This window comes from Struthio camelus, chromosome Z, assembly GCF_040807025.1.
Source record: "Struthio camelus isolate bStrCam1 chromosome Z, bStrCam1.hap1, whole genome shotgun sequence".
NCBI lineage: Eukaryota > Metazoa > Chordata > Aves > Struthioniformes > Struthionidae > Struthio > Struthio camelus.
This window is the reverse complement of record NC_090982.1, coordinates 13533493-13605581: the sequence shown is the minus strand read 5'-3', so window position 1 is coordinate 13605581 and position 72089 is coordinate 13533493. Positions and strand designations below refer to the sequence as shown.

Here is a 72089-nt window from a genome sequence, read left to right as displayed (position 1 = left end):
GTTGGAAATCGAGCGTAATTTGGCATTTCCAGTTGATGTTATTTGAGCTCTGTTTTATTGTGTGAGGAACCTCAGGTTAGACACATGACAGAATATGACTAATATGAGGCAGAGAGTGAGCAGGCTCTGTCAACAAAATAATATAAACAATCACATTCACAAGCACAGTGTGTGTGTTTGTGTGTGTGTATGTTTATCAGAAAATACCTGCTGTGACTGCATGCTGCTGCTTTTTTAGCAGCTAATCCAGAAGAAACAATTATGAAGCAAAATGAAAAAGAAATTAAAACTTTTCACAAGACAATAACATTTCAGTACTTCAGGAAATAACTTTCAAGGTACTTTCCAGTATTAGTGTTGCAAGCGCCCTACAGCCTGATCTAATCCCCTTTTGAAGCCAACAGATCTCTGTCCGTCCATTTCAATCAACCTAATTCAGGCCCCATATATGTGGCTGACCCACATTATCTTTAATCCCATCAGCAGACTCAAAAAGAAAAGTCAAAACAGACAAAAATAACACCTATGTGGCATTTTCGATCTAGCTTTCAGAATAGGACCTAATGGGCATGAAGTCACATGGAAGGGGTGACAGAGCTGCTTCCGAACCTCCCGAAAGACACGGCACCGCACCTCTGAGGCTGCAGGTGTGCTAATACGCACCGCTGCCCCCAGCAAAACCATGCAAGTCTCACACCGGAGCGGGGGGCCATAACCAGCATCACTCCTTCCGGAAGCACGCGTCTCCACCAAGGGTATTGAAGCACGGGCACCTGAGCCAAACGTGAATTACACGGAGGCTCCCATTAGGCGGTGAGGAGGAGGGATCCTATGCGTGTGTGTGTAGGTATCCAACGCCCTCTGAACGGAGCAGGAGCTTCAGGATGCAAAAAACTCCGAGCAACGCTAGAGGGCAAATAAGGGAGGAGTCAGAAGGGAAGAAAAAACATTTGCTCAAATACACAAGCTATGTTATTCCTATGAATAGTTCAGCCAGACGTCCCACCAGGGCAGACACTAACCATTGCATTACAAGCAGAACATGGTGTACTTGGGACGAGTTAATGCTTTCCACTGCAGTTAGAGCAGCTTGTCCAGGAAAAGCCTATCAATTTAATCCTGCCTAGAGAGCTCCAGGGCTGTCATTTCCCACCTGTGCTACAGAACTACTTGTGTATATTCATGAACAGTGGTCTTATTACTAAGAATACACCTAATGTGTATTTCAGTGTAACAGGAGACAAGTTACAACAGCCCTGTTAAAGGAAATCGCAGAGATCAGAGAATTGACACATTCTTTTTAAAAGCAGCCACACTTATATTTGATTGCACAACTAGAGACAAGTTTGTTATGTACCTCATCTTTCATGAACACTCATATTTACTAGTTTAAAACATAAGATGAAAGGAAGTCAGCCGTGTTTTGGTAAAGGAATAGGGGGCAATATCAAGTGATAAACCAGGCATATTTATGGGTGTAAACAGATCTAGAAAAAGAAGAGTGAGAGGTAATAAACACTCAAAGCAGTGGGGCAAACTCCATGAGACTTGAAAGTAAAAAGTATCCAAGAACTTGTAACACCAATTGTAGCTCTTACCAGGCAAAAGAAAAATGAGCAACAAATAAATATGTAGAAGAAAAGAACAACCACATTAACACAGAATAAGTGTTTTACAATGGAACATCACACAATTGATCAGGTGATTATTTGTAAATGCTGATCATTTTGAGAGTAAATATGATCTTGCTGGTCCACACTAAGGAAGACATGCTGTTGTTTAGCAAAACTTGTGATAATGGAAAGATGAGGTAAGGCATCAGGATGCATGCAGAGGGAACACTTCATCGATAGTAGCAGATGAGGGCCACTATTTCAGGTGATATAATAGTTTCAGAATTTCAAAAGAAAATAGAAATTGAAAGTCAGAGAAGCATCGCTGGTTGTTACCGCATGTAGGAGGGTTTAGAAGAAATGGTTTAAGGACTCAGAAGCAAATTACATAAGGCCATTACGTGCTCTTTACTAAAAAAAAAAAAAAAAAAAAGACAAAGAGACATAACAGAAAAGGAACACAGACTGAAGCATGTTAATGTCAGCAGTAGAGACAGCCTGGGAAACTATTTTAAGAGATCAAGTGGAAAAATATTTAGAAAAGCACGAGTTGATTAAGAACAGGCAGTGTGAATCTCTGGAAAAGGAGATCAAATCTCCTTTGTTGGAGTTCAGCAGAAAAGGTGCCACTCAGGTCCAGCATTGCCCATTTGGAACAGCAGTGACGTCTACTGTCAACTCCGCACAAACTCATGCCCACCCTGGACCGGCTCATGGCTTTTCTCTATGAGCAGAATGCAAGACTTCCCAGCTCTTGCAGGAAGGAAATCACACAGTAAAGAGCTTCATTCTGTGGCTAGAAAATCCCTTCTGAATTAAACCCAGAGAGCAAGAAGAATCTGCCTCAGAACGCCTTAGTGCTGTTTGATGCACAGCCAAAGATCGTTCTCCTCTTCATATTTCTAGTACATTTAGTTCTAATCTGTTCAGGTTTGCATTTTTCTTATAAGTAGCCCTCGTAAATGAAGGAAAGACTGTGACTACTGCTGTTCAGCCAGGGGCTAGCATGTTCTGCAGAAGAAGCCTATCTGGCTTGCAGGGAAAAAAATGTATATGCTTCATTTGCTTGCCAATAGACATGCAAGGAGCCAAACGGGTAAAATTAAGGCCATCTCATCCTTCTCAGATGAAAGTAATCCATGCTGCAGCTCATGCAAATCAATGCAGCTCCATTTATTTTAATCCAGTTGTAACCAGGCGGGGAGCAAGAACATGACAAGCAACTGGCACAGTGGAAATCTTGACTGAAATCACACAAGAAACAGACTGAAATCATGAACCAGAGTAAAGTAACACCAGCTGCAGATCTTGTCTGGTGAGAAAACCAGGATAATGCTACCTGAGTCATTTAAAATCTTACAAAAGAACATCCCAGCAGACTTCAATGTCCATACCTAGAAGCTGTTCACAAATGATAAGACTGCAAAAAAGTAATTCAGAAAAGTTTGTCCTTTCTGCAAATAGGATGCTGGCTAGAACAGAGTCTTTTTGCTTAGCTATTGGAGCTACGAGAGAGAAAGTTCTCCACAGTCCAGATACTGCTACTCAGTAGATCTTTTTTCCTCTTCTCAAATGCAGGTCCTACCAGAGGTCCAACAGTGATGGTTACATCAGCACAGAAGAAGACAGACAGAAGGAATTGGCCACCCGCCAGTTACAACAGAGGGGGGACACCCATTAGAAAGGAACCTGTACAGCGAATCGCCTGCAGTTCACTTGTGCCTCACTGCCTCCTGAGCGAAGGTACGCAGCAACCAGACCCCTGGTACGTCCAGATTACTGCCCATTCCAGAATTTGTTATTTCAGGCAGAAGTGCCAGATTGCACCCAGGAACCTACAGCCTCTCCATTCAAACATCCTGTTACGCTCAACAGACTCAGCATTGCGGCAGGAATCTTCCCTAAGCCACTCATGACTTTGTAACCCTCCACCCTGCGTTCTTTTTATCTCCCCCTCTTTCTTAGGCACACAGTCCTGACTTTTTCGTCATGCCAACCCACTTGCAGCTGGTGGCTTTTTTAAGTCCCTTCAAATGAACACATTAAACTCCCAGCAACGGCAACATGTTTGCATTTGAGAGGAACTTTGCAGCACAGCCAAGTTAGGGAAGAACTTTGCACACTTCTTGGAGTGGAAAAGGATTAGGAACAGAGGACCTGGTGCTGATACAATTCAGGGGGTCCCCTGTGCACAGAAAGAGGAAGGGGAAGACACAGCGCTCTTGTGGAGAACAGGGACAGGTGCGGTCTGTATATCAGCACTGCCATCTCAGATGCCTGTAGAGAAGAAACAATAAATACTAGATAAAGTGCTTTAAGGGTTAAGAACTTCAAGGGGATAGCCTGCACAGTCTCAAAGAAGAGATAATAAAGAGTCTGTAACACTCGATCCAGCCTCTATGTAAAGATAATCTACTCGATGGGGGCTTAATCCTAGCAAAGGCTCTATAAAGTCTGGGAAAAAAGGGGGTATAGAGTGAACCCTGAATAGTCTAATTGATCCCAAAAATAGAGTCCCTTTTTATATGTAAATCTCTCGTCTGTCTTCAACCTCTTGATCATTCAGGGCCTAATGAAGGAGTTTCCAAAAAGACATCTGCTGTCAGGAGGAAAAGCCATCCCTTTGCTTTTATGAGAAAGCTCTTCTCTCTCAACCAAAGTTTGAAGCTGTGACTCCCCTCATGCCACTTTAGTCTCGAAAGCTCATGCTGCTGACATGGACATCCTTTGGAGCAGGTGATGGGAGTTTCAATGTAGACAAGAGGAACTCTGCCCATCACTCCATGGGCCCCAGCAGGTGCAGTGGGAAGAGAAGCAAAGCTAAGGGGCACAGGATAACTCCCAGGATTGCTTCAAGATGTTATTTTTGTGCACTTCCTTCTGCTGAGAGAGGCAGAAGTCAATGTGCCAGAAGCCATTTTAAACAAAGGCCTTATACCTTTGCTCTGCCAGCTGCCCATCTGTGCTGCATAACCAAGAAGAATGACCTGGTACAGCCTTCTGATGGAAAGGTGTCGGAAAATAGCATAGCTGACCTCACAGCTCTGGTATTTCAGAAAGTGCAAGAAGAGGCAGAAAAGACTGCTGGTGGAGCTGGGCAAAACACTGAGAAGGCAAGAACTTCTTCTCAGACATTCTCAATCTGAGAAGTCACGGACCGCCAGGCTCACCATACCTACAACAGCTGGGATGATCGCCAGGCAAGTAGCAAGGTCAAGCTGGTCGTGATGCTGCCACTTCTCCAACCTGCCCCACTGGTGAAGAAACATGGCTAGATGGGTCACAGGACATCCAGGCAGCAGCAGAGCACCTAGAGGTATTCAGTTACAGCAGCCTCCTAGCATGAGGCAGCACAGAGGAGATGCTATTCCCTGCTGAACACAGATCCAACAGACACTGTCGGGACTGGGGGTAGTGATTCTCCAGTTCCTGGAAGTAAATTCACTCTTTGTCAGACTGTTGCCTGGGCCTTGCTGACAGCTGAACACTCTTGTTCCTCCTGCAGAAACAGGAGGTCTGAAGGCAGTTCTCCATTTCAGAGTGCCAGGAAGGGCAGTCAAAAAGGCATGAACCATTTCACTGGTTTCTTACTAGCTTTTGCTCATTCATCAGCTATTTTAGCTTCCCGCTTTGTGCTGGAGGAAGAGGTAAACTCAGAGCATGAGAAGCTCCAGAGACATACCTGAAGTCAGAGTAAGAGCAGGTCTCCTCCTGTACCCATTCTCTGCACAGAAAAAGGCAACAAGTAGCCAGGTAAAATTAGCAAATTCTGCACACCAACGTCTGATCCAAAGCTCGCTAAAGACCACTCACATTAATTAGACTTTTCCCTTGCTTCCTTTCAGCAGTTTAGATGGCAAAGCAAAGGAAAACCATCTAGCAAGTGATTGAATTTACCCATTCTGTGCAAACAGAACAGCAGAATAGCAAAAGAAACAGATGTGATTGACCGAACAGCCTCTCCTTGTTCTGAAGAGGTCTTACAGCATATCCCTATTACTTGCATTCTAGATGTATGTGCTTTTCTTACAAATTGCATTATTACTGTATGTTTTCTTGTCTGAAAAATTTCCTTCACTCAGATGAAAATGCTCTAGCTGATACTTGGAATGATGTGGCCCCAACACACAAACACATACACATCTGTTGTCAGAACTTTTCTGCCTTTCTTTTTCTTTCTTTTAATACGAGTCTGGAATCCACTGAGTGTTCTTCAAGTCTAAGCTCCAAACATTTCAAACAGCACAAAAGGTATGACAAGATGAAAGAAAATGTCCACAAATAGACAGCTAGACAACTAGTTAGCAGCTGTCTGCTTTTCTTCATTTTTTTTTCCTGCAGGGAAAAAAAAAAAAAAAAACTTTATTTTTCATTCTTGAAGGAGCTGACTGCAGATTCCTTTGTGCTGGCAAGAATCCAACCCTGTTTAGAGGTGGAAGGGGGGGAGGAGGTGAACTTCTTATGATGCTATGTGTAACCTTGAACTTGAGAATGAATTGTCTAACACAGTATGTGTACAGTTGCAACAGCTTAAATGGCACTGCTCATTTTCCATCTTTTGTAGTGTACCAATTGCAGTTTAATGAGGTTTTGGTGTTCTATCAAGTCAGGGCATTTATTTAGAAAAAGGAACCAAAAGGAGCAGGTTTTGATTAAAAAATGTGCATGGGCTTTTGGGACCTGGTTTAAATATTTCAGATCTTGAGCAAGCATGGAGCCTGCAGTTGAAGCTATTTATCTTCTCCCCAGACAAATCTGTCTGGGGGGGAGGGGTGGTAATGCTCAAATCCTTGATTTTAATTACTACTGTTGTTTGCAAGTATTTTTCTTCTGTCACTTATGTTCTCTTTCTCCCTCTAAACAGATGATAAGCAGACAACATGGACTCCTGTCTCATTTGCAAATTTATTTTGGAAACCTGAGCATCCAATGCAAATATGAAACACAAGCTGCAGCTGGTTTTTCCTCCAAATCTCTACTATTCACTCAGTGATTTCACTCATCCCCTTTGCGAGGTATAGTATAAGGCTGACAAACTTCCCTTCTGCACCTCCTTCTGGGTCTCTTTGTATGCACATAAATGAATGTGTGTGTGTGTGCATATGCATGCACAGGAGTCAGCATGCCAGACAGCATTCCAAAGGAGATGATAATTCCTCCTTCCTCCCTTTATTTGCACATTTAACATGGGTTGCATTCCTCCAGTACCTGCTGAAAGGCTAAAGAGATGCTATCCAAGCCTGGACTACAGCAGATGCGTGGCAAGAACCTCCCTTGTTTGGATACCATCCATAACCAAAAAAGACAGAGTTTCCTTCCCATAGAAATAAACGTGTTTGACAACAGTTAGCTCTACAGCTCTCTCCGTTGACAGCTTCCAAGACAGTTCACTTCTTTTTCCTCTTTCACCCATTATCAGCCTTATCTTTTTAGAACATAAACTCTTCAAGATAGATAGAGCCATTTTTTACCTTGTTTGTACAGCACCCATTACAATGAGATTAGTAGAATGGGACGCTGGGCTACATCAGCAATTAGATCAGCGTTCATACAAATAATTAATAGCTAAGGAGGTCAGGCTAGCCCAGGGTTTGGGTGGTCAACACAAATGTTCCAGGTTCAGCCTTCTGCATATGGGTACTTGGAGAGGAGCTGGCCAGAGAGACATCATGAGTTTGCATCTCACGTGAACTGTGGGAGATGTTTTCCTTAGCATGGATAAGCCAGGATCCTGAGCTAGGACTGCAGGCAACAGTGTGGGTTTATATTACAGAATTTGCTCCACCCCAGCTGAGCAACAGTTGACTCATTGTCATTGAGGCTACTTGAAATTTGAACAATAGCTTTTCCAGTTTGGCTACAGATCTTGGGTTCAGCCTTTTCAGCTCTCATCAACCAAAGAGCTATTGGAGTTTTACTCCAGCTGCCCTATACAAAATCCATTATTCTTAACAGCTGCTAGAATGTCTCTCTGAGGAAACAGTAATGATTGACTTTTGGTTAGGGCTGTTACTCGCAAGTTTGAACCACGGAGAAAACTCAGAAGGGTAACTCCTCAAAAGAGGTAAATCACTGGACTTTTAACACGATAAAGGAGACTGTATCAACTTACTCTCTCAGGGATCCTTTCTCTGTGTTTGTGCAGGGCCTTGCCACCTCATCCTTTCCTGGGAATGCCAACAAAACCTTTCTGAATCAGTGAGGATTTTCTAAAGCAGAGAAGGTAGCAGAGCACCAGATTTTCATTACGCAAAAGTCCTTCTTTGTGCTTGTCAATGTACCTCTACAAATATCCATCTGCTAGAAGAGCTCTTGAGGCTTATCTTCCCACCTGCAGCCCTCAGGGAATGTGAACAAGATGTACATACAGAAAGGAGCAAAAGACCAGATTTTCCACTGTGCAACATAGCTACTGAACTACAGTTCGTAGACCCAAGGAGGTCATGTTGCTTACAAGGGAGGCCATGAGCTCCAGGAAAAGTTTACTACAGAAGAGAGGCTTACAAGCACAAGTGGAGCTGTGGGTAGGATCAGGAGGGAAATAATCTGCAATAGCCCACTGTATTTACACCACGGTAAGAGGTATGACGTGGTGGGACTTTACTCCAGCATCTTTCTAGCACTGCAGAGCCTGAGCGATTGACTCAGCCATGGAGGACTGGGGAATCAGACCATGAGCTAACAAAAGGTTAAAAGGACAATGCAAATAAAATCTCTCTTTCAACACAGAGGACATCGCAGTTCAAGGCCAAAAGCTTCCCTGTTTTTTTCTGGAACTAACTTCAAATATGAACCAGAGGCCTAACATGGAGAGGTTGCTGTCAATAACCCCTTTCTGAGTGTACATTGTTTAAATGGATGTCTTTTTGTTGATATGAGAATGAATTGATAAATCAGTGAGGGAAAAGATCAACAGCTTTCTTTTTTTTTTCAACAAGGAGGAAACAAAGAAAAAGAAAGAGATTGAACAGAAAACAACAGACAGGAAAGAAACAGATGGACAATAAGAAAAAGAAAAATAAATAATGTGAAAACACACGCTATAAAAAGCACATACCTAAAACTAATGGCTTGCAACAAGGAGGGCTTCCCTCTGCGCACTAAGAGTCTCCACTGATACTAGCCCCTGATTTAGGCCCACAGCACTGGGAGAGCTCAGCTTGAAACTGTAATCCTTGGAAAGTCAATCCTGCCACTGCAGTCCCACCAGACAGCGGCCAGACCTCAAGAGGGAGGAACTGGAGCTGGCTTAATTCACTCAGTATAACCAGATCCTTTTCCATACCACTTTGAAGTTCCCAGAGTACAACAAAACTTCAGCCATTTCAGGCCACTGAAACGTTTGCTTTACAGCAGTGCCTGAAAGTCCCTTTTCAATTCAGTCATCATCAAGACATATTAAATGGGAGATTCAAAATCTGAGGCCTGGATCGATAGCAGATGTTTGCTATCTACTTCCTGTGCAGGCATGTAGGCACACAGCTATCACTGATATTGAGAAACGAGGAGCTCAAATACCTCTACGGAGCTGAGCCTTGGAGTGCAAGGCAAATATGTGGGAAGGAAACAGGCACAGAGAGAGCTGCTTCATAGCCTCCAGGCAGCTCTAAATTAGATAAGGGCACCGGTCCAGCACTGAGCCAGCCCTCTGGAGATGCTTCACCAGATCACATCTGTGCTGTGGAGCCTCACTGAGGGCATCCACAAAGAGCTCCCAGGGAAAGACTCAGTGCTCAGGCAAAATACACATTGCTGCACAATGTCAGAAGAGAAGATTCAGAATTTTCCAACATTTTTTTCTGCATGGACTGTTCACCATGTTATGAAGAGGCCTTCTCAGCATAGATGGAAAGCTCACTGCTTGGTGTAGGCATACAGGAAGGAGGAAATAGGATATTTGGGGTATAAAAGCCTATCATGCATTTGGTTGGCTGCTAGTGCCAACACTAGTCATGCTAGTGGAAGAGATACAGCTTCTGTTAAGGGAAGCAGAAAAGGCAAAGTAAGGATAGCGCAAGCAAAACAGGAGGAGCCTGGAATGACAGGTAGAAGAAGCAGCTCTACAGCTCAGAGGGTTTTCAGTGCAACGCATGTGCTACAACCTTTTAAACAGTATAATGCAGCTCAAAGGATTGAGAGTATGGCATGGCATCTCCAGTGCATTACTCTGCTGAAGCCAGATTTTTAATGTTGCTTTTCCAAATTAAGAACAAGAAGGAGAAATAAAGTAGTGGAGAAAGCAGAAAAAAATAAATAAATCATGCGTCCATATTGAAATGGCATTTAAATTACAGGAAACTGCCCTCCTGATCAGGCCTACAAGCAAAACTCAATAGATCCAGCAAATACTGGATACCAAAAGATATCTCAGGCAGATGAATATTTTTTAGCTAGGTTGTAGTTAAATGCGCAGCTGGACTTTGTTGATGAACCAGAGGGCTTGAAGTATGAGCTACTTGTTTCGCATGTTAGTGCAGATAACAAACGATTTCTTATATAGGCATCGTTCAAAATAAGTATCTGTACTTTTAGTAACAGTGACATGCAAGTAACAAATTAAATTCAAAGAGGAAATAGAATGTTCATTTTAGTCATCCATAACCCTTGGCTTTTTTTGTCCCCTTTTTATAGTAATACACAGCAATGGGCAAGCGTCATATCCCCAGCGGATCGTTGAACTGCCCAGTAACCCAGGCTTATAAACTCTCTATTTTCTCTGACCTCTTTCACAGATATATCTTTATATATGGCCACAACCACATCACGGCTGCTACCGTTGGATGTACTAGTCTGTAAAGTGAAAGCATTGGTAGCCGAGAGCAATACGATCAGCTGCTCACATTACTTATAGAATATATGATTTTTTTCTGCAGAAAAATTATAGAGGTGGACAGGGCTGACTATTGCAAGTGCAGAAGAAACACATATACAAGGCATTTGCCTCGGGATGAGGAAGTATAGCATTATCTGAATCATAGTACACTTAGAAATCTTCCCTCACTGCTCTTCAGTGTCCTTTAAGAAACGAATCCCACCCACAAGGCATTAAATGGACTTTTTCAAGGGGCTTCATTAACTGAGGCTTCAAGACATCTAAAGTACTTAGCGCAGGCCAAGCTAAGTGGAGGGGTTAAATTATACTTTTCTTTGCTACGCTGTCTTTTACCCAAGTATGTTCCCAAGCAAACTATCTTTTACCCAAGCTATCTTTTTACCCAGGTATAAATTGCAATGGGTGCAAACTGCTTTGGGAGGAAGGAAAAAAAAAGAGGTAATCATGACAAATTATACTTTTTGCAAGTTATCATCATCTTGCTCTGTCTCTGTCAAATTGTTCCTCAAACACAGCAGTCTGCAAAGCCACCTGATTCCTCTTCTTCTTTCTTTTTTTTTTTCTTCCTCCCTTTGTACTATTTATACCACTTGGATAAAACGTGCACTTCTGCATATCTCAGCCATTTCAAGGGCTGAGATGATGAACTGCACTGTTTAGTCCTTTCCATCACAGTGTCACTAGTGGTCATGTCCCTGATTATCTTTAAGGACAATGCATTCAATAATCGCTTCAATCCAAATCTGTCTATAATTATGATCGAAGATGATATGCTAAGTTATATATGTGAAGGAATGGTTCATTTTTCAAGCCTGCATGTTGTTTTCCTAATTCTTTGTAGCTGCAACATAACCTTGGTCTGCAACTTCACCAAAGAGCGAATGTGACTTTTCACTAAACTGATTCCAGCTCTCTTAAGAAAAAGAACAAAACACCCTCTCCCCCTCCTCTTTAGTTTCATTCCACTTTTACTGTTTCAGGGCAGTTGGTTTTCTCCTGGGTTTTTGACCAGACAAATCCAGTTCGCTGTAAAGCTTCCTCGGTGTCTGCTGCGGTCTTGTGGGTGAGGGGGGTGAATGAAAAAGGGAAAAGTGTCCTGGAAAGGGAAATCTTGCTTTTGTAAGCTAATTCTGCGCTCGGGACTCCTGTGACGGTTTGGGAAGCCAGGTAGAGCTCGGTTATTGTCTGCTTGGACATTTAAAATTCTCCTCCGCTTCTGGCCTCTGCTGGGAGCAATTTCACTGCAATTAGTGAAACGAAGCCCCTGAATTCCACTCTGAAGCGATTCACACGACCCTCAGTCCTCCGGACTTGATTTTTCTCCAGTTTTCTCCACAACAGGAACAGTCCTGAGGAAATTTTCCTCAGTCAGTGGCTTCAGGTTTCTATTAAAAACTTTCGCCACATACAACACTTCTCAAAACCTTTAAAAACAAACCTTACATTGGAATTATTCAATCAAACAGTATTAAAAGCACAGATTATGCCTTAGAAACCACTTACAAAGAAGGTTTTTACAGATCAGTGAGGACGCTAGCGAGGAGGGGCCCCTGATATGAATGGAAACGTTTGTTTCGATTCTCATTTATCTCAAGGCCTGGGTGCTTTCTGGACAGTGAAACATTCTTCTCCTCCGTGTGTTTGGAAAAGTGAGGATCGAGTTGCGAGAGAGTGCCCTTGAATGCTCGAGCAAAGAATTTGCTAAGTGGCCTTCTCCGCCAACACAACTCCCATGTAACTGTGGCTTCCCCATTCTCCGCCTTTGACGGCGGGATTACCCAGCTCGGGCAGCCCATCTTTTCTCATCGAAAGGCAGCACAGCCCCGGGGATTATACCTAATCACCCGATCGGGACCGTTTCTCACGTTAAAACTTCCACATGCCTGATATGTTAATCAAGCCTTGGTAAACGTGTAAAACGTACAGTTTTGCAAAGGTCCCGGTGATCTCTGATTTTCTCTGGGCTGCCCAGGGATCTCTGTCGCTGGGTGCGTATGGGACTGCCCCCACCTGCCCGGATTCAAGACACCCTTGCAATATAAGCCTTAATTAAAGAGCAAGAAATTACCACTGTGACTAAGATCATGTTGATATGGAAGCCAGCTATATTTGAGGAAAACATGAGAAAACACTGGATTTTGGGGGTTGTTTTCTATGGGAGCAATAAATGGGTTAAGTGTTTTTTTGGCTAAATGATGCATTCAGTGCAAAAATGTGGCCCTACCTGGTCCCTACTGAAATCAGCAGCGACGTTCTTTAATAGAAGCAGAACTCAGCCTTTAGCGAGATAGTGACTCGTCCAGCTGTATCAGAAACAAAATCTGCAGCCTTAATCTCAAACCCAACTTGCGTTGACAGCAGTGGAAGTTTGGCCAGAGCAGAGCGCAGTGTTTGTCCCATAACTTGCGCAGCTAACCTCAAGCTTTTCTTCTTCCTGCCATCCAAAGCTTCTTGGGATTAGTCAGGACTGATATTGATGTATGAACATCTTAAAAGGACTGTACATAGCTCCCAGGCTGAAGACTAAACATTGCTGCCTAAAACAGAATTTGGCAGTGGCTCTATAGGATGAATCTAATCACAGCAGACAGATTACAATACATGGTAAAGGCACGGCGTAGAAAAGAAAAAAGGACTTGCTCTACAGCATTGCATAATATATTCTGGAGAAACTAGAAAACCTTTCAGAGCAGCTGGGACAGAGGGAAATGAACCATTTGTTCCTATGTGAAATAAACAAAAGAAGGAAATGCTCCAATCTGTCTCCAAACTAGGAAAGGAATGGTAGTGAGAGAAGTGACCAGAAACTGAACTAAAAGAAGTTGGAGCTTTTCACATTGTCCAGTTCCTGACAGTAGCCGCATGTGAAGTGCAAGGAACAGAGCTCTGCGCAGTCACAAACTGGCTCTTCCTCTGGCCAGTCCTGATCATCCATAGACCACTGTGCAGGAACACAGCCTTTGGCACACAGTGCTGGATGCCTGCACGATAGTGCCAGCCAACAGAGCAACTCTATTTTTGAGTCCTGGTATGCAGCTTGATAAAGGGAAAATCAAAGCAATCCCGTATTGCACGGGATCATCTCTTCAGCGTGCTACATGACAAAGAGTTCCCCTTCAAGATAGACACGTGTGATGAGATTACTCCCCAGATGAATGATCCTTTTCAGTGAGGGGTCCACACAAGCAAATTCAAGCAAAGAGCGGAAGGACCTGAAATGTGGAGGAAGGACAGAACCCAGATTGGTGCTCATTGCAAAAATACTCACAGCAGAGCCAGTCATCTCTTCCTTGCTTGCTTTTTGTCACTATGGCTTCATTTGCAGGATTTTGTTTTCAGATTGCAGCCAATTCACTTAATCAAGAAAGAGTGCACAAAACTTACTGCTGCTGTCCACTTCATCACTGTATAAGTTATCCAAATCACCACTCACCTTTTTAAAGTTAGGAACCATTCTAAAGGTTTAATTCAAGTAGGAAAACTGTTAACTTGGACTTCAGAGCATTAAATGAAGCCAAGGAAATGTCTTGTCCAGACTTGTTCCTGTACTGGATTTCTCAAGATTTTATATTTCCCATCTAAAGTAAGCCAGAAATGCCAGTGCTCTTTCCCCTTCTAAGCAGAACCCAAACAAGATTCCTGTTTGAGTAAATATGACCATGACTCAGTGCACAACTGTGATCACAAAGCCTTTCTATGGACACCTTTTTAAATACTTAGGAGATGAGCTGCCCACTCTTTTAAACAGCCTTACATATCACATTCACAGCTAGCGAATTAACACAAACAGCCAATGTTCTCATCTCACCCATAGAATCTGATTTACATTTCTAGAGCCTACTTCCCAGGACAGACAAAAAACTCGATTCCTGATCTGAATAGCTCAACCACAGAACATCCCCAAGGGGACACATCTGCAGTCCTCATGACCTACTGCATACACTCATGTCATATAATCCCTCCTGCAAAGAAAGCGAGCTCCATCTTCTCTTTCTCCTATGGAGAAAGAGCGGCCTGGAGCGGCCCGGTTAGGAAGCCGCTCCAGAACCTCCTTTTCCTAGCAGTTAAGGATATTCACTTAACTTCCAGACAAAAATGCTTCTGCAGAAAGCTTTTATCGTTTTGATCTTATGACTGCTCTCTTCTTTAATAAAAAATTTCTCCCTGGAGTCCTCCCGCACTCCAGCATATGTATTATCCAACAGTAATGTTTCCTCTCACTTATCATCCTGTAAAGCTAAGCAGATCTAGCTTCTTTACAGAATCACAGAATCACAGAATGGTTGAGGTTGGAAGGGACCTCTGGAGATCATCTAGTCCAACCTCCCTGCTCAAGCAGGGTCCTCTAGAGCACATTGCCCAGGATCACGTCCAGGCGGGTTTTGACTATCTCCAGGGAAGGAGACTCCACTACCTCTCTGGGCAACCTGCTCCAGTGCTCTGTCACCCTCACAGTGAAGAAGCTTTTTCTCAGGTTTAGTTTCTGGTCTTACAACAAACTGCACATCCTAACCTGTGCACAGCTGTATATAAATGAGCAACATCAAACTGCTCGAAATATATCTATATGAGCCCTACAGCACACTTGATGACTCTGTTTAGTTGTTGATCTGCTGTAGCAGTTTACTGAATTGGGGAATTTCATTTCACAGGTTCCTCTGCCAAAATCAAGGGAGAAGGTAAGCACCTTTCAGTGGCTGGGGATATCAGACTCCCCTTGACCTTGTTCCTCCAGGCTGAGCATACGGACTGTTCTACTTCCCCAGCTTCCCATATTTTGCTTCTTTTCATCAGGAGCTAGTAGGGGTTAGGAGGCCGAAAGAGGCATTTGGAGGAGCAACAAACAGAAGAGAGTTTCATGGTGCTGAGGCTTCCTGAGTGAGAGAAGGCAGGCCTGGGAAATAGGAACTCCACTCCAGTGTTGCTGCTGAGAAGATTTCTATTTCCAATTTAAATGTAATTTTAAGAGCTCTCTGTGGCAGTGAGAGTTCACTGCAAGAACCCAAAGGCTTAGTGCACAAACTCTGTCAGTCCACAGAAAGGGTCCCATCAATTTCAGTGTGGCACGTCTTAGCAACGTAAGCTTTTATGCTGCAATCAGGAATGCGGGAGCACTTTAAAAATGCTGGTGCTCTGTAATATTTATAGACTCTTACTTCCTGCATCATTCAGTTCTTTCGCTTGGCCGTTTGGGCAGCTCCAAGAACTGCTCCAAGAACTGCTCATCTGTAGTTTGTGATGCTTGGTTTCCCTTAGGGAAAGGAAGAGAGGAGCAGGGAGAGCTTACAAATATGGGAAGAAGAGGCAGTCTACATTACCAGTTTAACAGTTTTACATTGTTTCACAATAAATAAAGAACAACTAAAATAACAGACTATACATATATGCAATACACTATGATCTAACACACCATAATTCCTGTAGCTCTCAGAAGGTAAACATATGCCCATCATATTGCCCTACATAATGTTTACACGCCGTCACTAGTGTTTTTCACAGTGATTAATTTGGTTGAACAATCAGATGGACAAATAAGGAGAAGATTTTTATTCTGGAAGGACAATTCATTGGCCAGAAAGGAGGAGGAGATTAAACACTGTGCAGGCTTTTCAACTTCAAATATCAACAAAGTTGTTCTAAATAAATTCAGCAAGAGGAAAGGAAGACAGGCAGTTTTGAGAAAATACTCACTCTAAAAAGTGCTTGAAGGGAATCCAGTCTGGAGAGCGGAGAACTCTCCAAAGCCAGAGATGGTAAATTATGACTCAAGTAATGTCCTATTTTTGCCCATATACAGTAGCATTCACTCAATTTCCAAAGAATATCGAGTAGATGAAGCTAAATTCATAACACATACCTCCAAACTACTTAAAGCACAGCAAGATTTCTGAGCTCTAAATCAAGTAGATAGGAACTCTAAAAGTAGATATGGCATTCTTCTGCCATATCAATGTTCAGAATAGTCCAGGAATGCAACCAGAAAATGTTCAGAAAATATGTATAAATGCAGAATGTCATATCTGTTTTTACTGTTGACATTAGAGCAGCAAAATCCAGATATGTGAAGGCAAAGCATGAGGCTGTGTTTCAGTGTCGTTGCAGCTGTGTGAAAACCCTAGTTTTCTCAAAGAGCCACTCCAGGGGATAACTTACTTTTTCTTCAAACATTTTTCTGTGTTTTTATTACTAAAGGAGAAGTGCTGCAGGACTTATTTAGGGAGTGATAGTGGATGACAGATTAAATATGAGCTCACAGTGAGAGACTGAAGCACAAAGAGGCAAATACCATACTGGGATATGGAGCAGAATTACTTGCAAGACTACAGAGGTAATAATTCCTCTGTACACAGCCCTGGTGAGGCCCCTCTTGGAAAACTGTGATCAGTTTTGGGCAACTCAATATAAAGAGGACAGCAATAAAATAGAGTGAATACAAAGAACAGTGATAAAGATAAGCGGGTTGGAAGGTATGATGTATGAGTAAAAGGTAAGGGAACCTAACCTACTGTACATAGATAGCTGAGAGATGGAGAAAAAGAAAGGACAGGGGAGGAAGGATATGACAATACCACACTGTTCATAGGTGGGTAAAAGGCTTGCCTATATGTGTAGATATATTTCAGAAATACCTATCAAAAATAGTATTCTGCATGGAAATTTTCACAAAAAAATTAAGAACTCCCCTGCTCCTCCTCAGTTTATAGACATATTTGGGTAATGAAATAAAGGAGGAAAGGAATTTACTGAGAAAAAGAGGAACACTTTGGAAAGAAAATAAAATTTATCTTAGAGAAGAAAAACAAACCAGAACACACACATACACACACACACACGTGTATGTTCTTCACAAAGGAAATTTTTTCAGGAGCATTATTAGCCAGCTCTAATCAAAGGCTCATGTTCAAACTTCAGTCTGTTTTTGGAGAACAGCAAAGGAGACATCTATGAAAAGGAGAAAATGTCTCCCTTTAGGATGGAATAGTGGAAATGAAAAATGACATTTTCCTGAGTAACTTTATCTCATTCTGGCCCGTTGTTCATGCAATCGCTTTCCCCTCAGCAGAAAAACGTCCATCATTGCAAAATGGCAGCACTGTGTTTGCAAAGACTTCCTTCTGTATGAGTTGGATGGATGATCTCCTTCAGGATTGGTGGTCAGAGGAGAGCAGCTGGCATTGCTCCGAAATAAGAGCCCTTAGATTTCAGGCTGCTGAAGCCTAGAATTGCTTGGGTATCTCCAAGCACTCAGGCAAGCATGATTAATAACAAGGTGGCTGAGCCAGCTGGGGGTGGAGGCAGCAACTGAAGCCAGAGTAGAGGAAGACTGTCAAAGTCAGCAGTGTAGAATTCAGACAAAGCTAGTTTAAAGGAGGGGAGGAGGGGGGAATAACATACCCTGCTGTAGTGTTGATTCCCACTCATAGCTTAGCATTAGCTCAGCTGCACACCTGTAATTAACACATGTAATTGTCTTCTGAAGACATTCTGTTTTGTGATGTTGTTTGCATAATCCTTTCACCAGTCTGTCTGTTTCCTGGCAATTTGTGACTTTCCTTCAACTCTCTAATAACTTTCCCCGGGGGGGGGGGGGGGGGGGGGGGGGGAAAGAAGAAGAAAAAGAAGGCAAAAAAGAAGCCACTAGAACCAAATGAGCTGTTTAACCTATTTCTTTCTTTCTCTCTCCCTCCTTTATTTTTTCCAGGACATCTAACAGAGCTGCAGCCTCTCACTTGGACTCAACAATTTCTTTCTCTTTCCAACTGTTCTGCATTTGACTGGCAGCGTGTCCTGCTTATAAGTCTTCTATGAAAACTGGTGCTTGCTTTTCAAACCTTCAACTCTAAACATGAGTCAGCCTTTAAATTTATTACATTGTATTCATTCTCACCGTATATTCTTCTAAGTTGTAGTGGCCATCTTTCCAGTTCTTCTTCTCTCTCTTTTGCATATTAAAATATATTTCTTGTTCTTGTTAAATAGGACCTAATCGCTGAAACAGTCTTCTCGTTCACCTTCTTCTCTGATTTCTTGCCTAACACTTACAGTAGAAGTTAGGTTCAGACCATGGGAGTTTTGGCTGTTATTTTAGGATGGGAAAGATGGGGGAAGACAGACGCCGTCATGTATTTGAAATTAACTGCTTGGTGCTGGACGAGTCGATAGGATGCATTCACTGTATGGTAAGCTATGATTAACCAGAAGCCTGGCATACATGAACTATGCAGGCACTGGGAACCCTGGAGCAAAATCTCACGCTATTACAGCCTTCTGAGCTGTGAGCCAATATCACAGCATCAGCTGTCATCTGCAGTACCTGTGTCTTGACTTTCACAGGAGATATTCAGCAGTTTGAGAACCGTAGGCACCTAACCACTGCTGAGAAAAATTCAGCAATGCTTTCACAGCAGGATGAGTCCCAAAGTATTCCTTGTGAAATTACATCCTTTAACCTGCAAAAATATATAATTTGGACGTGAGTGTGTTTTTCTGCAATGGTTAGCATTGTTTTTATGTACCCTAAAGGACTGAGGCTGAAAGAAAATGTTGTCACCCATAAGTAGTCTAGGTCCACGCTTGCCGACAGTTGCTACTAAGTGAAGCCTTATTTGCATTAAAATTCAACCGCTCACTCACTGCAGTCCACAAAGACTGAATTCAGTTAAAAAATAAAACGTTCAGAAAGGTGTAAGTCTGATATGAATTCAGCTGAGAACCTCCACCTCACCTAATGCTGGACGTGACCTACATCAAAAGCCACAATAAATAATTTAGATATTGTTGAGCAATATATTTGCTACCTGATCAAGGGTCATTTCCCCTTTCTAACCCCCATTGGTAACCACCTACTTATGTTACCAAGAGAGCTTCTCATGTTGAAAATATTTATATTGATTTGCTTTCCACAGAACAAACAATTAAACCCTGCAATTCTGTCAACATTGAGTCAGGCAAAGCAGAAGTCAGAACTTTCTTTGAGAAATTAACCCACATTCCCCCTTTAGTGTGGATGCAAAGTTTAAGCTCCTACACTGAGATGTTGCTAAAGCATTTCAGCCCAGGTTTGCACATTTGCTTTAGGCACCTACCAAATGTGGAGCCTCAGAATTAGGTCATCACATGCTTGCCTGGAAGTCCAGCACTGGTGATGAGAGTGCATACAGGCGTCTGACATACAACCTAGCACCGATATCCTTTAAGATATTATATGTTTCCTTTCCATCCAAAACTACCGCTTGGCTAAAAAAACCCAAAGTTAGACGTTCACAGACTCCTGTTTACGCCTATAAATACTCTCCCAGCTCCCTCCAGCCACGGGGAGAAAGAAACCCTCTCTCCATCCACCACAGTAATCACCTCCAGAGAAACACACGCAGTTGGCACAGAACATTTTTAAGTCACAGGCCCATTAGCATTCAGGTCAGGACCAAGGTTATTAGGCAGAGCTCCAGCCTGGGTAGCACTATGGAGCCTCCGTGCCTCGGGGGAATATCCGCATAATAAGGTGCCCTCGCAGTGGAGGGGATGTGCACCTGCTACTTGTGGACACGTGATGGGGAGTGTGTAGAAACAGCAGAATCAGAGCTCCCTAGCTCCCAACCTCCTCTAGGGCTGCCAGCAACACCCAAAACATAGACAAGGGACTGCGCAGCTCCGCTTTAACCCACACATGGGCCATAAGAAGACTGGGATAATGAAAGACAGAGCTTTTCTTCCTCCTCCCTTGATAATCAGCGGCAGAAAGACAGTCAGGCATACGTTAGGGCTTGTGAATGGAGATATTCAGAGGAGTAACAAAGGGGGAGAGGGGCAAGGGAACCCTAAAAATGATCGCAGGAGACATAAACAGGGACATCACTCATCGGCTGGGTGAAACTTGGCACCACTTCTCTTTCATCTTCACAAATCCCAATGGATAGGCTGAGTGAGGTGAACTGAAATAGAAAAGGAAGTTTCAGTGGTGACCCCAGTGAAGCAAAACTGCTTGCCCCAGAACAGCTCCATAGAGATCCCAACAAAAAATGATGTACCAGGCAAAAACTGACAGTGTCCTTGAGCAATTTATACCCCTGAGACAAAGCAAGATCAGGTCAAATCTGTCTACAAATATATTTTGTGAGCAACTAACCTATGCATATGGATAAGGAAGACTGTCCTATGTCCCCCACCATGTAGCCTCACGGGTAGAAGACTGAAGTCAGCTTGAGAAACAGCAGCAAGGTGGGGCCTCAGCAAGGGTCACAGGCTCTGCTACTGGAGGAGCTGTGCTGCAGCGAAGCATAGCATTAAATGTGCTGCCCCTTCCTCTTCGAAGTGTTCATTGCCAAGGCTGTCCCAAGAGAGACAGCTTTTGCAGAAGTCTGAGTTCACCCTGGGTAAGAGCCATTCCCTGTTTACGGTTACATGTATCCAAAACTCGCTTCTTTGATGTCCAGAGTCTGAGACAGATTAATTATCCACAGCTTACACAGATGCACTATCCTAGTTCCTCCTGCTTATAAGGGGTGAGGGCTATTCACTTCCTCAAAATGTCATTAGTTAATGGCCCTATAATCTAGCCTACATTGACTGAAACCAGATCACACCAACTCATTTCCAACTTGGTGAGATGAAAACTACTTCAGACTCAGAATTACAGCCAAAACTGAAACTCCCTGCAAGAGTTCCCAGCTGTCATCCAGCCACCAGACATCATACTGAGCTTGCACATTTGCTAAAGAGGGCTTATTTCTATAAAAATAGCCAAGCCCACCAGTGGATTGAGGAAGGAGAGCCCAAACAGTAACCCTGCAGAGGAAAAATAGTAGTTGACAATCAGCCCAGGCCGTTCAGGCTTCCCAGAAGCCAGGACTTCTTCAAAAATTATAATGGCAATTTATTCATTAGGGACATTGCAATTGCTTGATTATTAAAAGGCCAGCACTCCTTTTACTGAAGTCACCACCCTCTGCTATTGACTCCAGTGGCAAGAAGAGGATCAGAGTAGCCTAAAAAAATTATGCAACTCAAAACAACCTCCCTTCCCACCTGAAAAGTAGTCTAAGGATGCTATAAACCCTCAAGCTTCAAGGCTTAAGCTGCTCTTTGACAACAAGGAATTAGAACAAAACTTTACTTAGAAAAAGGTTATCTCTTACCTTTCTACTTCAGAACTTCTCAAATTTTGAAACCTCTTGGGGCACAAGAAACCGGTAGCGAGATGTCAGACCAGATCAACCAGACCTCTGTGGCACAGTGTCGAGTGATTCCTCCATGCTGCTAAACTTTGGGGTTGTATCTAGACACTGTCTACAGTTAACTTGGTTTAGAATTTTTAGATTTGTCTATAATTTCTAGCTTTTAAAAGGGCACTTGTGTGCAGAAGTGGAGGTGGCATGCTCATGCTGACAATCTGGGTTTCTTAATTAATATATTTTAACATCTCAGATATTTAATCTTAGGCATAATTTAGCTGTGAGCAACATGTCCAAGGTCATTCGGAGACTCTATGGGAAAGTAGGGACGAGAATTTAGATACTCTCAATTCTATTGCAGTGACCTAAACCCAAGACCATTCATCTTCCCTCTATAGACTCTGATAAAACATTCTGTTATTTCTAGTGTATTTTAATGTTTTATTTTATTTGTGGAGTTCTTCACTGCCCATAGGTTGTCTGCATGTTATTATTCAAGCCCCAGGTTGGTTTATTTATTTATTTTTGGGTGCACTAGAACAGATCTGAAGGAAATATGTAGGTGGGGAACATAATGCTTCCAATTGAACTGCACTAGCAAGCACACACTACTGTAGTTTAGAGATTAAAAATAGGATCATCTGGATGCGTGGATTTGAATATGATTTATGGATCACTTCCAAAGACATTATTGTTGCTTATCATTCAGATGACTGCGAAAGTGAAGACTACGTGGGAAATCATGCAAGAGATACATTGCCTATAGAACGGGGAAAAACACTAAATCTTAAAGCGGCTGATGCAGCAATTAATATTGCAACCTTCACTGACTATGCACAGAAGAAAAGACTAAGATTGCCTAGATGCCTGCTTCCCATAAATAACCGATCTCAAGACTTAAAGGGAGAGAAAGGCTTAAACGTATGTAATACACCAAAGTCCTTCCTGCTTTTGTCTTGGAGGAAAAACTTGAAATATTAGTCACTGGCTAACCAAGAATTCATATAGATTCGTATAGGATTCAGATATCCTGGGTTGCTCCAGCTGTACCTGGCAGAACAGAACGCAAAATATCTGGAGCAACAACATCTTCAGCGCCTGCTGTGGTGGCTGGGTGCCGGGAGGAGCGCTGTATGCCGTCCTGCTGCTGCGATCACAGAGCGTCACAGTGTCCCATAACTGAAATTCAGAGGCAAATATTTAGACACCTACATCACATTTTTTGTTTAGAGGATTTTTTCTTTTGTTGTCTTGGCCACCTTCCCAAAGGAGACCGTAGCAGCCAAACAGAAAGAAGCACTGACACAGCACTCAAATGCCCGATTCTCCCAAGCTTGTTTTGAACAGTGGGGTATCTCCACTGATTTCAGCAAAGCACCTCTTGATTTACAATGGCATAATTGAGACAAGGTTCATGCTGTTCGTGTTTTATGCCCATCATCAAGAGGACAAATAAAAACATCTATCTAGCCAAGCTGCCCAAAATCAGACCTTTGTTTTGTCACGTACCCTTTGTGACAGCAAATAATCAAAGATGCAGCTCAGCACATTTATTCCTCAAAGCAACTGATGTGTGAGCATCTCAATTCCATACAGAACTAAAGAAATTTAAATACATATGCAAAGAATTGTCAGAAAAAAATCTTAAAATTATTTGGCCAGCACCTCAAAGCCCTTCCCATACTTGTTTCATAGATGCTATTTTGCTCAGAAAATTATGGACTTTTACCTAATGATCAGTCACAGGTAGGCATGAAAAAGCAAAATTTTAAAATACTAATTCATAAGGTTAAAATGGGGCTTTTCCACTGCTTCATACTTTTGTTAAGTTACTTGAGAGTTGCTTAATACAAAAAATTATCAATATTCTTTGCCTGACAACTGGGGTATAAATTTAAACACTTTGGTTACTCAAGAAAAATTGTGAATTTTCCTTGAGAAACTATTTCTTTACATTTTGAGAAATGTCAGAACAACTGGAAAATGAATGAGTCAAGAATGTAGTTCTGAAAAAACTCTTAGAAACCAATGAGAGAGGGAAAAAGACTTTGCATGCAACCATCAACCGATCGTTCTTTACAGGCTGCTTCAAAACCAGCTAGGAAGGTCAGTAATTATCATGGGGGGGCATATTTGTAAGCTTTGAATTAAAGGGGCGGGAGGCCAGTGTGCTAGGAGGGTAATCTAGGAGTGAAAAACAACAGAAAGCCTAATTTGACTTCCTGCTAGTTTTCCATTGGCATGACTAATTTGGAAGACTAGGACATGCAGAATGGGAGCGCCACGGAGAACTGTATTATAAACAATATTACATTGCAAGAATCATATCAAGAGTGTATACGTTAACAGAGTATACCCCGGCATACAATATGCCAAATCTTTCTCTAACTGCCTTACTCACTGGCAGGAGTGCAGCCCTAACGTAGCCCATTTACTACCTTCTGAACTGCTTCTGCCGTTCACCAGCAAGATCAGATTCAGCAGTGCTTCAGCAATGCAGTGAACTTGGTATTCGGAGAGATTAAGCAACTGTGGGCTGAGGAGCACATCGCATTTTCCTGAGTTCTGGAGAGAGAAGCTCTGGATAGCCACCCGCGTGCACAGAGCGCAAAGGAAGCAAAGCAGGCCTAGCCGCTAGGTCCTTCCTAGAGAAGGTAAAGCAAGCGACACCCTCCAGACCTCCAATATTCATTAGCTGGATCCAAACTACACCAGCCCTGGCGGCTGTCTGATGAATCTGATGGCTGCTCTCTGGTCTTCTGGGCCCCTTTTCCTCAGTTCTTATTCCAACTGAAACAAATCAGTGTACTGATCTCAACAGAGCACCCAAGAGTTTTATTTGAATAAAGTTTGAAAGGCTTGACCAGCAGAAGGCAAGTTTACACGTGGTACACCCAGTTGTACACCCAGGCCAGAAGACACACGACCGTCAGGAAGACGTCTTTTTTTCCTAAAAGAAAGAATAAAGGAAATACAGTATGGAAAGTCCTAGTTAGTTCAATTAATTATCCACTGGCCATTTACTTAAGGGACCTAGTTACAAATATATCCTCATCACAATGACAGGAAATCTATCTGAAAAGTCTGCGAAAAGGCTATTAATGAAGAGAGTTTCTAATGCCTGTAAGCTGAAATACCTTTTCACTCCTTTTGCCACTAGTTCCTGTGGGTCATTTCTGGGGTCAGCAGTGGTGTGCAGAGCAAAGACTCTGCCAGTGTTGGAGAAGAAAAAAAAAGAAGAAAAAAAAGTACTTCAGTATTGTCAATCTTTTATCCTTGAACGGTACACTAGAGGCTGACATTTAATACCCTAAGGATATAGATGTTTGAAAGCTGGTTATTGTAACAAAGGAAACCATCCAAACTCTGCAAGACCGAATGGATCAGATAAAGCTGACACTGAGATAAATCTGTTTTACATCCATTCTTGCAAAAGTTTCGCTAATCTATGTAGTTATAGCTTTCCTGGAGCAAAAGGAGAGGGAGGAAAAAAAAGAACCCTACATTACAGCAAGTCAACATCTTGCCCCTATTCGTAATCTCCAAAGTGTAAGATGCTAGTCAGAGTACATTTTTCTCCTGGATCTTGGATGAACTCTATTAAATAGAGAAAGATAAAGGAAAAATTGAAAAACAGACACAGAGAGCGGGAGAGGGCATGAACATGAACATGAAAGCTATTTCTGGTTGAACTTCCGTGTTAACATAGATGCCGGCTTTTTGTTTAACATATGAATTTAGATCCTTCATAGACACAGACTCATCTTCCAACCAGTCAGAAACTTTAACACCTACTCTTCATTATCCAGTATTTATACCGCCAGATTGGACTTTCATATGGAAGCCTGGAGCAATGATGGTACAGATGGCAAGATGACTCTCATGAGATTGATGACTCTAAAGAAATACACAGTATTAAGTCAGAAGGTGCAAATGTTAACATTCCAGTGCAGAAAAGAAATATTCCTTGCATACACTTCTCAGGTTTGTTTTCTCATGCATTACAAAGAGAAAGAAAAAGCCCTCGACACACCTCGTAGCTGGCAAACGAATGATAAATTTACTTTAGTTTCTTTTGTATGTCAACTGTTCATGCCTCAGGTACTTAACCTTTACTTTAAAAACATGGTTCAGATCCTAGCCTTGAAGGTGGGTGGGGAGGGGGGGGATGGTATTCCTGTAAATGTTTCATTTAACAAAGGCAGTACTATAAGAAGGTTCAGTGGTGAGACTCTGAATGGTATTTATTGTTTCAGATTTCAGGGCTTCCATACATCTGCTGCCTGTCAAAGGCAGATACCACATTCATAAAGCAAGTGCTCTGTCTGAAAAAAGAGGGAAAAAAGACTCTCTCCTCTGTGGCTTGGCCTCCAGGATTATGCAAGATGGGAAGCTGCATGAAGTGAAAATTCTTATTTGCTGTAAAGATGATCAACAAGAAAATCTTTTATTATAAGAGGGACTGGAAATATGACTTTCTTTGTTTTACCTTTTGGAAGCCCTGAATCAGCACAGCACTTTAACAGCCATCCCAATTCAGAATGACTCTTAAGCCTGATCTCGTACCTCTTCGTACTCAATAAAGTGCTGAAGAACTTGCTTAGTGTAAGTAGAGCCTTAAAGAAGAATCATGTATATTTACGCTAACTAAGCAGCTCATTTTACCAGGCCCATTACATGATTTCTGACTTTATTAGGTCTGGAATGTATATTTCACCCATGGTGAGAAACATGCTCATTCATTTCTTATGATATCATAGTCTTCTCCATGGTAATCTGGTGCTATGTGAGGAAAAACAATAGAAGAGAAAACTTTTCATGCCGAGATGAAGACGGATAAGGAATTATGTTCAGCCGGGTGGGAGAAGAAGAACAAAAACACAGAGCCCCTGATTCTGAGGATCTGATTTATTTAGTATCTGGCATTGGCCATAAAGTGTGGGCAATGAAAAGAGGAGCTGACCTCAATGCCTCCTTAGCAGCAATCAGAAATTCATTTCAGTGTGTGAGCATTTAATTAGCTTCACTGAGTTTACAAGACCTTCACTCATTTTAAGATACTCCAGGCAACTACCCCACGCATAAGATTACTCTGAATCTGGAATGCCAGCCACTTAGGAGGAATGTCTGGAGAGTTTTAATTGAAGGGGACTCCTTTGTTTTTATATCTGTTTGATGTGCCATCACTGGTTCCTTCACCACAAATTTACATCAAGGGATGCAACTAGTCCAAACAATTGGTGTAATCAGTAAATTACAGCAAGCCTTTGAGAAAATTTAAGGTTGTTCTGTGTCTAGGAAAAATCAAATAGAACCATAACATTTTTTAGCCCTAATCTAATTGTTACATAGTGTAGTCACTGCACCATTTCAGACATTTTGGGAGAGTCATCACTTCCCCTTTTTCAAGAGGACCTGCAGTATCTTTGCTGCACGCATTTATTGCATGCATACAATAAATATATACGGAGTAGGATTAACTACCAGGAGGCAATTATTAATTTTATTATTGCTTCATGAGGTCTGTATATCAAGCTCCTCTCCATGGCAAGGATGAGGCATTGCTAAATACAGTTAATTTCTGGGTTGATCTTATTTATATACTGGACACTAATCCCTTTCATATATCTCATGCAGTTCTTTCTTCTCAGAGATACTGTCCCTCACTGACCTTCTCCGAGCATTTCATTAAATGCCTTCAGCCTCAGTAAATTACAGCACTTTAAAAACATTGAGTTTAGCATATAAAAAGAGAGAGAGAGAGTTTTCTGTACACTGCCATGGGATAAGGTGCAGTGAAAATCCCATACAAGCTGAACTGTACTTCCTAATCAAATGGGTGTAACAGATGGCTGCTAGAGCAAGCCATCACAATGGAAATATCTGCAGTTCTCATGGTAACGGAATCTGCCAGGTCTGAGGGATTTGCTGTTTTCCAGGACATCTGAGCTGCAATCTCTTTCGAGCTGTCTAGCAGTCTCAGTCTCGCTCTCTCTCACTCTCTCAGCATGATGGAGATAGAGTTGAAAGGTGGAGCCTGATTTTGCATTCCAGCTGTGATTAAAGACATGTTCACACACACGTGCACACACATACACACAGAATCAATAGCACTGCATATTCATTATACTATCTAGAACCTCATTAACTGTTCAGGCAGAACAGCAAGGAAATTTTAATATGCCTTCTTCTTTAGGGAGGAAAAGAAAGAGGGATAATAGGAGAGAGGGGGGAGAGAGGAGGACAGCATGTACATGGGGAATTAAGATGCATGAGATGTACCTCTTAATAAAGATATGGAGCAATGTTAAAACTAGCAGTAGTTTCCATTTCATGGCAGTATGTCAAGATGACTTAACATAGCAGGATGAAACATCTGGCCTCAGAAAAAATCATGATGTTGAATTTCCAAAACATAATATAGGATCTATGGAATAAGGAGAAGAAGAAGAAAAAAAAGGGCAACTGTGTACCTTCATACAAAATGAAAGGATGTGACAGACCTCCTGCTGCCGTGTAATTAGAGAGGTTATCCTTCTCATAAGGTGTAGGATAGCATAAAGACAACGAGCTTTAATTATATATCTAAAGAACTGGGGTTTAAATCCATAGGGATCTGTTAAAAGGTTCTTACATTTCTGCATGCAATTCAAAATCATCATAAGGAAGAAAATAACCATTCAGGAGACTGTTTTATTAAAGTCTTTTCCTTCAAATTCCTATCAATTTACAGAAGTAAGAAGTATACTGCCTTCTTTGCTGTGCTACCTGCTAGAAAGCACAGAGAGGGTTGATTCACAGCTGCCTATTCTCTTGGGCATTTGAGCCTGAAGATCAGACAACATATAAGAATTCAGCCGTGGCTCAAAATGGAAACAAAGAGGACCATTCTTAAGCAATGTGAAATGAAAAACTACAGGCTGTAGACTGTAGCCCTTAGCATGCTGATCCACAACATTGTCCTTGAGGGCACTACAGTTAAATACATATGACAGCCAAAGAGATGGGAAGAATGCTTTCCAAACTAAAATGACTGGATCTCGTTTTTTTTTCATGATGTAGAATAAGCCAGGCAATGTAAGCTCCTAAAGTGCCCACTCAAGAACTGGGTATTGTAAGATGGTATTGTCTACCTATCATGCAGCATTCAAGAACATTTTATATGACCTTTTCTAAAGCCTGCACTGCTTTTACCACAACTCTATTCCCCTGCAATAAGGATAGTGATGATTTCTGGATGACAAATTTAATTCTAAAGTTGGTTGATTAGTTTCAAATAGATGCACAGAGCTCATTTACAATAACTCTGTGTTATACCTTCAGAGACCTTCAAACATGTTAACTAGTCAGAAATTACTGCTATTGCCAAACAAAGGTATCTGCAGCAGCAATAGCATAATAGTGATGATAGTCTGCATTTTTATTGAGCCTTAAGCACCAAAACATTCAACAATATGGGTGACATAGTTGGCCACCTCTACTCACAGTACATAATGCCTTGATTCACAAGCAGTTTTTCTGAAGTTAAATAGGGCTTCTTATGCTGCAAGGTGCGGGGCTACTCAGCATGAGTAAGCAGCGCCCAAATTCATGTCTACTTTCTGCCACACTTGTGCAAACCAAATAGCACACTGACTCCTTCACCTGACCATGAGAGTCAGCCACTTCTGGAGTGAACACAGCCTGATTTTCAAAAGAATGAGACATTCAGCTGAAGCAGTAGAAGATTCTTGAGGTTCTTTCTTAAAACACAGCCATTCTCATCAGAAAGGCAGTGCGTAGTTTTATCTTTTAATAGAGAAAAAGCAGCTTTGGGGTGAGGGGACAGAGAAGAACGTGAAGGCGTAGTTCAGTTCAGCATCCTGTTATCCGGTGCACTACATGCCTGGATTTCCCCATAAGGCCAACTCAGACTGTCGATGCCACGGGCACACATACCATGCTTCTTTAATTTGCACTCGGGTCTATGTATGCAAGCATTCGGCAAATACGAATACCAGTGTGGTTGGTCAAAAATTGTTGTTTATTCAACTTGGAACATATCTAGAGTTAATACTGTAATTCTTGTAGCAACTAACCCAGCTTCTGCAATGACACAAGCAATCAGGAACTTCATTTATACATTCTTATCTGATAAAGCAACACTTCAAGTAACTGGCTGATCAACACTGAGCCACTGTTAATACCAATTAAGAGATTGGAATGGCCCTTGCTGAACAATTCATTGCCAGTTTTGATTCAGACTAGCTTCTTACGAAAGATGAAGCAACTGCTGCACAGTGTGATCTGTGGAGCTCCTCACCTCTTCCTTCACACACTGAATTTACCCATCCCTGGAAGTTTCTTTTTGTTTTTCTCCCTCGGACAATTAATCTCAGCTCGCACAGAACACAACCATATCTGCAAAGGTCTCTCTTTCCTGGGCACCATTCCCTCCCGTTCAGAACCAGTGTGTTGGTAAGACACTTTTACCCCAGTCAGCCAACGTCTCCTGTCCACTGCTCCCAGCTGGTCCACTTACTTGGCTCTCCTTGCAGTACCCTGCCTCTGCTCACCCTTGCTTTGCAGCCCAGGTCCCTGAGCCCTACTGTTTCACCAGACCATCTGGTCTACTCATTCCTGTTAGACTTCTCCCGTAGGACAGCATTCTTCTTTGCAGATCAGGAGAGCAAGAAAATATCCCTTGACTGTCTCCAAGACATTAGTCCAAGAAAGTGTCATGTTCTCGGTCAGGGTATCTGTATATCTAAGGTTCAACATTAGCAGGCTGTCCCAGAGCCCCAGGACATCTGGGAGGCCTTAGCAGATTCTCCTGTATTCAGCTTTAATCATGTCTTCCTAAACCATTGTCCACATTGGAGTCCTGACATACCCTTCCTGCTGGACCAACTGCAAAGTGTATTTCAGGTGCGTGTGGCCTGGTGGCTCCAGAAGACCTCATGATCTCCAATAAGGCTCAGGCAGTATTCAGTCACACTCACTGGTGGTCCTTGTTGCTCCCCAAGCTAGATCAGGTCATTGTCTTTCCATTTTAGGGTGTGTTTACCTCTTAGAAGCTGAAGATCCGAGAAGCCATCCATTGGGTACATAGTTTCTGTCACTCCAAGACTGCTGTTAGTCCCCAGTCAATCCTAGTACAGGCAGAAAAATCATCAGGGCTTAGAATTAGTTGGGTTATGCAAGCTGGTATCATGAAATTCTGAAATAGACCCTCATGCTATTTTAGTTCTAACTGGGCACTTTTCTGCCTGCTTAGCAGACACTTTTCAATCAATTGCTGCTTTTGTGCTGACAATACTGGATTACAGGAGTTGCTCGTGTCATTTATGTGACCTCCATCTTCCATTATTCTTGCTTTCTGGACAGGAGCTGAGGGACCTAATTTCTAACGCTCACATCTATGAAACCGGGAAGGAATCTTCCCCTGCCCAACAGGCTTGGATTCCCAGCTGTGATAGAAAGCATATCATAAACCTATGCCAGTGCACATCAGTTGAGGATCTGACCTACAGTATTTACATTCTGAGGCATTCCTGGGATTTGGCATCTTAATGATAACAGAGAAAAAAAAAAAAAACTAAAAAAACTAAACATCCCTGCCTAGCAATTTCCTGCAGAGTCCCTAGACCCCAAATTCCTCAGCCCAGAGAGCCTTCCCCATCCCCTGCAGGGACTTAACACACTTCACATACCACAGTGAATCTGCTCCAGTCAATCAACTCCTGCAACTCCCTGCAGGCTTCCAACACCTGCTAACAGGATGGGACAACAGAACAGCCCTGCCCCACCCATTCACACATAGTATTGCCTTATTCTTCAAAAATACTGCTCCGAGCATGACGTTCTATTACAGGATGCTCCTATAAATACACTGCACTTTCAGAGGGAGGAAGCAAGCATGCTGTAGTAAATATTTTAGCAACGAAGTGGCATGAGGTTCTTAATGCTTGTCATTTTTCAATATAAGAAGCTCTCTATCAGAAGGTGCTTTATACTCATGGGAGAGAATGTGAATTCTAACAATAACAGGACAGCCAGCGGCCAACACCTTATCAGTATTAGCTTTCCTTGAAAACATGTTTGGTTCTTCCTCCACTCTACCAGCTAATGTTCAGGAAGCAGTTGATTTAATAAGAAGGTTCATAATGTCAAGTTACAGACACCCAGAGAGGGAAACCTGGGAAAGTATAATTGGCAAATCAACAAATTTAAAAAATTCTAAGCAATCTCTAAGACCAAAAAAGAAAAGAAGAAAAAGCTTTTTGTCATCTGTCTATTTAGCTGTGTGACAGTGGGGGAGTGATGGCAGGATGGGGGCAGAATGGAGCAGAGCACTGTCTCAAAGTCAGTGTGCCAGCCAGGGATCGGGAGAATGTGGGCTTTAGAGATGGCTCTGCTGCTACTAACCTAGTTGTTTTATGGGGACGGTATTGATTGCTGCGCACAGTAATGCAGTCAGGATTAACTGGGATTCCCTAAAACTGGGGCAAAGAGAAGGACCATATTTTACAACATGCCTCAGCCCAGAAGAGCTCCATGGCAACATGCAGGGATCTGTTATTCCTCCATTTATGCTCAAGTGCAGCTCCTGCCATTGATGTGATCTCTATGCCAGAGAGGCTCTTCAGTCCTCTTTCTATGCAAATGGCCAAGTGTGTTTCCTAAAACTTCTTTGCCACAGTGGCAGGGGCCAAAAGGGTTACAAGGCTTTGCAAAACTGGTCTGGGATGCCTTACCATCTTGCATGATATGGGAGCTCCACAGGCACATACCCAATCCTGCTCTGTACAAAGACCCAAACGTCAAAATGCATGCATGTGACTTGCTCTAGAAATGAGACATTTCACAGGCATGCACACATACATGTAAAAGAATAAGTAATTGTGTGTAAATGGTCCCATTCCACACATCTTCTCTTGCACCAGCTTGAAAACTGACTCCACTGCAATGACTGGAAAAAAGATCACACCATATTTCCTTTAGATAATGGAAGAGAAGAACAAAATCAGGACTATGGCAAGTGCAATATTTCATTCTTTCCTTTATGTACTCAGCAGACTTTGTAATCAAGCTTCCTCACTTCATGACACCCTTCCTGCAAGTATGGAAACCGGCAGCGGCTGCTGCTGGGATTTGTGAAATGTCATCTTATCAATGCTACTATAAAAAAGAGGACAGACTGTCACCTGACTACAAAATGGGAGATATGTTCTGTTACTTTCCTCCAGAAGTGACCTTGGACCCCTCTCTCACTTCCAAAGCTTTATCTATCTTCTTCATTAGATGCTAAGCTCATAGGAGGAGCAGAGAAGCATTTTTTACCATATGTAGGGTATACCACACAATGACTCCATCTCAGGTGAGGTAATCTGTCTGTATAAAAACTTTCATTTTTTTCTGTGAAGCTTAAAACATCTGCAAAGACATGAAAAGAGGAACAAGTTTGCTGCATAGTAACACAATGCAGCTGACAGCTAACTGATCTTAGATTGCTTGAAGTTCCCTTGCAAGCTGTTCTTCCCATGTCGTTTGGTCAAATTCTAACCAAACATGGCACAATGAAAAACAAACAGCTGTGGTTCAAAGGGAGCATGCAAGGCACAGGCCCTCCAAGGGATGCCCAGAGGAGAGGCAGAAAAGGGCCACTTCCAGCAGGAAGTGTGAAGGACTCATATGATTACAAGCCCTATGGTTTTGCCTTTCAAATCTAAGGAACAATACAGAGCACGAGACCACACTGAAAGACATATCCTTTTTTTTTTTTTTTTTTTTTTGCATATCCTTTGCAATAAATAAACCTTTCTATTTCAATATTTGGCAGGGTGACAGAGTCTAAAAAAGAGCGGGAGAGATAATTGATATGGACAGGAGAAGAGAGTGCAGTTTAAAACAGGCAAAGAACGCTCCAAAAATAAGAGAGTCATACTGAGAAAGATTATTACCAGGACTTCTAGGTTTAAACCTGAAATCAAATCACCTTGAATGGATAACGTGAATATCATCGGGGGGCAGGAGGGAAGCCATTGTAGATCTTAGGCTTGGGATTGTGGAGAAACAAGATTTGCTTCTGACCTCACTTTTTGTCAGTTTAAATCAACAAAGAGATCATGATTTACTCCTGGTAAGCCTAACTTTCCATAACAGCAAGTTTTTTTTCCATGTACTTTAATGTTCTTCTGCTCTTAACTGGAAGAGGATGCTGGATTGTTTAGAAATAGGCTTCCTCTAGGTCTTGGTTCCTGTTGTGCATAGTTATTTTCCAGAGGTCTTAATAGACATTCACCCTACACAGAGACAACAAAAGGAAAACACTTTTCACCTGAACAAGAGGCTCTGGAGGAACAAAGCCGTCTGGAACAGAGCTGAAAATCCAATCCTCAGAACAGTTTGCACTTCTGGTCCAATTTATCAGGCATGCTTAAGTATTTACATTTCCCATCTGAATAACAGTCCACATTGTTGTAGCTCACAGGAGGGTTTTTGGCTTCTGCCAATTTAAATAGAATGATTCAAAACTGAATCATTTCCTGCAATTTAATTTCATAGCTGAATGCAAACTATAGCAAGATAAGGTCACAAACACATGGAACTATCTCCTGAAAGCTATCTATCTCTCTGGGCTGCTTCAAGTGGAATCCCTAATTGACTACAATAGGTTTTCTTATTATCATGACATGGAAATTGTCCTGCAGGAGCCTGCAATGACCACTGGCAGCTGAGCCCGTGCTGCAATCATACAGCAAGTGGGTTTTCCACTGATTGCCAGAGAAGAAAGGAATGCTTCCCAAGCTCTAACTATCTTAGATCTTTTAACTGAGGATCAATATCACAGAGACAGAGACAGAGGGAGGGAGAGAGAGGGAGAGAGAGACAAACAACCAGAGAAGGGAAAAGCAACTGCAGCCTGCCACATTCGCAGCAAAGGGAGATAAAAGCCTGCCGCACTCTGAAATCTAATATGCCAAGTCACCTAGAATGAGTGTCTCCTGAAAAGGGCAAGCCTGCTCAACATCCTCAGCCCACCCCCTTCCAGAACTGAGGCATCAGTATCTGGAAAGCTTTAGTCTTATTAGACTCATTAAAAGCTAACCAGCATTTACAGCTCACATCAAGATGAGGTGTCAGCAGAAGCGAGAACCCTGTAAAATATGCATGTAACCAATGTGCTACAGAGCAGTCTCCATTCTCCAGGAGACGTACGCTATCTACATTAGACTAAGGGTAGATGAGGGATGTGTTGTCTTAGGTTCCACGTGCAGAACCTGAACCAAAAGGCAGTTTTGGGGTGCTGAAGAATTTACTGAGAAAGCAACCACCAAACATCACAGCAGTAGTAAGCTCTGTCAGAAGGCTGAGGTTTCAGTCCAATGTAATGTGCCTTTAAAAAGTACCATGTCTACACTACTGTATTGCTTACTTTCTGAAGCTAAGCCAGAGGGATGTACATAGTAAGATCTTTGTCTCATTTCAGGGAGGATACAGGATAAAGATTCTGTGCCAGTAATCTTCCCTGGATTAATGGTTTCTCTTTTATCTGCTGTATTTCTGCTCAGATGTCTTTGCTCTGAATGAGTCAGTGGAATGCAAATGATGGGTACAGTCAGTCTGAAAATATTTAAATCTAGCTTTGCACTGCACTGCAGGTTTGTAGAAAAGAAATACACATATATAAATATACATGCTGGAGAAAGGGTAGATGAAAATTACAGATATATCAATAATGCAAAAAATAACATGGTGGGTCAAATTGACAAGAGATTCATTTTTCTGTTTCTTCTTCTTTTCATTTTTTTTCAGAAAGATCAGCATTTAGATGCTTGCTATGAAGGGGAGAGGCAAAATCTGCAACGCTTCTTTTCTGAGCCTCAGACACCAGACAAAAATGCACCTGTGGGATAGGAACCTGATTTTATTTAGGCTGCTAAGCGCCCAGTCTTCATTACCCCAACCAGTGTGCTCCTAAAGATAGCATTCTTTTAGTCCTGACAAAGGAGAAGCAAGACAGTCCAGCCATGGTTTGTTCAGATTTTCTCCCTTTCCTTTTTCAATGATCTACTTCAAATTTTTCATTTTGTTGGTATGTGTTTCCTTTCCCGTTCTGCTTAGGTTATAGGGTTTCCACTAAGAAGCAATTGCAATCCAGAGGCAAACCGAAAAGGGACATTTAGAATTGCAGCTCTGTTTGAGAAACCAGGAGAGAACCCATGAGTCCTTAGCATGGACTTCAGCAGGAACCATCCTCCACTGACAGAGCTTTTACAGATTATGCATACCTAAATGACAGGATAGAAGGTCTCCAGAAGCTTTTGTGTACTGCAATAGGATGATGGAAGGAGGAAAGCGAAGGGAAGGAGCAATTTATTAAGTTTAGGAACGGCTGGATAACTTCCTGGGCTCAAACAATTTCTTTGGGAGTTGGCTTTAATACACTATGCATATTCAGTAAGGGACCTGTCCTGGAGCGAGGAGCAGCATTCTGATTACGGGCATTAGAAAGAGCAAAATCTGCAGGAAGAAAGAAAACACCACTATTAACCCGGTAACTACTACCTAACAATACAACAAACAGCATCCCTGTAAATTGCGCAATCAAGATAATTTGCAACACGGTATTAAGCCCTCTAGCCTATCATAAGAACATAGAAAATCTACCTCTTAAAGAGGCTCTTGCCTATAAACCCAGCTGCAGCAAAACAAACAAAACAAAGACTCATATCTTGTATCCTGTCCATGTGGGACTTGAGAATTAGCTAACAGAAGGTTTCTCTTAAAAAGATGAAGTTGTTTCCATTTTGCTGGCTGAGAAATTGAAAACATTTCTCCTAATTTTTCAATAAATTTTAATTATTATATACTTGCATTGATTTTTTTTTAAATTCCTACTTCAACATAGCCTTGGTTTCCAAGATAGAAAAATGATTTAGCTTTCAGTTAGTTTTTAGTAAAAAAAGAAAAAAGAGAATTTCCTGAAGAACGGAAGCTCTCTACATCAGCCATTTTTCAAAATACTTCTTTTAATGGTCCTTTATTGACAAAAATTAACATTTAAGAGGAAATCTTCAACAGTTTCATAAAAGAATCCACTTTCTAATTATTGTTTCCTTTAAATTTCAGGCAAAAATAGTGCTCCTGCCCTAGTGAGAGCAGATTCTGTCAGTGACGCATAGTCTGGTTTAAGGCCATTTGGGCGCCTGCTGTTGTATCAAACACAATGAGCACTGCCCCACCACTAATGGCAGTACGTGCTTGTACAAGGCAAGGTGTGGGGAGCTGGTCCATCACTGCGTGATTCCCACATGGTGACTCAACAGACTCATACAAGGAAATGTGAAACTATCCTCAGCTCTTGTTATGTTATGATTGATGGTTACCTAGCGATGCCCAGAACTTCTCCCAGCTCTGTGTAAATAATTTATGACTGAGGTACTTCTGGCAGTTTCTAAAACTTCCACAAATATTCATGCAAATCTTAGGACCAGGATAGCTTGGGCAGAAGGACAAAGTGAGATCAAAGCATAACTTTGCTCAGTATACCTCCGCCTTGCAGTAGAACAATATAGCTGCTCTACAAAGGCACTATAAAAGAAAGAAGTCTCTATGACCATGTGTTCATTAAAGAAAACCCAGCGATGACCCTCTTCCACACCTAGCATCATCGAGCTGCACAGATGTGCCATCAGCTTTGCTACAAAAGCTGCTCATAGGTAAGGGGCTCAGGATCCAACCACACTTACGTACTGAGTCAACCTGAGGACTGGTCCTTGTTACCAGGAGGCATGAATCATACGTGACTTCCTCAACAGTCCTCGCAATTTCAGTGGTCCTACAATGGTTTCAGCTGGGTAAGACTGTGCTACATGAATAAGGAACTCACAGCCTCCTCTCATATTCACACTTCAGATGGATTTTATTTGCCTTTCACTGTTTCCTGAAAACCACTAACAAGGCAAGATTCATTGAAGCTTACAAGACTTTGGATACACATGAGCATCTGTTTTGTTTAGAGGTAAGAAAACTAGATGACTTCTGGTAAAGTTATAACCAAATTCCAGTGTCAGGCTGCTGTTTCACCACACTAGTGGCCAGACTTCTGCTGACAGCAAATGAATGTGATCTCCATCTTACAATTTAATATTTACAGCATTACCAAAATGCATGGTAGATATGCAATGATTATTCCTATCTCTTTGGAAAGACTGCATGCATTTCCCTGCCTGAGATCATCTTCTCTGGGGACCCATCTAAAATGAAACCACTGTGTTCTGAAAACGTGCCTTCAGCATGAGATCTGAGTATTTTTTTGTCTTGGCTATAATAAAATGCAAGAAATTGAATCAAAGAGTACTTCTAAAACTATATTCTTCTCCTGCACGCTTCTTTTTCCTACATAAATACAAACCTTGGAAGGTGATAGATTTCAAACTTATTATAAGGCATGAAAAGATATTTAGAATCGTAGTACACAACATAACTACTCTACAGATGTGTCCAAACAAACATAAAATTAACCTTTCACGGCTAAGAGAACACATTTTTAGTCCAGTTTTCAACATAATCATTTCTCTACAGGAGAAAGGAACTTATATCCCAACAGGCTGATCCTACAGTCCCGGGTCAAGCAAAGTGGGAAATGAATGGGTCCATTCATTCTTCAAACAGGGTAATTCTGGTAAAGCTGGTGTTGACAGCACTAAGGAAGAGTGATGGAGGACTCTGGCCTTGTTGTCATTCTAATTGTGACCATGAGTGACAAAAAACATGTACCCTTTGCCAGCAGACTGATCTTTCAGAATTGTAAAACCTAAACCGTGCTCGTGTTGCTTGAAATTCAAGGGAGAGGATATTCATGCACTTATGTATATGCTTTCTTTGAGCCTGCAGTAACTTTGGCATGACAAAAAGTGAGGCAAGTCTAGCAACTTTAGTAAGTTTAAGGCAGTAGAATGAGAAGAAAGGTGGTAGCGTGGCAGGAACTTGACCCGGGGTTCTACCCACTCACCAGTTCTGCTACCAAATTCCTCTGTGACCCCAAAATAATCACCTAATCTCTATATACTGCGGTCCATGTCTGCCTTAGGAAACACAGTTGTCTTCTGTTCCAGTGGAATTTGTACGAAAACAGTCTTTTGGTATGTGTCCATATGCTCCTCGTTCTATGAAGTTCCAGTGTGAGGAGGATTCTCCAGGTAACACTGCAGGACAAATAACAAAAGTAAACAAAGCAAAAAGACTAAAACAGTTATTATAAAGAATCAGGAAAACAGTCATAGAGTAAACTCTGTTCTCAGTTATGGTGATATCCCTCTCCCTCACCCCTTGCTTCAAATCATGCTAAGTATCAAAGAAGCATTTTTCTCACCCAAACAGAATACAGTCTTCCTGAGTAAAGGGAAGGAACTAAATCCAATGAATTAAATATTTTCTTTCATAATAATAAAGGGAAATTAGTATCCCCTCTTACTTTCTTCTTCAGTAGGGCAAGGTAGGGCCTTCACCCCATACAGACAACTGGAACAGCTCCCATAGGTATTTCCTACACCACTCCTTCAGAGGGACCATATTAAAAATAAACTAATGCTGTAGGCAGCTTTGGAAAATGACTTCAATGGTATTTATTGCTTTGATAGGGTCAGTGCACAGTATGTGCATCTTGCCTTTTAAACATATGTTTCAGGCAAAGAATCAAAGCTAATTTCAGTGTGTGAAAAGCAAGCAGATTTCATTACTGATTGTGACTTAAACTTCAAAATGATAAGGATACTGGATGAAGGTTCTCAAAACTGAATGTCCAAATGGGAATTTATGATGTAGAACTTCAGCTTTATCATCCATGGGCTTCAATACAGAGAGAAGAAAGAAATTCTTTGCTAGCAGGAATCTCACAGTTAACCCATAAGCCAGCTGCCTATTTTTCCCTCTTCTCTAATTCTCCCTGCAGCTACTTCCTCTCCGTAACAAGTTAAAGCAAGACTGGCCATTGGCACTAACCATTTTTGGCATCCACGCAGTAGATATGAAAGAGATCTGAAATTTTTTCACCACCAAAATATGGCCCCGCTCTGACTCTTTGCAGAAGTGTCAGCAGAATTCATAACAAACTCAATGCAATCCAGGTCACAAGGTGTAATAAAAGGCCTGCTGCTAAGCCTTTTTTTTTTTTTTTTAATGAGGATTCCTCTCATATTATTTCACCAGATCTAGTTCCCAACTTCAGGAGGCCATCTGTACTAATAACCTTTCTTATAAGGTACATAGAAAAAGGTGAGTGCGTAGAATTATTAAAAGGCTGAAGGCATAAGAGCAAGAAGTGAATGATTCAGGATTTTACCTCACGTTTTTCACAAAAATGATTTCCGGATAGATTATCACTACTAGTAAAAGCCAGAAGGTGTTAATCTAATAGCCTAAAGATAGACCTCTCATCCAAGCTTAGATATCTAAAGTAAATAATCTACAAGATACTTTGAGCACATCTCTAATTTTGAAAGCAAATGTAGATCATTAAGTGCTGAACTTAAAGTGCTTAAATATCTGTAAAGGAGCTTAAATGTTTACATAGAAATAAAAATTTATAAAAATAAATATACATATACAATTACTTAAGTGAATATACATACGTATTCATATATACATGCTTATGCATACTCCTGAATCAAATCCCAAAGGAACCTAATTAGCACACGGGGTAAGCATCCATATCTTCACTGTGAGTCAACGAAAAGTGCAAGATTTTGCAAATAATCAAGCCATTTTTTTCTTCACTTCCTGGCTACAGATACAGATGTGCACTATTTTGTTAGGCTTTGTCTAGAACTATTTAACTGCATTGCAGTTCAGACAACACCTTTAAAACAACGTAAATCACGCTTCTTTATTATCATCTTAACAAAAATGATAGCAACCTCCTCTGCTTGGTGAAATACCCGTGGGAATTTCACCTGATTACAGGAGGATAACGTATCTTTCATGACTTTAGCCGGCTGTCTACCATTTCCATTGTAACCTTGGTAGTCAGTCACAAAGAGCACAATCCACTGAAGGAAAATGTACAGACAAGGGGTTAGCTATTTCAAGAGTGGAGAAAGGGAGGTAGAAATCGAAGGAAGAAAGAAAAGGATGACACAGTACAATTGCTCAGCTTAGTAGCACAGCTGCTTAAACAACTGAATAGCAATCAATGGGTTAGTATTCAATCCAAGTTTAGATCACACTGAAATCTATTAGAATACTGCATATAATGAATGAGTCTTACTTATTTGGAATTCTATCTTGGAATTAATCAGCTCAGTTGTTATGCAGAAAAAAAAAAAAATCAGTTGGGTAGACAGGCCCAAAAAACAAGAAAAACAACCACCTTGATTTCCCTGGTGGTTAACAGCCTGACAGTACTCAACAACACATCCTGAAATTGAACAATGCAAGAAACAATGCAAGTTAGAGGTTTCTCGACTGTTGGGGCAACAGCATGGTTTGCGTGTATGCCCTGCTTGCCCTGTCCCCTCCCTCTCAGGCTCTCATGCGGTACTCCTAGGGTTGTACCACCTGCTGGAGGACAATTCAGAGGTAGCTTTAAATGATGATAGCGCTGGGAAATGATAATCACTGTGTCATAGAAAGCGGTACTGCAGCGCATAAATAAGGTAACTGAAAGTGCTGAGCGGGGCATATTTGCATTATGAAATGTATTTTCCTTTTTCCTGTACGAAACCTCTCTTTAAAGCATGAGGAATGCAGCAGGATTGAGAAACAGAAGGAAAGCAACACTGCCCCAGAAGTGCACAAAAAGGAGGGGGATGGAGGAACGGTAGGCTCTAGTATTATTGACTGAGGAATGATAAAAGAGGAAGGAATTCAACAGTTACATCTATTTCACTTGATGCAACGGAATGAGATCAAAGGCTTACTTTCACATTAGCCCAGAATAATGCATACTACATAAATGATGCAAAGCTAGGCCACATTCCCAAGATGTGACAATGCCTTAAGATGCCCCTCTGCTAAGTTCAGGTCAAAGCAATAGGCTCCTGCATATGGAATTCTTTTTCACAGCACACAAACAAAGCTAAACCATTGGGCATGGAGACTCATGACACTCAGGACAGGCATGACGTTCTCCGTTGGCTTCTGCGTTTCCACAGAAGGCACTGCAAACTTAGCCAATTTTTATTCATTTACAGATTTTTTCCCAATCGCTTTTGATCTTTCAAAGCACCCAAACTGTCCACCCTAACGCAAAGAAAAACTCAGTTCAAGAAATTGGATTGCACTTTATCAAAAAAAAAAAAAAGAGAGAGAGAAAGAAAGAGAGAGAGAGAGATCAGAGAGGAAAGCATCAGAAGGTACTCAACTCAGACTCCCTAGATGTGGCTCAGTCCCCTCTCTGCACTTGCAACCTCTCTGACCTTGGTCAGCTCGCCTGGTCAGTACCTTTAATGGGTGCTGAGCAAGGACAACGTCAAAAGGTGTTTTAAACCCTAGGTTTATTTTTTCGTGAGATACATTTGTCAAAGCCACCTAAAGATTCAGAGCAGTGCTGGTGGTACTTTGGTTTCTGTGGGAGCTAGGTATGGTGGATACCTTAAAGAAAACACTACCAGGACATATCTACATCTAAATTGCTATAAGAAATCTTAATCTCTGGGTCTTTGTTTTCTGTTAGTTAAATGGAGATGAATAATTATTTTCCCTCACCTTTTACGGTTTGGTTAGTTCAGGGATGTGTTGCCATACCAACAATAATCCAGCTCTGCTGCATAGGACAGGGCTGGAAGTGTGGAATTGCAGACTTCTCAGGCCAAGCGAAAAAATCTCCTCTTCATCCCTCCCTCCCCACTCTGTCTTCATGGAAGAGAAGCAGTTTCTCTTTGTGAGAGAGGACAAAGGGGAAGAAAGAAAAGGAATTGTCCATCAAGCTCAGCAGAGCCTCAGGGGCTTTCAGCAGAGGATGCCACAGCTGAGGAGAGCAAGGCATACCGAAGGCAGATTTTAAAAGGACAGTTCAACCCCAGCTACACTGAACTGCCTCCAGCAGTCTCCAGCCTAGGAGGAACATGTGACACCAAAAAATGCACTGACATTTTCCTGCGTTTTGCTTTCCACAGACCGGCACAGCTTCAGATTAACGGAGAGAGCAAAGTGCAGTGTCATTCACAGCACGCTGTTTGCTCCAAGCTGCTGGGCAGCTTAGTGCACCCCCAGAAGCCAAAGCATCCATAGGAGTGTGGCTGGTGGATCTCCTTGGTCCTTCTATGCAAGCCAAAAACATGAGCTGACCTGTAAATGTCTTCAGGGGAGCTGTAGCAGATACACTCATTCACTGCCAGAGTCTGTAGATGCTCCAGAACCAAAAAAGAGGGCTAACCTGGCTGGGAGGGAAACGAACTGTATATCCTAATGCCAAACGTTGCCTTTTCCAAACACCCTTCCCAAGAAGGGAAAAAGGGATTGGCAATGAACACAGTGAACGGGGAGCTCCTGGAAGAAGACTGAAAAGAATATGAGGGTCATATTCTCATCTGTAGAAATGGTAAAGGTCAATATATGACTATGGATATGTTTGTATGTATATGTATATATACAATAATTAATGGTATAGGGGAAATAGAACAGGAACTTCTAGTCATTTTTTCTGATGATGTAAGAATAAGAGGAAAGTGAGTGAAACTGAAAGGGAGCAAATTCAAAAGCACTGCAAAGTTACCATTCAACACAGCCATGAGGTACTTCAGGCTATCCTATCCCACTGAGACCACGTATATTACCATGCTCAAAAACAGAATCAGAGATACTTGAATATCTAGAGGTACAATTATCTATTTAAACTAAACAAGCCCTAGAAAAGCATAAAAACACTTGTGATGCAGGAGGAGAAGAAAACATCTATTTATCAGAGGGAAAGATGAGTCATCTCGTAACTGCGAAATGAGAACTCTTCAAGTAAATTCTGGGGCACCAGTAATCAAGAGTTTCTACAATGCTTTTGCCACGTGAAAGACTACATCTTTATGGGCTTGGACCTATATATGTCTTTGTAGACAAAGAAATGCCAAACATGGGAGCATGGAACATCGAAAGTGAGAAAAGTGAGAAGAAAAAGGGAAATGGGTGATGTTAGAACTGCTGCTCTAGATTAAGGTCCTTCTCTACCCACCCCAGATTTTTCAGTGATTTTATGCTAGCAAGTAAAACCGTCAACCACAGCCCCGTGCAAGAGCACTGCAATCTGTTCTGAAGAACGCAGGTGAACGAAATCCCTTGGAAACTCTCAGCCTGTTATCTCAGAAAACTGCATGTGGAAGAGAGGCTAGGAAACGCGGAGCGAAAAGCAGGCGTCTACCCAGGCAGGATAGCACCATTGCTGTGAGACAGGCTGACCATATAATAACAAGATCAGGTTCCCAAAGCTGTAAGAAGATTGCCACAAGCATTCAACATGCAATTACGCCTGAAACATTCAGGTATCTTCTTCTCTGGGCCTGAGCCCAGCTGCACAAGCCATGGAGAAGAAGTTCTTTCTACGTACAGAGCCCTTTCCTGAGATGTCCCTCATTATACTCTCCCTTTTGTTAAAATCAAGCTAAAGGCAGCAAAAGTCATTTGCTGGCTCTGATCGATCGCTGTTTTTTGTAGGCAGTGTGACTGATTCACGGAAACCAAGCATAACTGTAGCTCTTACCCTCAGAGTGCACTCAAGCTGCAGGCTGGCTCGGTACCGTCTGCGGGACGGAAAATTCCCGCATCAGCTCTTCAGGGTTCACTGAGCCCTTCCTCCTCCACCTCCCTGCTCCCCACACACCCGCAGCCCTCAGCAGCAAGGGAGACCCTCTGCCTTGCACCTCTGTCCCTGGCCTCTCTCCTCATATACTGGGCCGTCCAGCGTCTGCTCTTTAGAGCACCCCTCTCAGATCTTCCTCATGCCTTCTTCTAGCCCCAGCTTCCTTTTGGTTTTTTTCCTCTTCATGGTCTAGCCATCAGACCCACATCTCAACACCACTCAGAAAGGGGGGCTCCTAATCCTGTCACCAGAGCTGACATAGCTTTCCACCCTCTGTTCATTTCTCACAGCGCTTTATCTTCAGCTCCCTATGATTTGAGGTGTTTTCCATATCCCTGTCTTTCACTCACCTGACAGACCTTCTTCCATTTGCTCTGATTCTTGATCTTGTATGAGCAATTTGGAACGATCTCTCCATCCTCCTCTCCTTGGCCCTACTCTATTGGGTGTCTTCATCCTTAGACTACAATGATGACAAGAAGGAAGGACTTCGGTGGAGTCAGTACATAAGAGTCAGGTCCACAGAGAAACAGTTATAGGCCTAAATACTTTTTGGACTGGACATCTACCCTTACTTACTCTTATGACCCAAAGACTCTCCTACCCTACTCCCATTCCCCACAAAGAGCCTTTTAGAGGACTACACATCCACTTCTTGGAAACCTCAAGAGCTATGATGAGAAGAATAGGTTTAGCATCTCCTCTGAGATCTTTTATTGGAATGGTTGTTCCACTTTTAGAAGCAAACCTTTCCAACAACTGTGAGGTTTGGTTGTCTGGGAACATATCCACTCACTTCCAAAAAATTGCCATGAATGTGGAAAAACCCGTATTTTTCTGAACTAAGCTGCCGGCCAAAGAGATTATAGGGATGAACTAGTTGGGCAAATGAAGATCAGGCACAGACTCCTGCTGTTCTTGGTGCAGCTATGTTTAAGCGAATTCCCTTCACCAGTAATAATGAAAATGGACATCTATGACTGCATCTGGAAGCTATTCCTGGATGTACTTCAACAAGAGTAAATGCATTAAGGGTGGATGACTTGTATTGCGGGAAGAGGCATCAGCAGAGAGGTGGGAGAGCATGGAGGCCTCAATTAGGGGAAAAGGAATATGAGAAGGAAGAAAGAACAGCAGCAGCCAGCGCTAACAACAAAATAGGGAAGCACTGGCACAGATCACATGCTATTTATAATCATACCAGCCTGCTAGATTTTATTTCTGTGCAGGAATTACACTGGGAGCACAGTTGCTATTCCCTGGACTTAAAAAACTGAATTGTTAAATTAAAATAAGGGGGAGTAAAATATTGTTATAATGAAGGAAAATAAAAGGTTCTTGATCAAGTATCGTTATCAAAAGAGATGAATGGTTAAAGAACAGCCCTAGCTATATCAGAATAACTTCCCTCTTCAATTTTTGCTCCCTCTCCCAACAGTGGGGGCAAATAATAATTATGAAGTTTTTCTAAGAGTGGTATTAACTGCTGTTTCATATTGATGCAAAAATGTAATAGATTAATACTTTGTCACTGTATTTTCTTTCGCTACATGCTTAAATATCAATAAAAGCTTTAAGGATGTATGCCAGGTAATTACTTCCTTGGAAAGTCCATTAGAGTTCCTATGCTTTTATGCCACAGAACAAACACCAAAAGAAAGGTTATAGACCAAACAGCTTCTGATGTAAAAGCTCATTTCTCCTCCACCCTTTCAAAGTAAAAAATGTCTTTAGGGAGCAAACAAATAACAGTTACACTGCCAAAGCCATAGGAAAGTTCCTTAGTGAAGAAGAGAATCAGTTCCTTAGTATTCTCATGTCATCACTCTCTCACAGATGTACTAGAGACGCAAAACACGGGAAAAGGCCACAGATGTGTTTGCAGTAATTTCACCACAGCTCCAGGTCCTATCCTCACCTCTCCAAGCCTCCTGGAAATGCACTTTCTGCACGGTGCTGGGTGGTTTGATGACCTCACTTTACAATGTACCAGTCAGCTTTGGGCTCACATTTACAGCCCTGCCACTATCAGCAGAGAGTGATTTTGCACTTCACAACATCAGAAGCCAAAGGGCGGCCTTCTCACTCTGCATACAGGTTTAATGGTTTCAAGGGGATGTGCCAGAGGTTGCTAGTCAGCGTACAGGTCCTTTTGGAATAAGAGTGGTGTGCCTCCTAATGGCAAGGCCGGTTTGCCCTGCTCACATGTTTCTGTTCCCTTCCTGCATCAGCTCACCTCTACTAAGTGTTACCTGATATTGCTCTCTGCACAACCACGTTAGCCTCTTCTTGAAAGAAATGCCCCTGAATCATTTTGATTATCTCGACTTGTGTCTTCTGCAAGGCACGCATGTTCTTTCTGTACACTGAAGAGTGATACGAACACAACATAAAATTCTTGATGAGGTGCAAAGCACAGCATTTCGCAGTTTGTATTTTATCCCTGGAAGTGATATACCCCAGTGCTCTGCCTGCCTTTTCCACTGGACGTGGTGATGACTTGGAAGGCATCCTTGACATCTTTTGAGATCTCCAGAAAATGTGCTCCATCCCACACAGAATGCTCTTTTTATTGATCACAAGTTTCATTAATTTATTGCTGCCTGCATTTTCCGCCTGGGTTATTTGCTGGCTGGGTGACAGAGGGTCAAAATCATGCAGCTTCTCTTTACATTGCTGCTACAAGAAATTACTAGACTGACTCAGTGGATGCTGGTTCTTTATTTTTACTGGTCTCAGTTAAACTGGTTAGTGTCACATACCAAGCTAGAGGTGTGGGTGGGGAGCTCTGAAACACAGGGTGACTTAATATCAATACAGCAGTTTATCAAAAACACTTTTGCCTTGGAGACTGTCCTCACCCAAAAACAAACACCAGTTTGATGGGAAGCCATATCAGAAGATCTCCTCTGATGTCCCAACATGGACACAAAGGGGTTTGACCTCCTGAATAGGCACTAGAGGAAAGAAACCCTTCCCGAAAATCTAATTGGCAATTCAAATAGATACCCATTTTGCAGTCACTACCTGCTTTTCTCTGGGACAAGAGCTGGCAGTGCCTGCTGCCATAGATAGTCCTCAAGCTGCTGTGGAGAACTGTATGCTCCAGTCCCTCTGTAGGTCCCTGCTTCCCGCACAGACCCTCTTTTCAGGATGTGCAGAAATGTTCAACAAACATAGTAGTCAAGGTAGGAGGAACTTCATGCACACCAACTCCTTGTCTTCTGCATTTGCTCTTGATACATTTAATCATGTTGAAGTTCAAGGCTGTTCCAGCTTGGCCAGGAAGAGTGCTCACATTTCCTCAGGCAGCCTTGCACCAGCCCCAGTGCCTTGGCCTTGTCTCTGTGCAGCCCGGGTTGAACATTAATGCATCCTGGGTCTGACCACTTCTTAACTCTTCCTGTTTTTCAGGCGGGGGCTATCTTCAGCGTATCATCTGGCAAGTCTCACTTCTGCTTTATGTGGGGGCCAGGTTCAGAGATAGATCCTCCAAGTGTCCTGTTTGTGCAGAGCATCCTTGTCCCCCGATTGCAACATCTCTGCAAACAGCAGGCTGGCAGTATGAGCCCCACTGTACACAAAACCTCAGATACCCTTCCTGATAGCCTTTTTCCATTTAGAAGAATTACAGCTTCTGAAACTTTTACACTCTATCATGACAGGGCTTCTCAAGGCACTTCATGGAAATATTAAAGTTTACCCATTTGACAGAGTTAATGTTTAACTGAAATCAGATAAAATCAAGCCAAAATATACAGGAATGTTGATATATTTATGCATGTATGGACATACTCTTTCTTTAAAATATATATAACCGTTAGGCTGAAATGAGTGGAAAACAGAAGGGCTCTCAAAAGCTAAGATGCTATTTGCCTTTGCAAGGTAAAGCATGACCTGATTAAATGTATGATCACCCACTGTTTCTACAACATAAGGTTCAAATGAGCCTTCAGCCAAACATTTTTCTCCAGTGAAGTTCTGCTTCTGTGATGTCCTCTGAAGTCCTCTTGATCAGTGCAAAGATTCCTGCTGATTCAGCAGGCTCTGGAGCAAGCCTAAGCTTCTCTTTTAAAGCACTTTTGGAAACCAGCTCATGCACCTGAGCCAAGGTTTGGCTGTGCTGTTTTTTTTGTTTTTTGTTTTTTTTTAAATAATGGGTATCTTAGACTTCTCCATGTACATTTGGGAAGTCACTTTAGGCTGCTCTTACATTAGAAGTGCTGAGTGGTTTCAGGGCTAGGGAGGTTTTGGGACCAATTCAGTCTGCCTCTACTCTTGAAAACCACGGTCCTTATAAGTGATCCAAGACTTTGTCAGTTCTGCACGTGAATAACGTCACAGCACATGCACGGGCAACTCCCTGGATGCTGATAAGTGGAGGTGCACTGTGGCAGCTGTTCCCAGCCAAAAAGTACTGAGTGGAGCAGCATTGCCATCCCTGTGACAAAGGAAGGTAATTCCACTTTCACTTGCATCTCTGTCACATGATGGAAAACCAGTCCATTCCAGGGTACCAATCTTGATTTATATTATGATAGCTAACAGCAGAATCAAGCCCAAAAGAAGCTCAGAACTTTGGTTTCAGAAAATAAAAGGTGAGGAATCTGAACATGTTTACAATTCCTTTCTGATTATCATGCATAGGCAGTGATGTATTTGTAGACTTTTACAGATACACATCCTCCCTCCTCAAACTGGTTCTAGCAGATCCATATAATGTATGCAGAAGGCCTGGTTCTCACCAAACAGAAAGGAAGATTTGCTGTGGGAAAATCTATTTTTTTCTGTGAATATTAATCATTTCAGCTTTGATAGTGAAGTGATACAAGCAAAAAAGCCAAGAATTGCTCCAGGGCTCCACACAGATGACTATTGTAGCAAAGACATTTGCTGGAGATAACACTGCCTAAGCTCAGAATCATTATACGGTACACAGTTAACTCAAATCAACTTGCTTGCTCCTCAAGTTTTAAACAGAATTAATGTGACATCCCAGCTGAAGCTGGAACCTAACAACTCAGAAAGTAAAAGTGACAAATTAAAGCAAGTTCCATATGTGTTTTAATCTTAAATGGCAAAAAAGAAAACCATTATGCCAGATGATAGGAGAGCAATATGGTCCTGATACACTGTTCATCTCCTTAACAGCTTTAAATAATGTTTGGTGTGCTCTGCCATAAGAGAAGTGTGGGAACTGCTCTAAAAATTTCCATGAATAAGATGAAGGCCATCACTTTTTAGCCTAGAAAGTCGGACAAGATTCTGGACCAACCAGTACATGCTACCTAAATATGCTGGTTATTTTTACCTAAAGATGCTGGTCATCTTTATCAGTTTCCATAACATCTAAAAAAATCCTCACGTTTTAAGCTAAATAAAATATCTTTGATTAAAAATTAGGTTAATTCCCACCTTTCTCTTCTCTGGGAACTGGTTACCCAGTATTCCAAAGGGAAGCTCATCTTACTCCACCAAAATTTTTCTTCTAATGTTATTCACGCTATAGAAACATTTTACAGCTCCATAAAGGTCACAGTTCTTAACTGCAACCCATGCAAGGAATAATTTGCAAGGTGAGCAGACAAAAGAAATATTGTCATCCTCTTTTGAACAGATGAGGACTGAGCCACACATAGGCTGTAAGTGAGACACCAAAGGTCATCCAGAACGTGTACGGCAGGACTGAGGACTGACTGCATCAGTCTCCTTCCATTGACTTCAATGCACGGTTATGTTTCAGATGGGCAGAAGATCATTTGCTTTAAAAATAAGAGATGAAAGACCACAGCAGCACAACCAAGAGAATGTGCATTGGTTTATGCTTTTGTGCACTTTGTGAGAAAGCATTAATGGAGAAACCAAGATGGATGGTCAAAACGTGCAGTAACAATTGACTATTGCCGCTAGTTGGAAGGACCGAGTGCTCTTAGGATAAAGGTAATGCTATAAATTACCTTAAACATACAGTGAATTAAAATGAAAATGTTATAATTGATGCTAAAGATCCTTCCACTGTGAAAGACAGTTCTAAGTGAAATACGGCATGGCATAAGACACAGGTTTTTTATTCAAACCAGTTGTGGCTCTTTTCTCCTTCCACACGTTCTTCTCCTGTCTCCCATCCTCCCCAGTCTCACAGATCATCTCTTTCTCCTTTTACCTGACTGTTTTCCTCTCTCTTGCTAATTTACTGTAACAGAAGCAGCAGCAGGGTTTTTCTATTCATCAGCAAAGAGGTCTGAGCTACACACCTCTGGGAACTGACGCATATTTACAATATCATCAGGAAAGCTCAGTCACCATGTTGGTTTGGACAGTTTGCGCTCTGACAGCTCTAAACTAATCAAACAGCACTGCTTAAAGCTTCAGAACATAAAACCCTTCCAAGTTTCACCTAATCCATAATTTCTGGAGATATTTTTTAAAAGGGGGGAAGAAACAACCCTAAAAACGAAAAATGCTTTGGATACTTCTAATTACCATTGGCTGCGCATTACAAGGAATAAATGCTAGCATTATGTACAGCATAGAACAAAGAATCACACAAAGGCATCATGAGACTGAGAACAGGAATCACAAAAATAAAGAACAATATCTTCTTACACATATACGAAGCCTTTCACCTGGAAAAAAATTACAGTCTACAGGTAAAACTCTACTAGCTTGTGCTAGCCTGAAATTAATTTTGACCTAGTCTTTTTGTTTTACATTATAATATATAATATGAAATTAAAAAGTCAAAACACAGATTTTTTTTTTCCCTCCCTTTTGAAGCTCCAACACATTTCATTCTGACAACATCAGGACGTTTTGACATTTGTCAGAGGTTTTTGATTTATTCTTCTTCCACCATCCCAAAATGAACCTGGGTGAAGCTATCATGGCTTCAAGACAGATGTAAAAATGTAACGATGCTACAATAAGTTCCCAAAAAGTGATACCATACGGATAGTTGGTGAAGGCAGCATGCAACAACAGAAACAGCAACATGTCCAGGATACCCAGTCTAGCTTTCTAAGTTTTGCTGTGGATGCTTTTACCCGTGATCTGGAGCCTATTAGATACATCACACTGATTGTTTATGTACACTGAATGATCACATTAGATGATTTTATGTTAAAAACCCGACAGGGTTACAAGTAAAGGAGATCCTGTCTTAGCTAAAGCCATACACTTCTTCAGGGCAGAGGAGACCCAAACCACTACCAAGATCTTTAGTAAAGTTAGAGCAGCATCGCAGTAATGAAGCCCCATAATTCACTGTATATGCAGCAACTAGATTACACCTCTAAGCCGCGTTTCACACAACAGAGCACGAAGTTAAATTCCATATGTAGGCTTAGCAAAAGGAATAACATTTGACATCCCAAAGTCTGAACAGGAGAATGGATGAGGAAACTATACCAACCAATAAAAGCGACATAAAAAGAGCAGGGACAAAAATGATGTTAAGAAAGACTATAGTCCCATCAATCAAATGGTAGCTGAGGCTACCAGGTTAAAGATACAGCCTCCTTTTTCACCACTGATAGTTCCTTTAAAATTTTAGTATAGTAGCTTCTTTGATAAATCCTTGATAAATCCAGATGGAAAAATAGCAATTCTTTTGTAAGTAGTATGGGAAAAAGAACATATCTTATGGGCAAAAAGAAATATTAGAAAGAATATTTATACATAAACATTTCACAGAACAATACAGAACTTTGTACCAATACCTTCAGGAAACAATGCTTCAAAAGGTAAACGCAAAAAAGTGCAGCATAATTGAACATACTCCCAGCCTGGTCCACATCCTCGTTACATCAGCTCTCCTCAGTTTCAACTGCATGTTTGCATGACTTCATGTAGGCCAACTGTCCTACTGCGTTCCTCTCAGGCGGACTTTCTTTCAAAAGACAACTCATTTTACCTTCCACATTGTTTCCATCCCACAGGAGTCTGGTGAGCTTTCCCTTTCTGCCATTGCAATTCCTTTGCACCCCAACCAGTGACTCCTAGAGTGGAGATGGCAGACAGTCTTTACAGCTAAGGGGAGAAATTCATGGCATCCCAGCTTTCCAGCCAGATCCCTCTCCTCATGGCTCCGCACTCTGGATCTGAGCTACACAGTGGGACCTATCTCTGGGCTTTGGTACACTGAAAAGCATAATTTCCACCTCTTGCAATCAGTGCTTAATGAAAAAACAGCAGCCACAACAACTCTATACCAAGATTTGAGACCATCTGTTACTGCCTTGTTAGTGTACGCTTTCTAGAGTGACCAATTTACTTCATGCCAGCAGTGTGGTATGCATCTGTTGAAGAAATATTTTACTGCAAAGGCTCTAGATGGATTTCTGATGTGGGGAAAAGATGCAAAGAAAGCCAAAATAAACACTGGCTTGATTATTTTAAGATGTATCTCTTACCCAAGCACATGTAAATAAATCTCACCCAAGACACAAGAAGGTGGAGTTACTCTAGGGAATGCCTTTGGCTTGCCTTGGGAAGGCTGCTAGGAATGATTAGCATGTTTCAGTTTAACTCTTTTTTTAGTGACCTATGCATTCACCCCACCTTTCGCTTTTTCTAAGAGGGTGTCAAGATACTACACTCAGCCTAGCATGCACAGAGAGGAAGGATTTGTTTACATTCAAAAAAAAAAAAAAAAAAAGCACCTGCACTGTTGTGTGTCAATACTCATCCAAATGTGCCCATTTGATATTTTACTGACAGAACTGAAAATATGTTTGAATTTCAAACTTGTTGAGATGGCTAGGATGCAGGGATTATTTTCCCCTGAGGGCAGATAAACAAGATGGATGGGCTAAACTCCGAATCGCCTAATGATCAAAATGCAAGGTAAGCTGTCATAGAGAGGGCTCTTCTCATCCTTGCTGACAGCATGAATTCTGCTGAATTATTTCTAGTCTTTCTGATTAATGGACCTAGTGACTAATTAGTTCATGAATCTTGCTCACAAACGGCACTTTGATAGCTGCCTAATGTTCACTTCGAGAGGAAGACCCCCACTGATGTGAGCTGGAGATGCGCTCTCCAGCAAAACCCATCCCTGGATGATCCTGCACCAGGCAGTGGGTGCAGAGACACAGCCACACCCTCACGGTATAGTTACAGCCACAGTCTGAAATTTGGATCAACGCTGCCCTACAGCTCAGGAGAAGGGTGAACTGCGCCGAGCCTTTCTCTCCAGGCTAAGGCTTTTCATGTCACTGGCCTGGTGTTACCCCTGGGACCGCAGTGAGGAGCAAACACGTTTCTGCACGGCAGAATATCTTCCTTGCGCAGAATAATCGTGATCTTTCCCAGTTTCTGCTTTCTTCCTTGCCTTTAGCAGCACTAGAATAAGTCTGCTTTGGTGCTACACCCAGAGGAAAATTTCTTCTGTGAGTTTTTGGAAACTGTTGTTCTCTACAAATGTTTCCAGCTGTCACATCTCACGGTTAGGATCCCTCCCTTTTTTCAGCGCAGCCACTCTACTGAAAGCCAGCGGCATTGCCATGGATTCCTACAAGTATAGTGACCTCAGAGTTACACCTACAGAGAAGGGAACATATGCTTTGGCTCTATAGCTCTTCTGAGACACCAGAGGTGTGCTGGCACCTCATTTTAACCTGATCTCGTTTGCTGGGCAGGGGCCTTTGAAGGAGGTGAGAATTCAGCTCCAAGATGCGTTGATGTACTGCAGCACTAAGCAGCACTTGCTCTACCATGACTAGAAGCACGTAGTACAGCGATACAGGTGTTTGACCTGAAGACCTTTATCTCTCCAGAAGAAGAAATGTAAATAAGCATAGCCACTCTCAGAGCTGTTCCTCTGCTCACAAGAGAACACTAGCAGCACTCACTCAGCATTCCCAAATACATTAATTCTGAGTCACAGCTCTGTCCCTGAGCTCAGCATGTCCACAGTTAAGCTGCCCTCAGGATGTTCCCTGTAGTGTCAGGGCCCAAGTTCCCAGGAGAACTTCTCCATCCCAAGGAAAATGTGAATACTGCTTAGAGAGCACGTCAAGAGTGATGGCTGCAGGATATCTTATCTCTGACACCAACATTTTGCGATCTGAGATGCACCTCCACACAGATCTCCCAGCATTTAATTCTCAAAGTATGTCCCTGGATGCCTTACCCTGTGGAGTCACACATGCCTAGAACAGAGGGAAGACAACACAAAATCCTATGCAGTCAATTGACTTTCTCTCATTAACACTGTGCGTGTTGAAATGGGCTATTTCAGTAAAGGCCAAGCCTTGTGCATTTTCTCTCCCCTGTAGTCTACGATCCACCTACCTGAGCCATCTGTAACTGAGGCCCACCACTGATCTTCCGTCTTTAAACAGGTGTAAAACACTGTTCTGTTTTGTCATTAAGTCATAGACTTCCCACTCGTTTCTCCGTTAGTTAACGTAAGAGCAGATCATAAATTGGGAGAGGTTCGCGTCTCGCAGTGCTCCTTCTCCAAGAGGTCCGCTGTGTGACCGGGTGACACTGCCTGCTGGAGACCATTGCAATGGCAGCTCCTGCCACGAAAGACAGATGCACACAAGGAAGATACAGACTGTCCTAAATCCTCACTTCATAGTCAAACACATATCTGGGAAGTCTGCTTACCTATCAGAAAAGACTTCTATTAGCACCAGCAAGACCAGCAAGCTAGGTCTGTACAAAGGGTGAGTTCAAAAAACTCTCAGACTGATACATAACTTGTTTGCTGTTAGTCTTCTGCTCAAATGGCAAACGCACATCCAGACCCACAGATACTATTACTCTATGCAAGACTAGCAAAATATAGCTCCCAAAACAGCTTATATGACCAATGAATCTTCCATTTAAAAATACTTTCACCTGAAAAATAATAATAATTGTGTATGAAATTCGTACAGAATATTGCAGAGCTCAAACGTCAACTCTAGAAAAAGGAAAACGAAATGATAACAGCTATTCAGCCTCCACTGAAGCCCTGTCAGACGTTGAGCTTGCTGTTTTTCAGCTGTGGTAGCCCGATGCAACTGAGTGGCTGTGTCAGCTCCTGATATCAATTTCATGTGTGTTAACTTCTTCTTTGTGGTCTGCAAGTCCTCGCCATTCCTATCTGTGACACACAGAGACTGCTGGAAGGAACTATTCTGACAGCCCAGGGTAAGTCCATCCAGACAGCATAAGTAATTAGATATGTCCAGGTGACTTAAGAGAAGGTCAAGCTTTGGAAAAAAAAAGAATGGAGCCTTCTCTTCGCTAGCCACCAGGTCTGCACTTGGAAAAGCTTTAAGTATAACCCAAACCGAAGGTGCTTTCCAAATTTGCGTCTGTCTAGATGACTCTGCGAGAGTGCTGAAGCGGGAATTACAGGAATTTTGGTGTAAGGAACGCTCTTCAGCCGAGAGAAATAGAGACTGGTAGAGATATGCATTATTCAGCTCAGTTCTGTTCTGATGACTTGTTCAGCTTGGTGGCTGTACTGCAAAAGGTAAACAGGCTTCTACCCATAATCTTCTTGTCTCTGAGCAGCAATCCATCTGTCTCTCATTTATAGTATCATCTAGTGGTGTGTCTTCTACCCAGGTGACACCCTCTTCAGATACTATTTTAATACCACTGAAGACAGACAAAACCCCAGATTTGCCTAAGCAATTTTAAAAGAGCTATTTAAAGATAAAGATGCAGCAAAGCTGAAGTTAATACAGTAAAGATGCCTCAGGAGGGTTCCTAAATGGGGAAATTACTGAGAGAGAAAATAATTCACCCGAAAGCTATATCTAACAAAATGAAGACGACCAGCTTCTAGATAGGACACTATAGTAAGGGATATATGCATACAAAGATATCATGGTATTGTATATTTCATTCCTAAGAGGCTTCAGTCTACTAGTGGTAGATTTAAGTTTGTCTCTAGTCTTTGATAGAAATATCTAACGCTCAATTTAGAAACCTCTCAGGAGCCTGAAGCTTGTGTTGTTTTCTGACGCCCAGAAGACAGAAAAGTCTGAACCTCATGAGGTAGAGATGCTCAGAAACAGTTAATAGGGCAATGCCTGGAAACTCAGAAGACCAGTGCCATGATTTGGGAACGTACACGCTAAGTGGGGATTTTGCAGACTGTGAACTCTATTATGAACAGGGGGGTTATTTGCCCTCTCTTTTAAGCAATAATTACCCATTCCATTATGCAAAGAAATGACTATTGTTGAGATGAACCAGTTTTTCAAGTCTAACAAATAGGTCAACTCCTGAGGGTGTATGAATTGTCTGATTAGACTAACCAAGAATCCCCTTGACAAAGAGCACCTACAGCTACAAAAAAGAAAGGAGGGGCTTCTCACTGGCCATTTTCGATTAAGAGTGAAATGGCAGAAGAAAAAACTGATTTCAGGAATGTGAGGAGACTAGGCTGGAGAACCAGGCATGTGTAAGGATATTGAGGAAGGGGAAAGATCCTCGACTTATTAAAAAGGTCTGATCAAAGCTCAAAGAACACTCAGAGCAATGCCAAAAGTGGAACAAGGTTAAGCGTATGCAGATGTTTCACTGTTCAATCTCAATTTGTATATGACCTCTTGGACTACCCAAAGTGAAGAGTAAATGTGTCTAAAAGGCTTTGCGATGCCTACATGTTACACGCCTGAAAAGATAAGCAGTAAATCAAAAATGCATGCAAGGTAGAGCACTAGAAGAGAATGTGCTTAAATGATGCAGGTGTCTCCAGATGTCAGCCCTGGTCCAAAGGCAGGAGGAGGTGGTCCTGGCCCTACGTCTGAGCAGGGGGTGATTGACTGCCTGTATGAAGAAAGCAGAAAGAAAAGGATAGTGTTTACAGTCTAATGGAAACAAGGGAAACTTCACAACACATTGCACCAGCTTGGTGTAACTAAAAAGTAGCTCTGTTGTTGTGCCCAAGCGCTGGGACTCCAGGAGGGCCACCAAGCTAATGGACAGTGGCTTGACCTCAGTGGGGCAGCCCTTCCCCAGCAGCCTGTTGGATGGTGGTGACCCAGCCCACCTGGCACAAAATCGCCCCAGCAAGAGAAGCACAGCATGTCACGCAGACGTGCTCCTCTGCCGCATAGGCTCCCACAAACTCAGCACGCCTCTCCTTTCCGATTTTCACTGGTATGACTTCTTACAGAGTGGAGTCAAATACAAGCTCTATTCCTGTATCCTCGGTGTCCGGGGCCCCAGGTACCTAGCAGACTGCCTGACACTCCAGCACGTCATTTCTCAGGGGAGCTACCTACATCTCAGGGGAGCTTTTCCTACCTGCTAGGCAAACCTGCCTGCAAAAGAAATGTGAAGATAGGTTAAGGACTGCCTCTATCCTCAACCTCCTGGTGCCAAGTGCCTTTCTCTGACCTTGCCACCGCTGGCACACACAAGCAGCACAGGGATCAATAAGGAAATGTGTTTAAAAACCTACCTCAAGAAGCCTGCGAATTTTTCTCTTTGAAAAGAAAGAGAAAGATAGATAACGGCACACAATGAGTACTAATCACATCACTTAATGTACTTCTGGAAGATAACAGAGTGATAAAGGGTATCCGGAAAAAAACTGAGTAAGGTAAACCTCTCTGGTATTTCTTCCTTCATCCCGTCCGTCATCTGTCTTGTCTCTACCGAATGCAAGCTCTTTGGTACAAAGGACATCTAATACTCTCCATCTGTACAGCACCTTGCACAATAGAGTGAAATTTCAATCAGAGCCTCCAGGCAATCTCTTAAAACACGTAGTTCATAGCAAATGCTAAATACATGAAATGGCAATTATTATTTCCACAGAAATCTCATGGTGGGGGAAAGGCTCGTAGGCATTGAGCCATTCATGTTAATACCTCAGCTACTGCACACATTAAAATAAATGGGAAAGAACCTGCTAGAAAGGCCATGCTATGGTGCCTTGCTTGTGAGGCAACACAGTAGTAAAGAAACTGTCCAAGGCATTCAAAAAAAGACTGCTATCCACTCATGCCAAATCCAAATCCAAGCCACCACAAAATCATTTGATTTTCAGAAGACAGCTATTCAGCACGCTTTCAAAAAGCAGGTCTTTCAGGGACTTTTTAAGGACTTTGAGTATTTTTAGACTAAGACCCCCTTACATCACTAGTCTCTTCTGAAAGTATTTTTGGCCTCTCACTTCTGTTCTTCTAGTGCACCAGAAGTAGACAGAAGACCTGAAGCATCATTTTATTAAAATACAACCTCAGGATTATTTTTACTTCTGGACAACTATTTTCGGGATGCTTCACGCAACGCTTAGGACATATCATTATTTGTAAGCGCTTATCTGCAGTTCATTCTAAATACACGCGAAGGACAGATAGCTCTTAATATTAACTGATCAAAGGGTTGTCTTCCTACCAAAACTTGCAGAAACGCCCAGAAGGTTTGGGTGAGGACAAAACCTTTGCCAAAATGTCGGTCGAGAATCATAGAGGATTGCATTTTATTTCTGGACAAAAAGGTGAGGGTAGAGCTGGTGCACAATACAAACGTTTTATCGGAAAAGTAGACCAGGATCAGAGATGCTCTATCCCTTGGAGTTATCACAGGAAGGCCTTTTCAGTAGGTATGCTCTCTAGCAGCTATTGGAGTTAGGAATCATGAAAATACAGTCTGATCAGTCCTATGCTTGAAGTTATGCTAAATAATTCCTCAGCACTCTAGAGATTATCAGAGTGGGACTTGAGAAAGAAAAGTAAAGTTTGCAACAGTATTCTCTCTTTAACTGCTTTAATAACCCAAACCACTTTTGTTTCTTATGAAGGCTTCATGAGACATTAATGTAGCTTTAAGCCAAGCCAAATACAGCAAGAGAGGCCATGGAGTTGGATGTTAAGGTTCATTCATCCAAAAATAAGGGAGAAAAAAACATGCCAAGTTTATTTTGACCAGGCACAAGTAACCGGAGTCTAAAACTGTAGAGCTCTGGCAGTAAGAGATTAGACAGGAAAACCTCACACGTTAAATATTGGTTGAAACCCAGACTAAACTGCAGCTGGGGAAGTGATCGTACCATTTGTTGACTGTTTGGCGAAGCAGGTTGGAGACCTGTGTGTTTTTGCCTCAGCACCAAGGTCACGGAGCACCTGGCGCTCCGGTTTCAGGCAATCCCTGTCCTGGAGAGGAGGTTCAAGCCTTGGTGGTGTCGGCACCAAGCCCTAGCTGAGCACGGTGCTGCAGCCCAGTGTTACAGGGTGAGAAAAGGACGGCGGCAGCCTCCCCGACCGAGCCATGCCTGTTTAGCAAACGAGCAACCTGGGTCCCCCCAGCTAAAGCCTCTCAAAAGGAGGAAAATTCAAGGTGTTTTTTTCCTCGGCTTCGAAAGAACTACGGTTCCAAATTGCCATGATAAAAACCTCAGTGTCTTTTAATGTAGTTACAAGCAGGCTTGTACAATTCAGCTGTGATCATATCCTTTTCCAGGTGCCTATTAGAGAAAAAAAATGCACAGAAGATTGCCGTATACAGAAATGGAGAGAAAGAGAAAGAGTAAAGAAATCATATACATGTAAAAAATACACTTCCATACAAATGCTATTTACATATCTTTCAATTACTAAGCATCAATGAGCTAAAAAGTTTAAAATATCTAAATGCAAATATCCTAAACCGCAGACAACCAAGGTTTTCCTCCTGTCTAATTCTTAAATAAAGCATTTCAGAACATGATTGAGGTATAATATCTTCTCTCACAAAGGCTGTGTATTAAATTCCTCCCCGGCAAAGGAATTTTTATGGAAGGTTAATGCTTCCTGTAACATTTATCCTGGATAGCGTGGCTTCTCAAATAATTTTGTGGGCTTTATTTCCTGCACTGTTTTAAAGCTTTAACTTCACTGTAATAGCTTTACAAATACCACATCTTCTGCCAATACAAAGGCAGCAGTTATTTCTCAGTCCCACCACACAAGTTAATTAAACACAAAATCCAAGTTAAAATAACAGGTAGAGTGGACATAAAAGCCAGAAAGCAAAGAAGCATGGAGTTGAGGATGTCATGCTCAACGCCACTTGCACAGCTAAAACTCCGCTCCCCACTGCACCTATTGAATCTGGAGCAGCTGCCTATCAGCCTGGCCTGACTGTCCTCTCACGCGCTGCAGAACGGGCATTTACTCACCTACAGCTAAGAGAGGGAGGCTGGCACGAGACAAGCGCCAGTGGCTGGGGCTCTCCAACCACTGCAGACTATTCTGGCCCAGAGTCACCAGTCACATATTGGGGGCAAGGGGGAGGCCTGCAAGTTCCTAGCCAGAGAACAGGTGTAAATGGCAAAATAACATCAATTGCACTAATTGGGGATTCAGTTGTTGTGTAAAATGAGTACAGCTGGCATGCTGAGGTGTCAGACAGGACTGTAGCAAAATAGCAGCTAACAGTAGACTGTAAAATATAGCAAGAAAGGCACATGCAGTTTCATCTTACACCCTCCTGTTAGCTGCTATTTGAAGTTAGGTAGATTTTTTTTTAAATCATACTGCTGTTTTAACAGGCAGAACTAGCAATTCCAGTCACTAGTTATTTGTGACGTCTGATGAGATGCAGGCCCCTGGGAAGTACTACTCCAAAATACAGCTATTCCAGTATCTCCACACCTCAGCCAGTGCAACACTGGGGAGAAGACATGCATGCAGTGGATGCACGCGCACAGTTCATTCAGGTGAATGGCCCAAACCACATGGGCATTTCTGTTTGTCAAGTGAACAGAAGAGTTTTGCAGGAACCAGATCAGAATGTTTTAGGTAAAATTAAAAAAAAAAAAAAAAAGTAAAAAAGCACATACGCACACAAAAATAACAGTCTTTTAAAATTGACTTCCACGATTCTTTCCACACACGTTCAGCTCTAGCATCAATATAGTGACCGTACTAGTAACCTCTCTTTCAAACAAGCTGGTAGCCCCATTAGGTCATCTTCCCGTATCACCTAGTTCCAGTCCCATTAGCAAGAAGCTCCACAGCTAGGATATCATCCATTCTCCAGTTGATGTAATGGATGCTAACTCTAAACGTATGTGCCATCACCATGTAATGCTCCCATAGCCCAGATAAGGGTCATGTTGTGGTAAGGGCTATGTATAAGCCAGGGTAGTACCAATTCAGAAATCTGGGGATCTGTCACTCCTCACAAATCCAGCAAAACAGTTCCAAAACAAGTTTGAATTTAAGCATAGTAGTCCCAATGGCTTAAATACTAGCACAAGTACATTTTTAGACAAATGTACATACATACAGATATGACAGGCAAGAGGAAGGGGCCAGCGGGCCCCCGCTACACCCAGCATGGACAATTGCCTGCCCTCCCACCCTGTCCCAGGACAGCAGAACCTCACAGCAGTACAGTAGGAGTGGTTATTGCTCTCTGTTTGCAAGATGGGTATGGAGAACTGCAGCCTGTTTTGGGCCCTCAGTGCAGGAGAGATGTCCCGGAGCGGGTCCAGGAAGGCCAGCGAGCCTTTGGAGCTTTGGAGCCTTGCCCTGAGAGGAAAGGTTGCGGGGCTGGGCTGGGTCACCTGGAGCAGGGACAGCTTCGGGACACCCCATAGCAGCCTCGGTAGCAGGGAGATGGAGCAGGCTCCTCACAGTGGTGCCTGGCAGGAGACAAGAGACAGTGGGTAGAAGCTGAAACAAGAGGCATTTGAGTTAGAGGTAAAGAAACACATTTTCCCCCTGAGGGCAGCCAAGCATTGAGAGCAGGCTGCCCAGAGAGGCTGTGCCATCTCCATCCTTGGGGGTTTTCAAGATGCAGCTGGACAAAACCCTGAGCAACCTGGTCTGACCTCATGTCTGATCCTGCTGGAGCAGGCCATTGGACGAGAGACCCTCCTACTATGTGTTATCATATGATCCTATGCTATAAATACACCTATAAATATAGATAATAGATAACACACTCTGTGTAGCTGTAGATGCACGCATATATCTATGTGTACGTGTGCATGTGCAGTTCTGTCTTGTAGTAATACACGGTTGTCTCCAACTACCCTTGAGGAAGTCGCTGTGCAGATGTTGATTTTTATTTGCTTATTTTTGCAGGGATTTCAACAGAAGTAGGTTTTGAAAGACATTCGGCATAAAAATCCTCCTTTCTTTCAGCTCAGATACCTACGTTCTCCTCTTGCTACAAAGGGTTTTCCTAGAGTATGGGAAACCTAGGAAGAAGGAAGTGAGGAGGGTACACGAAGGTGAATAACCGTACTGTGGGTGTAACTGATTACCTATCCAAACATATGGGATGCGCTTGGTTCTTACACAAGGGCATAATGTTCACAAACGGGATACACAGCTACTGTTCTCTCTCCAGAATACAAGTAAAATAAAATCAAGTGAATGTAGCACATATCAGTGAGGTGCGATATCAGAGCAAAGCCTCAGAATATTAGGAAAAAAAATATATCTAATAATTTTTTTTTACAATTACTGCCTACAATCAGTAGAGCTAAAAATACAAATAAAGCACAACCAACACAATCTGGAGCCAAACCATTCCTCAGTTATGCTCACACTGTGCTACAGAAGTCTTGATTCAGAGCCGAATTAGCCCCACTCTGTCTAATACCTAAGGTAAAATTGGAATCATTGTCCCATACATGCAATTGGATTTGATGAAAAACATTGCAGTCACTTCTCTTGCTTATTTTTCCTGCTGTTGAAGCTTTCTGAATAGCTTCACTACAGTGCAGGTTAGAAGGTGACCCGCTGGGTCAGTGTCCCAGGAAGCAAATATTGCTTCTCATCAGGTTACATTCCTAAAATTCACCACATCTCAAGCAGTTTTTCCCTTGTGTTTTAAAAAATTAGACTGTTACTGGAAGGCAGTGGAGAAAAAAATAAAAGACAAGTTTTCTCTGTCATTTTATAGCAACCTCCACTAGCAGAAGGTTTCCACGTTCGGCTTAATCCTGAGTTTCTTGATTAAGAAGTCATTCTGAGAAGAGTCTGGTTTTGACCAGTTTCAACAAACAGTACAGCAACCTGTGCAGATCTAGGTCAAATGCCAAGAGCATCATTATATTAAAAGTAAAATGGCATAGCAAAGCCATGAGTAATGCCATGCCTAGCACCATAAGAGAAGTACAAACGAGCTAAGAGTAGGACAAACAGGTGCCAGGTGAGGAGTGCTGTAGGTCTTCAGGACTACTGAAGGAGAGAGACTGAGGTGGAGGAGGAGGGGGCACCTCGCAGGGTTGCTACAAAGTCGGCTTTACTGCCACTGCCTTTATGACAACAATATAAAGTAACTCCCACAACACAGTGAAGATAAGCTCTTTAAAGAAAATATAAAAGCATTAGCTTGGCAATTCATCCGAACCTCATCATGCATCGTAGACATTTTTGAAGTTTAACAAAGAAAAGCACATCATTAAAGAATACTGCTCTATCACCATTCTTATGCAAATCCTTTCGGATAGTTGGGTGGAAAATTCCATCTAACATGCAGTGAGAAATAAATGTTGCAGGGTGGAAATTTCAGCTATTCCGAGTGCATCTATCACTTGTATAATCCAAACTACTGTATGTGCCCTGACTACAGAATTAGTATTGATCCATTCACCATGTAAACATCAAGTACTTTCTATTATTACTTGAAATAGCATGCTATCACAATTTCTATTTCCTCCCTCTATCTTAAATAGAAGTATTGCACATTAGCTCTTCCCTTCTTTTTTGCACAGCTATCTAACTACAGTGTTCAAGGCTGTGCTGGGTTTCCTGCAGACATCTGCAGTATTACCATCAAAGTACTTTATTTTCAAGGCATCTCTGATGGAAGGCAATACAACCATCATTTACACTGAAACCTGTTACTGTGACTTCTCTTGGTAAAACACACAAGGTCCTTTGTTTTAAGATCTCTGTTGTGACTACCGTTACAAATGACTACATCAAACAGCTTTCCCAAATGCTACTCACATGCCTCTCATGAGTACCACTAAGATAAGAGTGGACTGCAAGAGTCCGGATAGCTATGTCATCTGAGCACACGAGAGTGAAAAAAAATCATGACTTCCATCTCATCTGTCTCATCAGAAAAAGCTGATGGGGCTGAAATACAGCTTTGGAAACTGCTAGGAGACACTCAGAAGTATAACATGATTCACCTACTGGAATCACTCTTTGTCTCTGAACACAGAGACAAAGACGGAAAGATAAGGGCTTGTCTCCAGAAAAATTCTAAAATTTTTGACTGAAGAAGTGGTTCTAAACTCCGGAGAATTCAGCTAGACAGCAATGCTCTCTTAGAGCTCTGCAGCGCTGGATGCCTGTTGGCTAATTTTCCAGTAACCTATGTCCCACGCCTTTTGCATTCTGGGTGCTGGGTCACACCATCAGCAGTATTTCACTCCTCATTATTCTGTGCAAAATGAAGTGTCTTCAGCCTCTACAGTTGCTGCAGTCAAAGAAGAATGTGATTCACAGATGATTTATGGATTGCAACTGAGACTCCTTCCCAAATGAATGAATGAAGTTTGATGCCTACATCTTGCTGCAACCTCAGTGGTAGCTGAGCCCCTAACTCTCTTAACAGTTTGAAAATCCTCATCTGCACCTGCTGATAACATTCACAGCTCCCTCCCTGTGCTCTGTGCTGGTGTCCCCATGTATAAATAATGCATCCTGCTGAAACTTCGGCCCCAGTTCAAGCTGCTACAAAAATAGAAATGCAGTGACACCCTATCCAGATAACACCTACAACTACAGTCCTTCCAGGTAGCTGGAAAGAAATCACAGCCTGTAGGCCAACAAGGAGGCATTACAGCTGAAAGCACTTCATTGATAATGCCCTGCTGCCTCCCTTCTGGAGCCTAGGAATCATCGATTCAAGCCCCCGTCTGAGCTCAAACACTGTGCGTCATATGGCTGAGATCATGTCTCCATGGCAGCCAGACCCCAAACCATTTAAAGCTTTAAATGTCAAAAGAGACTTCATGGATTGCATCAGGGAGTCTTGTAGCCTCCAGCGAAGTGCCACACATTGCCCAGAGTAAACCCCTGTGTGTCCACTTACCACTCTAAAATCAGAGTGGTGATAAAGATCTCCTGTAGTACTTCCAGAAAGCTCTCCTGATGAAGGACCATCAAGGAGGAGAAGGTGGCGCACATAAAAGTCAGTGGTCTCCTCTGCTTGGTGGACACAATAAATGATGTGGTCTGCTCCCCCGGTCAGAAGTGGGTAACTCCATTCATCCATACCTGTCCCTGGTCAGATAGAGCACAAAAGTCACGGGGCATCACAGTCCGTATGCTCTGCGCTGGGCGATCTTCCACCCCGTGTAGACCAAAGAACCACATCCCCATTGCTCAGGCCCATACAGGCACCGAGTGCACAACCATCTGGGCTTCTCTGGTCCCCACTTGGCCACCCGTAACGGCAGCACAACCCCACCAAGTGCCCATGTGAAGTGAACTTCCCACCTACACATGGCTATGCCATGGACTATCAGAAAATGCACACTCATTCATCTCACCAACTGCAAGAGACCCAAAGGACTAATAATCTTATAAGCGCACTGACAGCAGAGCCCATCATACCCAGAGATGTTGAGCCACAGCTGCTGCACACTTGGGCTCCTTCTCTTAGAGCTCGTTTCCCTCAGCAGGCTTGCAATAGAGACACCCAGGTAGACCACGAAGAGCCAGACCGTGACCTAGTGTGGGCCAGACGTCACCCTTCTGGTGTCAGTGCAGTGGTACTGATTTACACCAGTTGATAATCTGATCTCCAGTTGTTACGGTGTTGGTTGTTTTCCTTTCCCCCTTAACAAAGCAGGAAATAAGAAAATCCAGTTTCTAGGCAAAGTGCATAGATTCAGAGCAGGCGTGCTTTCTTGTCGTTTATAAAGTACCATGTAGACCTGCGATTCCAAGCAACTGCTGATGGCCATCTTCTGAGTGTGATTCATTCTAGAATGATCCTACCAAATATGAGACTTCTTACCTCAGAGGACTGAACAAACAGGGTGCCTGGAATACACCAGGGATTGTCAGAGCTGAATCCAAGCAGGAAGACAGAAGACTGCTTCCAACTTCTGTCAGATAAAGAGACGTTCAGACCTTGACAGAAGCATCTGTCCTTGGGCCCCCAGCTTACCAATTTTATCTCGAAATCAGCACAAACAAGAGGTCCTCCGACAGTTTCATCAGGCCCCCTTTGAGCTCTATTCCTATTGGGAATTTTAGACATAACTGCAATGCCAACATCATGTGCCCTCTCATCCAGACTTAGCTATAGGACTGGTACAGCAATTGGTGACCACAGTCACAGGGAGAAGGGTGCTGACAGACCTTGAAAATGAAACTGACAGCCCAATAGCAGCACCAGAGGGGAGAAGAAACCCCGCAACTCTTAAAAAGCGAAGGTGGGATTCTCAAGGACTCTGAAACTCATTGTTAGCTGCGTATATAACTCCCTTTAGGCTCTTAGAAAACCCGTCTTTGGAAAGGAGGTGATCAGAGATAAGTGTGCTTAATAAGTGCATCATGGGATGGAGAAGCAGCTGGAAATGAAGAGGCCACGTGGAGAGAAAAGATGCGTATGGAAGACAGAAACTGGCTGCAGCGAGATGCAGAGGGGTAAACGCATCATGAACACATAATCAGTAGAGATAAGCGAAGCTTGGTTTTACTGCCATCGCAAAAACTAACAGAAAGGATATACTGCAGCCTGTTAGCCTATCACTACCAGTTTGGTCATTCATTTATTCTTCTCACATCTTCCAAGCTACTCTAATCATCACCCCAAGATGTTCCTAACTATCGCCTCCGTGTCCTCTGACCAACGCACTCTCTGCCAGACCATCACCTTTCTTTAATTTCCCAGATACATTTCAGATGCCACGGATCTCAGTAGCAGAGACCTCTGGACTAACCCTTGCAATTTAAGTTCGTCTGTTTGTTTATTTAAAGCTATGTTATAAAACACACTGAAGTGTTCTTTTTTAATTAAGCAATGTAAAAAAGCAAACTGTGCTATCAGAAATGACTTAATAAGTCTCGCTGTTAATCTCACACAACTGCTAATTATATGGTCATAAAACCATTCCCCTCCCATTTAGGCTAAAATAGTCAAGTCTTACACATAAGCAGGTACCTAAGAAGCAATTGACACTTTTTCACTTACTTCTAGCCCACCTTCACCAAGATCTGCAGCTGGAATCATGAAAAAGGTTGGCAAAGGAACACTTGTACCTCACTGCTCTTCCTAACATCATGGCTGGAGTCTCTCAAGAGTAAAAGGAAAAGCCTCAGTGCTCTCTGCGCCACTTAGGAATGCTGCATACAATAGTAATTGCATTTTAAAAAAGGAAATAATGGTGGAAGCCGAGACCGAAGGCCTCCCCCCCCCCTTCACCAGCTCGGCAGTCAGGTAGTTCCCATGTTACGACCACATCCTGGGGCTGTGCGTGCAGCCTGCTCCCCGCAGCTCGTGCCCCTCAGAGGAGGCAGGGAGCAACTCATGCATCAGGCTCTGCCAGCCCAGGCCCGAGGAAACCCGGGCTTGGGGTGTCCCCCTACCCGGGGGTCTGGCGCTGTGATCTGAGCAAGGGGAGCCAGGCACACTGCAGCTCAGAAATTTGGCTCCAAACTCGAAGCAGCCCTTGCATCCTCTCGCGGTTTCCGGCCCGGTGCAAATCCCTGCTCTGAGCGGACCTGCTGCTCCTGCTGCTGAGGTGCAGAGCACAGGGTGTTGGAAGGAAACAGTCACTCTCTCTTTTTGGCCGTGCACGTCGCTCTTTGGCTTTTCGGTTGACATCTCAGCTGTGCTTGCTCCTTCTTCCACTGGTCTCATCCTCCGGTCCCTGAGTCAGGGCTCCGCAGGTGTGAGCTCCAGCTGCACAGGCATGCCACCTTAGCTAAATGTCATTCAGTCCCACCAATCACCCAGCCCATCTCGATCACTACGGTGGTGTCAGTTTGGGTGAATTTTCTGTGGGGATAGTTTCTGTCCTGCAGACTTGTCATGGGCATGCGTCTACACAAAGCCTTTCCTCAGGGAATCTCCATGACATCGTTCAGGGTAGAATAACTAGCCTATATCTGCTCTAAATCTCTGATCTGCCCTATCAGGAGAAAGGTGTATCCTACCAGGCCACCACACGTTAGGTACATCCTTTCCCCAGGACAGGACTAGGACATGCACAACGGACAGTTCATTCAATATGGGTCACAGGAGGTATCCAGAAAATAATAATAAAGAGCCCAAGCTCTGGAGTCCAAATGTTAGACTTCACAATAAAAGACAAAAATCCAGATCCTCAAAGGTATTTAGGTATCTCACTTCCCCTGCTTTCAGCACCACGAAGAATCTGGGCCTGGGCTACAGAACTGTATTTGCAGAAGTAAATCCATGTTCGCTGACAACAGAAGTGTTTTCTCCGTTGAAATAACAAAGAATTTAGAACCAACTTGCATGGAAGCACAGTAGTAGGTGGTCTTTAACAACTCTGAAACAAGCAGCAAGGGCAGACTAATTGAGAAGCATCCGCCCTTTTTTTTTTTTTGTATAACAGAAACACAATTTTTTTCATTGCTGCCGGTGCTACTCTTTAAGTAAATTCCACATAGACAGTTAGTTGGATCCTACAAAACAAGAAGGCTACACTTGGCACCTGCTGCGTTACAGATTGTGCCTGTGAAATTGAATTTACAAGGACAAGACCAGAGAGAATGGTAAAAACAAGGAGCTGCTGAAATGATGTATTTGACTATACTAATAATTTGTCGTTAAGAATAAGTAAAGACTGCCGTGCACTTAGCAGTGACTGGCTTCCTGGATAAGCCTTCAGCACAGGACCTAAGCTATTAACAGATTCAGCTTTTTCGGAGAATGACTATCTCTATTACATGTGGTTAAAATGTTTCTTGCTAATAGGTGAAACTTGACTTGCCTGACCTGTAGTACTACTACAAAGCATATTTTTGTTAAGCAGTACCTAAGAAAGAGGTTGCATTGTGGATGACAGGTGGCATTGAGAAGGTAGCTACATTTTGTAAAACTAAAAATTATGCACATTGGTAATTCACACATTTTAAAAAACACTACAGCCTCCTATTAAAAAAAAAAAGTGTAAGGGCTTTTAGACAAGTGTCTGCTGTTTCGGTTTGTCTGCTGAAAGAGCAGACAAGAAATCTCAGAGGGTTAAAGCTAACTCTTCAGTCGAAGGTGTGACTTTGTGTAACTCTGTAGAAAACTTCGCTAGGACGTGCGTGTATGCATGCGTGTTGACGTGTGGAAAACAGAGTTGTGTTTGGGTGAACAACTTTTTCCTGACTTGCAAGCTCGCTCATGGAGACGAGCGAGTGAGCGGGCGCTCACGCAAAGGGCTCTGTTACAGCTGGACGGAGAATTTTAAGGAAATAAAGGAAGGCTGGATTAAATCAAACAGCATCCCGTAACACCACATGGCGCAGCGCCAATTTTGGCGAAAAGAAAACACCAGTTTCCGGAGTCCCACCACAATGCGGGGGGCAGCAGCACCGTGTCCCAACGAAGCCCGAGCCCTCCCTTCTCGGGGCAAAAGCTCCCGCGCACCCGCTCCACGAGCAAACGCCCCCCCCCCCCATCCACGTTTGGCGCCGGCGTCTCCCACGGCGCGCGCGCGCGCGAGGCCGCGCGGGGGAAACCTGCACCGCCCCACCCCCACACCCCCACCCCCCCGCCGCGGGCGCACCGGGGCCGCCCGCCGTGGCAGCGGCGGCGGCGGCGGGCGCGCGCCACCTGCCGGCGGGCGCGCGGCGGGGCGGGGCGGGGCGGCCACGTGGCGGCGGCGCGCGCGCGCGCCCCCCGCTTCCCGCGCGCGCGCCCCCCGCTTCCCGCGCTCACGCCCCGCCCGCGCTGCCGCCCTCGGCGCCCCCTCTTCTCCCCACCCCGTCCTTGCCCACGCACACCTCGGGGCGCTTCGCTGCCCGCTGGGCTTCCGGTGCCCCCCGCCCGCCCTCCCTGCTTGGCCGCCCCCAGCCTCCGCCCGCCTCTCCGGGTCTCCAAAGCGCATCGCCCCTCTCACGCCTGTAGCCGCCCGGGCGTCCAGGGCCGCGAGTTTCCGTGCGAGAGCTCTGGCTTCGCCACCCGGGGATATCCAGGCGTTTTCGGCCTGTCTGCTCTGCTGAGGACAGCCTCAAACATCGGGCCCTTCGTCCCAGCCTCTAAAATTGGGTCAGCGTGGATTCAGAGGCCAAGGTGGCGTGAGCTGTACTCTAAATACTTCAGTTTGACTGGCTTGGGACATCCTTTTCGGTATGTTTTTCTTTTAGAAATCACAGTTCTGAGCTTCTAAATAAATGAAGTCCCGAGGTCGTCTTATCCTCTCTCTGGGCACAAGAAGACTCTCTGGCAGATCATCTGCCATTCAGAAAAAGACCTTTCTGGGGAGGAGAGGGCGTGAAAACAAATCAAAACAAATTCTGCAAAACTAAGCCAAGCTAGATGAGACATCAGTATGGGAAATTTCAGCCAAAGTAGGTTATTTCCCACCAACTCTATGGCCAATTGCTACAGGGCAGTTAAAGAAAGTTAATCTTTTAGCTTTAATCCCAGTACTGCTGCGGAAGAAAGGGAAATTAATAGAGCAGTTATCTGTGGGCTAGAGTCTCACTTGCTTTAAATCAGGACAATGCTTGCATCCACTGACAACTGCTGTGTTAGAGCATAGCCTTAATACCAAAAGATAATAGGAAAATAATTTCACATAGTGTACATCTTTTGAGAACCTTATTACATGCTTTCCTCAAAAAAAAAAAAAAAAAAGTACCATGTGATAATATATCCCGGTGTAGAAACATTAACGTGAACAACGCTGTCATGTCACCACCTGCATTCAAGGAGTTTATAACCCACCTGTATGTGATTCCCCCCGCAGGCATGACGGAACAGATGGGTTCCTTTGCTGCTCATTTCCAAGTGGTTACCTAAGGACAGCATTAGCATGGGCAAGACATTCTGATATCGTCCTCAGTCTTCAATATCCTTCAAGGTTTCTGGTGAAAACACACACTCAGGTACAGTCAACACCAGCTGTAGATAAGGAGAATTTGTCACAGTCTCACTGCTACTCTAGGATAATGTTATAAATACATGAAAGTACGGCAGCAGGTACATGCAGATTTGTAGCTTTTGAATTTTTATGGCATCCACACTGCAATGTCTTGGGAACATATGACTGACAACGTCCCCCTAGGTCCTCAAAAAGAGTCCTTATTTATCATAGACAACTGCATCTTATGGTTCCCTTCAAAAACATTTCAAGCTCTGTCTTAGAACCAGCAAGTTTTCTCAGACTTATCATTTTCATGTGGGAAAGGAGTAAGAAATACAGTAGGAGATGTGAGGTGACCAATGTACAAAGATGTAGATTGTTTTAGATAGTTTTTGACAGGGAAAGTATTAAAGAAAGTTAATGATAGGAAGACTGAAATGACCGATAAACACTATCAAGGTCACTTCAGGCAAGTGACTTTTTTCATTTCTTTTGAGCAATACCTTGGGATACAGTCCACCTGCAGACCCACCAAGATCTGGGGTTAATAACCTACTGCAGAGCTGATCTGGCCATCAGGTTGCCTGGGGTCACTGCTGGCTTCATCACTGATTTAGGGTACACACTACTGGATGGAGTCCTTGCACTGATTCCAGTAAACATATGAGATCTAACCATTGGTGAGAAGCACTGAAAAACAACTGAGCACCTATGTGGAGTATAATAA

The 72089-nt window shown here is 42.8% G+C and overlaps 1 long non-coding RNA gene across 2 annotated transcripts; it reads right to left on the bottom strand.

The window, feature by feature from the left end:
• Window positions 1-29847: 29847 nt before the first annotated feature.
• LOC138064663 (uncharacterized) lies at window positions 29848-69904 on the bottom strand. Of its 2 annotated transcripts, XR_011137906.1 has the most exons (5): window positions 65922-69904; window positions 65398-65588; window positions 61901-61978; window positions 38659-38809; window positions 29848-30748 (listed from the first exon to the last, which is right to left on the bottom strand). It is a non-coding gene; the product is annotated as an uncharacterized lncRNA (long non-coding RNA). The 2 variants fall into 2 exon arrangements; XR_011137905.1 differs by having other exon boundaries at window positions 65398-69904.
• Between the last annotated feature and the right edge of the window lie 2185 nt (window positions 69905-72089).